The sequence below is a fragment of the Physeter macrocephalus genome, chromosome 19, assembly GCF_002837175.3.
Source record: "Physeter macrocephalus isolate SW-GA chromosome 19, ASM283717v5, whole genome shotgun sequence".
Lineage (NCBI taxonomy): Eukaryota > Metazoa > Chordata > Mammalia > Artiodactyla > Physeteridae > Physeter > Physeter macrocephalus.
In genome coordinates this window covers 70,141,772-70,213,860 of record NC_041232.1, presented here as the reverse complement: position 1 = coordinate 70,213,860, position 72,089 = coordinate 70,141,772, and the positions used below count along the sequence as shown (strand labels likewise).

The 72,089-nt window shown below is 37.3% G+C and overlaps 2 protein-coding genes across 11 annotated transcripts in view; one reads left to right on the top strand and one right to left on the bottom strand.

Annotated features, from left to right (window-relative positions):
* Positions 1-11,251, bottom strand: part of WDR7 (WD repeat domain 7) — a 375,792-nt gene extending 364,541 nt beyond the window's left edge. For 5 of the 8 annotated variants that reach the window (XM_024132236.3, XM_028480814.2, XM_028480812.2 and 2 more), the window contains exon 1: positions 11,034-11,250. The gene's annotated coding sequence lies outside the window, so the exon portion shown is untranslated. Of the gene's footprint in view, positions 1-11,033 lie in introns of all 8 variants that reach the window. The other 3 variants (XM_028480810.2, XM_028480811.2, XM_028480813.2) reach the window with 1 other exon arrangement.
* A 20,283-nt stretch (positions 11,252-31,534) lies between these two features.
* TXNL1 (thioredoxin like 1) lies at positions 31,535-63,638 on the top strand. 3 transcript variants are annotated; one of them, XM_028480269.1, is made up of 9 exons: positions 31,548-31,913; positions 42,704-42,800; positions 44,977-45,150; positions 50,976-51,098; positions 52,753-52,822; positions 54,741-54,913; positions 57,200-57,304; positions 61,946-61,988; positions 63,404-63,638. In XM_028480269.1, the coding sequence occupies exons 1-8, from the start codon at positions 31,816-31,818 to the stop codon at positions 61,982-61,984; spliced, it is 879 nt and encodes a 292-aa protein (XP_028336070.1). In that variant the 5' UTR covers positions 31,548-31,815; the 3' UTR covers positions 61,985-61,988; positions 63,404-63,638. The 3 variants fall into 3 exon arrangements, with proteins under 3 accessions (XP_007116418.1, XP_028336070.1, XP_028336071.1); XM_007116356.3 differs by lacking the exon at positions 61,946-61,988 and having other exon boundaries at positions 31,535-31,913; XM_028480270.2 differs by lacking the exons at positions 61,946-61,988; positions 63,404-63,638 and adding an exon at positions 61,023-61,924 and having other exon boundaries at positions 31,549-31,913.
* The last annotated feature ends 8,451 nt before the right edge of the window (positions 63,639-72,089 follow it).

Here is a 72,089-nt window from a genome sequence, read left to right as displayed (position 1 = left end):
GACTTTTACTAGTGACCAATATGTACCTATTGAATGAATAAACAGAGAATAACAATAATTAGCATTTATTAAGCTTTCACTGTGTGCCAAGCAAGATATTTCTGAGGAAGGAATATCTCATCTTTTTTGCTAAATCTAATTCTTCCTGGACTCTTTGAAGGATCTTACTCCCTTAATTATCCTTTCACTGTCTACCATTTCATCTGTCTTTCAGTTAAATTAGGCTTTGTCCTTCAAACGTGTTCACATCTCATTTTTGTCCAAAACACTTTCACTTGTTAATAGCCCCTGCTTGTAAATCTAGTAATCGCTATCTCTCTCTCTCTCTCTCATTCATTCTTTCTCTCATTTTATCTCTGTTTCTCTCACTGTAATTACAATCAACATCTTGAAACCCATGGTCTTAAACACAGTGTTTCCATTTCCTTACTACAAAAGGTCTCATGTAATCTAGATTCTATCTTCAAACATACCTAATCTAAGGATGCTCAAGATTGCCCTCTACATGAAGAGGTCAACATTTCTCTAATATGATACTCCAGGAAAGCACTCTCCAATATTGCAGAGAGAAGCAAGGCCTTAGGAGACAAGTGAGGAAAGAGAGGATGCTTTGACATTAATGGACTGTTGATACCTACTCTTTCTAACCATCTTACTCAGTCCTTACATTATATTCAGTCTTACACAGCTACTAGTTTGACACGGCTGATTATCTGTTAATCCTCAACCCTCTCTCTTTGGTTTCTGGTACAGTGTACTCTCCCAGTTATCTTCTTCCTATTTTTTCAGCTTTATTCTGCCTAGCTATGCGAAGGCCTAGAAAGCCCTACGAAAAATTCAAGGAACAAGGGAGGATCTTTCATCCCTGTTTTTCACTAGATTTGGACTTTTTTTTTTTTTTTTTTTTTTGGCTGCACCTTGCAGCGGCCTGTGGAATCTCAGTTCCCCTATCAGGGATTGAACAACACAGCAGTGAAAGCCTAGAGGACTAACCACTAGACAACCATGGAACTCCCAAGGGAATTTTTTTTTTTTTTTTTTGTGGCCACATCGTGTGACATGCGGGATCCTAGTTCCCAGACCAGGGATAGAACCTGTGCCCCCTGCAATGGAAGTGCAGAGTCTTAACCACTAACTGCCAGGGAAGTCCCCCAAGGGAATATTTTTTAAATTTGATTGTTCTTTTAATAAAAGGCTTAAGATGAAATTTACTTTTCCCCTTGTGATTCTCCCCAACTTTTTATTACAAAAAATGTTGAATATACAAAAAGTTTGAAAATAGTATAAAGATCACTCAAGATCACTCCATAAATAATATTTTGTCAAATTTCCCTTGTCAATACATGTGTATATAAAGAGACTTTTTTTTGCTGAGCCATTTGAAAATAACCTACACATATCATGACAATTCACCCCTAAATACCAAGCTTAAAAATAAGAACATTTTCCTTCATAAACACAATGCCATTATCACAATCACCATTATCAATACCATAATAATTCTCTAATAGTATCTAAAATCCAGTCCATATTCAAATTACTTCGACTGTCTAAAAAAGATCTTTTATAATTTTTTTTAAACAGTAAGTAAAATATTCAAGTTTTACTCACTGCATTTGGTTGTGATGCCTCTTTACTCTTTAGTTCTAGAACAGTCCTACTTCATTTTTCATATTAACTTTCACTCTTCATATTAACTTTAAACAAAACCAATTGCTTGTAGAATGTTCCAGATTTTAGATTTGTCTGATTTTATTTACAATGTCATTTATCACATGTTCATCTATCTCCTGTTCTTCCTATAAACTGGAAGTTGGATCTAAAGGCATCATCAGGTTCAGGTGAAACATGTTTGGCAAGCATCCTTCATAGGTGATGTACACTTCACACCGCATCACCACAGGAGACGTGACATCACACTGTCCCACTATCAGTGATGCCACCTATGACCGCTTCACTAAGGCAGTGACTACCAGATACCTTCACTGTAACTATTTTTCCCCTTTAAAACCATGAATAACCTATGGAGTGATACTCTGATAAGACCATACTGTTCTGCAAAATCTCATGGGATACTGGTATCCCATGTGATTTCTAAAAGCTATAAGGAAAGATTACATATGAAAAATCTAGTATCAGATCAATGTTCATTTCTCTATATTGCCTTTCTAATGCTCAAATGCAAAAGCAAGATGTATTTCTAGCCCAGGAATACAGGCATTTTCACCAGAGAGTCAATACTGTCTTGGTCTGTTTGCTTCCTGAGCCCCAAGGCAGGCCCTCTGAGACCTGCAGACAAAAACAAACTCAAATTCTCTCTCAAGAGAACAGGCACACATGAACAAGAGCAAGCAGGCCTCCACTACCCACCTACCAATGGGGATTATGAAAAGCAGGGACTACAGACTAAATAACTAAACCTACTTGCCACCATTGCAATGAATGAAGAAAGAAATCTTTAAAGGTTTATTCAAATTCTCAAAACATCCCTACATCATTTGTCAAAAAAGTGTGTTCAAGTCAAATTCATGGTCTGATGAAGGAAGTAGTCATTAATATTATGAATTTTCTTTGTGCTTGTGCCTTTGCTATCAACTCATTGAAGACTTAGAAAAAACTGAGTCAGGTAATGAAGACTGTTTATTATCATGCAATGAGATAGCTGGATCATAAAATGCATGAAGGAATTACTGAGCTGCTTCCTCAGAACAAAGGGTGTCTGGAATTAAACAGTTGTGAGGGACACCACCTTCTGAACACCAAGCTCGTCGCTAAGTTGACAAGATAATACTCTCTTATTTGAGTGGCAAGAAATCTACTCCCAGTGAAGCTGACACTTTAGGACGGCTTTGCTAAAGGAAGTTCCAGTGTTCTGTTTCAAAAGAACATGTGGCATGTGCAGATGGCAACAGAAGACTACACTTACTTCTCATTTTGCTAAGACGGCCCTGAGCGAGCAAGAGCTGGGTTCTGAAGAACTGTAGAGCTATCTGGTCAAAAATAAATCACAGTTTTAAAAATGATTCATAGATTTTGAGGCATATGAATCACGTTTTAAATTTCTGCAGCTACTTATGCTCTATCCATCACCAACCTGCCTCAGTTTCAAGAGTTACTGATTAACCTAAAAGCAAACTATGCCCACCGAGCCCCTACATTTTAGGGTAAACAGATCCCATCTGGTAGAAGCAACTTCAACCTCATCTCCCTACCCACCTCTAATCTCACCTCCATCCCCAACCGTTCCTACTGCTCTCCCTCACACTGCCATCAAAACTCTAAACTGAGCACTGAAGCTTCTCATTGTTCGTAAATTAAAATACCCAGAAGAAAAAACAAACATGCTTTCCCAACTAGAAGATGAACTGTCACAATATGGGGATCAGTAAGCTGTGTTGAGTAAGTGTGAAGATTTGAGAGTCACACTAACTCGGGCAGACCCAGCTCCCCCATTTATTAACTGTAACCTTAAGGAGATATGTACCTCTTTCCAAATCAGAATGACCTCATTTGTAACATTATCCCCCTCCTTACATCAATGCGTAGATTATAGAAAAGTTTCCACCTGTCACACAAATGCTCTTGACAAGGTCACCAAAACGTCCCCATTGCTAAACCCAGAGTCAAGTCATAATCCGCATCTTTCTTGACCCACCAACAGCATTTGGCATAGTTCTTACTTCCTCTCCCCTGAAACACTTTTTCACTTGGCCCCCAAGTCTTCACACTTTCCTGCTACCTTTAGTAGCAGGCTAAAGTCCATGGCTTTAGTCTCTATTTTTCCTCATTTTCTGACCTTTAAATATTGGCATACCCAGAGCTTAGTCCTTGGGCTTCTCTCCTCTGGCAATACTCCCTCCCTCCCTCCCTCAGTGATCTCACCAGGCCTCACAGCTTTAAACACCAGCTATACATTAACAATTTCCCAGTTTCTAGCTGGTGGCTCTCTTCTGATTCCACATATGCAGCTTCCTACTCAACATTTCCATCTGGATAGCTAATAAGCTTCTCAAACTTGACATGTTCAAAAGTGAGTCTCCGGTCTTCTTCCCCAAATCTGCCCCTCCCACCGTCTTCCCCATCTCAAGTAATGGCAAGTCCATCTTTAGAGCTCCTTCAACCACTTTGGGTCTCTGCTAAAATGTCATCTTCTCAGTGAGGCCTTTCCTGACCAGCATAAATTGCAAAATCCACCACTCCAATGGTATTTTATTATACTTCTCCAGAGCACTTACAGTCATTTAATATACCAAGTGTTCTATTTATTTATTTCTTCTCTGAATCTGCCACTATAACATAAGCTCCAAGAAGGTGAGGATTTATGTTTGTTTTGTTCTATACTGTATTCCCAGTGCCTAGAATTTCTGCCACATATGAGGTACCCAAATATTTACTGAATAAATGAACAAAGTAATGAATGAGGTTCATTTGCTTGGCTTTAAAAATGTTGTACCCATCAATAAATTAAAATACACCTGGATTTTACATGCTTCGGATTTCAGAGTTTCCTTTCAATGAATTTTCCTATAATAATGCCAACAATTAATACAAGTCTCCTTAATCAAATCCCTGTTAATGTACTAATTGCTTTTCCCCAGCTGCAGGTTGCACCTGTATTCTAGCCTCTTTTACTCTGTGACACGTACACAACAAGACATGTCTTAGGACCTACGCAGCAAATCACCTAACACGGTTTACTTTAACTAATCACTACCACACTCACCAAGGCCTGTTAGTGAATCACCTGTCTCAAACTAAGTAAACTGATATTGCATTAGAGTGAACTTTTCATTCCCATTAATGGTGGTTTCTTACTGTTTGTTTGTATTTGAAATGTTTAGAAAAAAGAAGAGCCCTTAAGGAAGACAGCCAAATAAAAAACTTGAATGTGAGAACAGAAGGTAACTGGCACATTCTATCAATCTGTTATCATTGACATATACTAACTACCAACATTCAGAGAGAAATATGTATGTGCAAAACACTAGTAAAATGTTTTCAGTGAGTCTGAAGGGTCATAAGTTACAATTGCTCACTGAATGGGAGGCAGTGGTTAAAAAGCCACACCTTTCCAGGAGTTTTCTATTCTACAAGAGCCTACAGAATAACTCTCAGTACTTCAGAAATTTTCTCCACCCTGAACTGACCAGGGCCCTAACACTTTATTGTTCCAACATTTTTTGACGACTACTAACACAAGCAACCATCAGCCCAAAAGACCTACGTTTTCATTAAACATCACCAACACATTTTGGAAAAGATGGCTAATTTTATTTAGAATATTTACTATTTTATGAATATCGTGTATATGTTACTTAATAGAAAACAAAAAAATTCCACTTGGACAGGACTTTCTGAACGCAGTCATGGTGTAGGACTTCTTCCAACAATATCTTTTGTGCTCTTATCAGCAAAGTGGCTTTAAGTATCAGACACAAATCAAGGCAAATGAATGTGCACAGAGTTCAAATTTTAAGTTAACATCACAATCATAGTATCTATAAGTAGAAAGGTAAGGTATCCTCTTATTGGTGACAGGATCTCACTGAGCCATACATAAGCTCTCAGTTGGTTTTGCCCATGATCACTGGCACGCATATATTAAGATTATGAACTCTCTGTAAAGTGCAACAATGAATGGACAAAATGGGACCAGAACCTATAAACCCCCATACTCTAATCATTGAGTTTATCCATCGCAACAAACAAAACAGTGTCACAGAGGAATGTAACAGATAAACCAGGAATAAAAGCACTACCTAGTTCCAGGCCTAACTCTACAAGTACCAAAACTATTTCAAGATTTATACTATGGATTTTGATCTCTGTCTAGTAGAACACACACACACACACACAAAGGGAGAATATCAATATATGAAAATCAATAGCATTTTCTTCTATTAGCAATAATCTACTTTAAATTAGCATCTATTCACGACATTTTTTAAAACTGCAAAAAATTTCTTCCTGCTCAGTCATAAATGGAAAGCCATTCCATGCTCTTGGATAGGGTGATCTAATATTATAAAAATGTCAACTCTCCCCAAAATAAACCTATAAATTCACTGCAGACTAAATCAAAATTCTAGTTGTGCTGTCTTTAGAAACTCTAGCTCCAAAATATATAGAAAAGAATAAAAATCCACAAATAGCTAAGCCAACTTTGAAAATGGAAAAAGAATGGAAAACTTGCCTTACCAGAAATTTAACATCATTAGCCATTTGGGAAACATAAATTAAGACCACAATGAATTATAGTGACAATTACCAAATGCTGGCGAGGATGCAAAGAAACTCAATCTCTCATACATTGCTGGTGGGAATGTAAAATGGTGCAGCCACTCTGGAAAACAGTTTGGCAATTTCTTCAAAAACTAAACGTACACTTACCATACCACCTAGCAATCATATTCCTAGCATTTATCCCAGAAAATGTGAAAAATTATATCCACAAAAAAAACTGTACAAGAATGTTCATAGGCAGCTTTGTTTGTAATAGCAAGAAACTGAAAACAGCCCCAATGTCCCAGTGAATGTTTAAACAAACTGTGGTACATATATACCATGGAATACTACCCAAATTACACAACAATTTGGATGACTCTCAAAAATTGTCTCACCCAACAATTCAGATGAATCTCAATCTCAAAAAGTCGCATGCTGTATAATTCCATTTATACAGCACACTTGTAATGATCAAAGTATAGATGGAAAATTGACTAGTGAACAGGGGTTAGAGTTAATAGAGGAAGGGAGACGGAACTGACTTGAAAGGGGTGGCACAAAGGAGGTCTTAGTGGTGATAGAGTAGTTCTGTATCTTGACTGCAGTGCTGGTTACAGGTATCTACCTACACAGGTGATAAAATGGCACAGAACTATATACAGGCATTGTACCAATGTCAATTTCTTGGTTTTGCTCTTTCACCATAGTTGTATAAAATGTAACAATTGAGGGAAATTGGGTGAAGTTATATGAAATGTAACCATCGGGGAAACCAAGACCTCTCTGTACTAGTTTTGCAACTTCTTTAATCTATAATTATTTCAAAATAAAGCTAAAACAAAATAAATAGGAAAACTTACTCATGTAGGAAAAAATAACCATACAAAGCCGCAGTACTAAAACAGCATGATATTAGAGCAAGAACAAACAAATAAGCCAAAGGAACAGAATACAGTTTTCAGAGCTTCTATGAGAGGTTAATATACAGTAAGTGTGGCACCACTTATCTGTGGGGAAAAGAGAGAATGACACTAGGAAAACTGGCACACTATACGGAAAATAAACTGGATCTCTACCTTGTGACATGTAAAAAGACACTAGGGATGTATTCAAGACCTATAAATTTAAAGGAAAACTATAGTTAGTAGTACATGAAATAGCTAACTCTGTGACACAGGATTGGGGAAAGACTTCTTAAACAAAACCCCCGAAACACAAACCATAGGCAAAAAAATTTTAATTTGATTGTATCCAGTAGAAAATTTCTGTTCAATGAAGGACATCATAAAAAAAGTTATAGACAAATGACAGAATAGAAACAGATACAATATTTAAAGGACTAGTACCTAGGAAATACAAGGAGCTTCTGAAGATCAACAAGAAAAGGCGTGAAACCTCAAAATAAAAATGGGTAAAGGAGTAAACAATTTTACAAAAGGGAAAAACCCAAAAAGATAAAATGCCCATGAAGAAAGGCTCAAACTCCTGAGTAATAGTGAAATGTAATTTAAAATGAGATTTCACTTTGTATCCATGCGTCTGGAAAAAGCAGGGGGCTGGATAACACTAAGCACTGGTGGGGTTACAAGGATACAGAAACTCTCCTGAACTGCCTGCTGGTGTGTAGACCACGGCGGCTTGCTCTGGAACACAATCTGGCAATCCTTCAATAAAGTATATGAAAACCCTATGATCCAGAAATCACATCGCTGGATATACATCTCAAAGAAAGCATCACAGAGGTCTAAAAGGTATGTTTCTCACAGTACTGCCTAAAGTGGTAGGAAAATGAACGTTACATGGGTATCTAGAACAGTCGGCATACAAAGTGTAGCAGATGGAAATTCTGAAGTCCTGTGTAGCAGTTAGAAGCAACGGACAGCAACACAAATAGACCCTTAAGCAGTAGAGAGCAGGGAGCGAAAAAACGTTAATGAGATCATGCACGATATCATCTCTATAAATTTAAAATGTGGGTGCCCAGGGGGACTTCCCTGGTGGCGCAGTGGTTGGGAGTCGGTCTGCCAGTGCAGGGGACACGGGTTCGTGCCCTGGTCCGGGAGGGTCCCACATGCCGCAGAGCCACTAGGCCCGTGCGACAGAACTGAGTCTGTGCTCCAGAGGCCGCGGGCCACAACCACTGAGGCCTGCGCACCTGGAGCCCACGCTTCACAGCCGGAAAGGCCACCGCAATGAGAAGCCCGCGCACCGCAAGGAAGAGGAGCCCCCGCTCGCCGCGGCGGAGAGAGCCCCGCGCGCAGCAACAAAGACCCAACACAGCCAAAAGTAAAATAGATAATTAATTAATTAAATTTATATGAAATGTAGGCACCCCAAACAACACACATTTAATAACACATGCCAACAGAAGGATACACATCATACATGTCGGAATGGCTGTCTAGGGGTTGGTGCGCAAGGGAAGGGAGTGGAAACTGGATATAAAAGACAATGAAATGAAAAAAAACCGGAGACACACGTTGAACAGCCCAATGATGATGACTGAATTGAAAAAATTAACTCAATCCTCTGCATTTGAGGTACAAAACAAACTTTAAGGACTCACCTAACACAGAGGACACCGCTAAGGCTAAATGTCACCCTACCTTCCGATGGCAAAGGCACAAAACCAGCTCGCTACCTTTAGAGTTTGCGATGCTAAGCCTGTCACACACATAGACCACCTCGCTTCCTCTGCCTCAAAACAGAGCTTATATCCAAATGAAAACCAAAGGAAATTGTAAGATCTCACTCAGTCCTTGAACCAGTCCGCGTTCCCGTTTCTCACCTTTGGTGAATGTCTTGGAGTTAGGGGTTACCTCCGAGGTTCAGTAACTCACTGAGTCCCACCCTAACCACTGAGCTGAGACCTGCAGAGCCCACACTCTCTTAGCTGAGCTGCCTCCGAGGTGGAGTACCCAGGGTGGACCCTGCGGCAGAGGCAGCCATGACAGCCTGCTGGAAGCTGGGGTGATGCTCTCCGCACTTTACTGAAGAGACTGTGGGTAACATTTGCCAGTTGTCACTTAGTTATTATTCTGTGTTGGAATATGAACCTTAGTGCCAGGATCTGTGCTTTTTACTGCTTCGCTATACTAAGATGACTCTGAACTTGAACCCAAGTGTAAATAACGGTTGGTATTCCCCCCTATTAAAAAAAAGAAAAAAGAAAAAAAGGCTAACTACCTCAAAATTTAAGTTCCCACGGTGATATTCAAACAAGGCAAAGCCCAGTCCCTTTGAGTTATCCAATTATCAAGATCTTTTAAAATTTAGCTACAGGTGGCAATAAGAAAAAACAAAGTGTACACTCCGGTCTTGCTGCTAAGTAGGGTTTGGAGCATTTAAAAAATAAAGATAGACACTTAAATGAATTTCTCACAATAATCTCTGAAAATTAACAAGGCATGTGTGGAATCTAAAGTATGACACAAATGAACTTATCTACAAAGCAGTTACAGACTCACAAACATAGAGAACAGACTTGTGATTGTGAAGAGGGAGGGTGGGTGGGGGAGGGATAGACCGGGAATTTGGGATTAGCAAATGCAAACTATTATACATACGTACAACTGAATCACTTTGCTGTACACCAGAAAGTAACACAACGTTATAAATCAACTGTACTTCAATAAAAAAATATTTTTTTCTGGTCGCACCGCGCGGCATGCAGGACCTTAGTTCCCCGACCAGGGATCGAACCCGCGCCCCCTCCAGTGGAAACAGGGAGTCTTAACCATTGGACCACCAGGGAAGTCCCTTAATAAAATACATTTTTTTAAAAAAGGAAATTAACAAGGCATTTACTACGTATTTATACTGTTCTGTTTGCCCGGTTTGAAATAATAAAGGCATTTCAACACATTATTTTCACTTTTAAGCTGTCCTCCACCTCCATACTGTCGCGAATTACTTATAAAGAAGTGGGTGTGTGTATATTTCAAAAAACTCAATCAATTTCTCTCACATAACAGGCAGTTCTTGACATCCTGCCCATAAAGCCCTAAACAATAAACGTCAGAAAGAGCCACAGCTTGCCTTTTTTGGCTCCTGGCAAATGCTACTGCAAAAGCAAGCTGTAGCCCTCACTGAACCCTAAAATCAGCAGCATCAACAATTCCAGTGCTGTCTGTGATGCAACTGTAGCTGCCATAGTTTCAAATTCTAGGACCCGAGAAACTGACATAGCAAGTGAATCAAAACATAAAACGCAATTTTTGAATCCAAGGCAGGGTATTGCTAACTCCAAACATACAGTTTCAGAACGCTGGGACCCACTAGTAAGGGAGAGGGCATAGCAGGAATCCTCTTAGACCAAGTCTTAGGGCAAAGGGATGAGAGAGGGCAGGTGTACTAACAGACGTCTGAGTACCTTCGGCAAGCGCAAACTAAAGAGTACCAGGAGAGGCTATGTGTACCCCAAAAGCAAGCACAGCATTTCCCAAAAGCACTGTTAAGAACCACCCACCCATTAACATTAAGCATCTCACCCCGTTTAGATTGCCACTGCGGGCAAGGCGGTCCCATCTCAAGACCAAAGCCAGTGTCACCAGTAGCAAATGTCACTCACTCGGCCAAGGAGTCCCAGAGACCCCTGGCAGGACCCACGCTCCAGGCACAGGCGCCTAGTCGTGGGCCTGAACCTGCAGGCGCCGCACAGACCAGAGCTTCCAGCAGCAGCGCTCTGACAGCTGGCACCACCCCCAGTTGCAGCGGAGCTGTGACCCTTGACCCCCGGCCTCTGACCTCCACGTTGAGGGCACATTCCGCGCTGGGGTCCCCCCCGGGGAAGCTCGAAAGCCCTTTACCTGTCACAGCTTCATCTTATGCCTCGATGTTTTCTGTCCCACCACCTGCAGGCGTCCTGGCAAAGAGGACAAGGCGAGGACGTATCCAGAGAGGAGGTGGGGTGGGCAAATCCTGGTGGGAAAACTTTGGACTGTAACCCCAGCCCAGCCTCCGTCTCTCCAGAGAGGCTGCAAGATGCCGTTGCCGCCGCCGCCACCACCGCCGCCGCTGCAGTAAATCAGCTGACACCAGCCAACTGCCGTGACTTTCCCGGCAACTGTCGCAAAAATGAGGGGGAGGGAAACTCCCCTCATTTCCCTACAAGCCTGGCCTAGGCCGGCACGAAAAGAGCGGCCTGCGTTACCATGGAGACCAAACGGAGGCGAACATGTCAGCTGTGGGCAGGGAGTGCACGGTGGCCATTTTGGTTATGGGAAGGCTGGTCTAGGCTCTCTTCTCGCCTCGTAGTCCCATGCTGGGAGGACCAAGATGGAGGGTTGGATGAAATGGCAAGTCTAGGTGTTTGTGTCCTGTGACCAGGATGTTGCAGATTTAGTCTTCTGCTCCCGAGACTCGGTCCAGACTCCTGGAAAGTGTTAGCTCTGGGACTTGGTTACTGTTTTCCTCTGACCCCGATCTTGGCTGTTGGCCCCGATGCATGGGGCCAGAGGAGGAACTCGGCTACTTGACTAGGGGAAGTCTGACCTTGTGCAACATTCCTGTACAGGGGAGAGAATGAATGTACACTCGTGTGGGCGGCAAAGAGTGGTGGACGTAAGTTCTGCATTCAGAGAGGCATGTATTCGGATCCCGGTTCCTCCACTGTACTCTGTTAGTGTCATCTGGGGCATCTTGCTTTTTCTCTTTTTTCTCCTCAATATCCCCACATACGAAATAGGCATAATAACCTCGTGGATGTCTAGAAGGTTAAACAAGCTCAATAGATGTTAATTACTTATTATGCTTGCTTATCTGCCTCCCAAATATTTGGTGAATGAGTGAATGAATGAATGGTAGCCAAGGAAAAAACTGGTGCCATGCTGGTGACCAACAGTCAGTTGTGTTAAAAAGATAGACAATATATTCATTCCCTGGCTTTGTTTTTCCTTTGTAATCTCACTAATGGGTTTATAGGACAAGTAAGAATTCTATTGCAGTCCTCAGAAGTTACTGTGTGTATGAATCACCTGGGGAGCTTGTTTAAATGAAGTTTCTGATTCCGTAGGTCTGGAGTGGGGTCTGAGATTCTCCCATTCTAACAAGCTCCCAGGTAATACCCATTCCTGCTGGTCCTTGGATCACACCTTGATTAGCAAAGTCCTCTTGGATGGGCCCTGAAGCAGCCAATTAAGGCATCAGAACAGAGAAACAACTCCTTCAGACTGGGTCATTTCTTTGTTAATTTACCAAAAGAGAGCTAAGTGTTGGTTTGGTCAAAAGCCAACAAAAGGAATGTTTTATTATTCCTGCTGTATGCACAACGTAGAAATTGTGAGTTAAGTTTCATTCAAGGAATTTACTGAGGACTATAGACCTGGAAATAGCCTCTCAGTAGCTCTGAGAGGACTGCTCCTAAGAGGTTGGGGAGTAGCCAGTTTATAAGAATGAAATTTTGGGGACTTCCCGGGCGGTCCAGTGGTTAGGACTCGGTGCTTTCACTTCCATAACCCGGGTTCAATCCCTGCAGGGAACTAAGACCACACAAGCCTAAGATCTCGCAAGCCATGCAGCGAGGGGGGCTGGGGGCAGGGGGTTGGGGGGTGGCTGAGTGCACCTTGGCTGGGGAATACATGGGTCAAGCATACATCTTCCTAAAAGATTATTGCTAATCACACACACACACACACACACACACACACACACACACACACACAAAGGTATCTCAAGTTAATAATTTTAGTGCTTTCCTATGTATGGGAAGATGCAAGAATCTTCCTTAGAAATGCATCTTTATTATTTAGGGGCCATACATCCAAAGCACAGAATGCTCCATCCTATTTTTCTCCACTCTGAATTCCCCTCAGGGCAGTGGGTTATATTAACCCTTAATATAACTGGATGATGAGCAAGACTCTTCTTTTTGTTTACATATTCCCTCCTTTTGGTCATAAAGTTGACCATGTTTTGGGAGGCATTTTATGACCAATTTGTCCCACAGCACTAGGAATGCTCATTCCTGGGTCAGGCAAGGATTTTGTTGAAAGGCTATTCAAATGCTATATCTGGATTAGGCCCTGTTAATAACCTAAAAATTCTTTGGATTCTGTTTTTTACTAGTCTAGTATGATCCAGGAATTGTTTCTCCCTTGTTGCTTTTTCCTATATCTAGAGTTGTACTATTATAGGTAATTTTGTATAGAGCTATATATGTGATAAATTGCCTCAAGACAATTAGCCATCATTAGTTTTGTCAGAGATCTGGTTACACATCAAGTAATGGAACAACAACAAGGAACAACAATCTTACAAAGTAGGATATAAGTAATATAGGTAGTAGCATTAATAAGGTCATAGTATAGCAGCGAGAGACACAAAACGTCTGAAAACAACAAAGAGAAAAAATTAAAACACTGATTAGTATAACTAGTTGTAATCAGGATCGCAATAAGCCAACAAATCCAGAGGCGAACCAGATAGAGAAGCCAAATTCTGGAAAGATCAGGTAGAGAGAAAAGGATAAATGTCTTATCTTGATTTCCAAAGGTATAATTTATCAACTTGCTGCTCATCATAGTTGGCATAAGAGGAAAGTTTTACTCTTATCTGGAAAAAAAATAGTAAGAGCCAGTAATATTTAAGAGAAAAAGTCATAAAATTGTACATTTTACTCATCAGTTCATTCAGTCACATGTAATTAATTCTTGTTGATTTGGATCTTTTGTTAGTAGTTTCATAAGCCATCAGGTTTTCCATTACAGTTTTGTTATTTCTTACCCAGTTCAGTGGTATAATCTAAAAATTATCAGAAACCTATATGTGTCAAAAAGTCCTTTTTATGAATCTTCCTGAAGATCTTCAGTTTTGTAAATCATCAGAGTAAAACAATAACTGTCTATAAATGACAAAAGACTGAAAATAGCATGGTTAAAGATCTAATTACAATACAATTGACAAGGAAATTTGGTTATTTCTGTGGCACACAATACATTAAGATAATAACTAGATTTATGATTGATAACATACCAGGACATATCCAAATTTTAGTAATTTCATATAATAACACTTACCCACACAATATAAACTAAGTAGATTTATCATCACTATTTGACAATGTTTCCTATGTAATTTAACATACCAAATATGCCTAATTATTTAGTATCTCTCTGAGATGTTTCAGGAGCCCTCTGAAGCATCCCAAAGTTAGCTAGAGATCAAAAGAAATTCATTTAGAATTTGATTTGGGGAAGCTTGCCAAAGATATCAAAAGGTTTTAAAACACTTGGTCAAAAAAAAAAAAAAACACTTGGTCAAGTAGAATCATAGGTCACTGTGAAACAATACTTATTCAGTTAACCAAAGTGACAATAAAAGATTTTAAAGGCAAAATACAGAAAGTTAACAGATCACTTAAAAGGCAAAGAAACTTTTTCAATGTGTTATCAAAAAGCAGATCAATATTTTAAGAACATTTTTTTTAACAAAGAGAGAAAATCAAATTCTAGTTTTGCACCGCCTTACCTTTACTATTAAAATTTATTTACATACTTAAATTTATTCTACTCTTAGCCAGTCCTGACCACACATAGAATTCCTTTCTAAAGATTCCTTCTTTCTCACAAACCTTTTACAATGTTTTATATCTTTATTTGTCTGTCCCTTTTTCCCCCATTTAGAAATAACCAGATTTAAGACAAAATCACTTTCTTTTCCCTTAACAAAATGCGTTTCTATTCTTTATATCTTTTTTCCTTGCGTCTGAAGATGTTTTCCTTATTAATTTAATTAATTAGATATTAGAATTCTTAACCTTTAAAAACTTTAATTTGTAGCAAAAATTAAGAAATAAGTGATTATGAATTGTCTTTTACATTCGCATTCTATAGATTGGCAAACTTACAAATACTATTTGTGATTTCTAAAAAAATTTTTTTATAGAAAATTTCTCAGTGCAGCACCAAACATACTTATTAATAGTCCTGGGACTTCCCTAGTGGTCCAGTGGTTAAGACTCCACCCTCCCAATGCAGTGGGCATGGGTTCAATCCTTGGTCAGGGAACTAAGGGCCGGCATGCCGGCGCAGTGCGGCCATAAAACAAAGAAACAAACAAAAATAGTCCTGAATATCTTTAGTTTCTCTGTAAAAGGAAACCTATGATCAATAATTAATGTTTCAGTATCTTATTTTACTTGGTAATCATCTATATATTTAATAAACTGCTATCATTTAACTGAACTTAGCAAAACTTTAAAGTTTCAAGCTACCAAAAATCTGGAGAAGGTATTTTTAAATAGACATACTGTTGACTGAAGAAAAAACAACCTAAAAGTTGCAAGTTAAATTTTATTTGGGGACCTTGTTGAGGACTCTAGCCTCAGGGAAAACCTCTCAAATAGCTCTGAGAAACTGCTCCGAAGAAGTAAGAAAAGAGCCAGGATATATGAGTCTTTTGCTGGAGGGAAAAAAAACACACACATAGTCAAACATCAAAAAATTACAGCTAATCACAAAAATAGGCACCTCAGGTTAATGATTTTAGTGCTTTTCTATCTATGGGAAGATGCAAGAATCTGGGCTCATTGAAATTATTCCTCAGATATGCATCTTAACTATCTAGGGCCAGTATCCAAAGCAAATAATGCTTGTCTTTCTCTATCCTGAATTCCCCTCAGGGTGCACCATTTGCGGGGGGAGGGGTTCGAGGGGCTACAGTGGCTGATGACTTGAACCTTGTTTACTGGAATGGCAAGCCACATTCTTTATTTACTGGAATGGCAGGCAACATTCCCTGTACACAATGCCATAAAACAAAATTACTTTTAAACAGTTCACCTAAAAGCTCTTACCCCATTTATATCTATTTAATTTACTTGTTCCCAACAGTTATGTTTAGCTTATGCATGAAAACCTCGTGAGACATTAGACAAAGTCAGCCCTTATCCCAAGCTATCCTCCTTGCAATAAATTTCATAACAGAGATAGTATTTGATAACTTTTAGTAAACCTAGGTGCATTACAAGTAAGACATGTCTGTATTAATTAAACCAATAAGCTTAATCTTTAACACTGAATATTAATTTAATATTGAATATCTCCCAGATCACATAAAGTTGAAATTCATTTAGGTTAGTTGGTATAACATTTAGAAATATTTAATTTATAAACATCTACTTTTAAGTAAATTAAATAGAGCTCTTTAACAAATTGATTTGGTAATATCATCTGGAGGTAGAGACAGATAAACAGCTGTAACCAGAGATCTCACAGCTTCATTTTAAAACTTAGTCAAGAAACATGTATTACAATAAAAAACTTACTAGTTTATAAATAACAGTGGAATAAGTTAAGTTTATCGGCTCAAATGGCTAAGGCTTTTTGCTACTTGCAGAAAAGACTTTTTTTCTAATTAATTAATTTATTTATTTTTGGCCGTTCTGCGCAGCTTTTGGGATCTTAGTTTCCCGACCAGGGATTGAACCTGCACCCTCAGCAGTGAAAGCGTAAAGTCCTAACCACTGGACCACCAGGGAATTCCCAGAAAAGACTTTTAAGATTTGCATTCATCCTTGGCAAAACCTTAAGGAGGCTGTGAATTAGATTTTGGGTGAGGGAGCCTTTCCAGCAGTTTGAATTTTATTTTTTAATCTTTAAATTTTTTTTGGCTGCGTTGGGTCTTCGTTACTGCGCTCTGGCTTTCTCTAGTTTTGGCAACTCTGTTGCGGAGCACGGGCTCTAGGGTGTGTGGGCTTCAGTAGTTGTGGCTCGCGGGCTCTGGAACGCAGGCTCAGTAGTTGTGGTGCACGGGCTTAGTCGCTCCGCGGCATGTGGGATCTTCCCGTACCAGGGCTCGAACCCACATCCCCTGCATTGGCAGGCGGATTCTTAACCACTGTGCCACCAGGGAAGTCCCATCTATCAACTCTTATACCTTTAACCTTAGTCTCCATTAGGACTCCATGACTCCTTGGTCGTACAAGGAGTCCCAGATATTTTCCTTTTTTAACCCCCAGCCATTTTATCTATTTTTGTATAAAAGGTTTTTGGGGTCCGCAGTGAGGGGTCAAGCTAAGGCAACCAGGCCTTTTGTCTATCTTTAACTTGATTAATTGGCTTGACTGTTGCCCCCAAGCAATTTCTGGTTGGTTATCTCAGTGTAATATTTTTCTGGGGTGTTAGTTGGAGGCTGGCAATCTGTCACCCCTCTTTCTTCTGTTTTCAAAGCTTTGTTCCCCATGTCAGGTTTGGATAAAATTACTATTGAAAGCTGTGTAATGGGTCATTGTGCTGCCTGTGAGCTTAATACCTCTAGGTGTGAACCTAGAGTCCTTTCAGCTCTTTTACATGTCTTGGTTTCTCCCTCCTGCAGTATAAAACTGCCATGGGTGCTCAGAGCACTGGATGGCCAGACCTATGTGTGCATCCCCAGACAAGCGAGTTTCTTTAAATTAATAAATGGGTTTCACTAAGGGACAGCTGCACTATATGAAGACTTGCTTCTACCACTCCCGCAAGTTTCTCAGTTGCCTGAGAATGATGTAAACTGGCCGGGAGGAGTTCTGTCCCTTATCTTCAGAACTGAAAGCTCTCATATGGTATCTTCACTTTTATTCCAACAAACTCTGTTAAAGTAACCAATTCAAGGAAAAGAGCAGACCAGTCTCCTACCTAATCACCCAGTCCAAACCTCCCCAGTGTCTTTCAACTGAGCAAAATATTCCCAGTGTCTTTCAGCTTAGAATTCAAGGTACCTCCTTCCTGAACTACCTGAAGTTCAGGGAAACCCTACTAGCTCATCATGTGGAGTTTAGACACCACAGAAGAAAAATCAGGATCATCAGCCGAGACAGGAAATCCAAGACCAGGAGAAACTCACCGAATCATGGGGGTTCACCTAGGAGGTGAATAGGCACAAGGGGCCCTTGCTGGTAGCAAGGCTTCAGATCCTTGTCGAGTTTAGGCAAAGGAGAGAAGTCAGCTCTAGGACCCTTTGTGGTCACCAGAACTGTCAACTGGAAGAAAAAAGCACAATGTAAAAGTTGTGAGTTAAGTTTTATTCATGGACAGTACTGAGGACTATAGTCCAGGAAACCACCTCTGTGTAGCTCTGAGGGGACTGCGCCAAAGAAGTAGGGAAGAAGTGCATATATGTATGTGTATATATACATATCTATATATAAATTTTTTGGCTGGGAATACATGTAGTTAAACATACATCTTGGTAAAAAGATTACTGCTAAACACGCACACACACGCACACACACCCCCGATAATCTCAAGTTAATGATTTTAGTGCTTTTCTAAGTATGGGAAGATGCGAGAGTCTGGGTGTCAGTGAAATTCTTCCTTAGATATGCATGTTAACTACCTATGGGCCCGTATATCCAAAACGGAATACTTTATCCTATTTTTCTCCATTCTGAATTCCCCTCAATGTGCACTGTTTGTGGGCAGCTACAGTGGTTTGCAACTTAACCCTTTGTATAACTGGATGATGAGAGAGACTCTTTGTTCTTTTTGTTTACTGCTGCTAAATGGCAAAGTTCTCCCTCCTCATCTTAGACATCCTCCTCCCAGCAACACATTACAGACCCATCAGTGTCCTAGATGGCGTACCTCCCTTTCCTTCACTAGGCCATTTAGCATCCTCTAGGTCTCAGGTGTTGTTTCTTACATGCTGTTTCTGTCAATTTGTAGAGACCAGCTCTGCTGTCACCGTAATGAGAAAAACTAAATCATAATGTTGACCAAGGAAGTGTTGTCAATGGAACACTTGAAAATCAATAATTCTGAAATTGTCTTATACTGAAAATTGGAATTCTATGATTTTCTTCTACTTTTGACTAACTGCCTGGCAATCACATCAGGGAAGAGGGAAATGCTGTTAAATAGAAGAAATTAATTCCTCCGCCAGCTGGGTTCAGTATACTTACTCTATCTGTTGTGATGATGAATACATTTAAGCCGTTTAATTCATAATCCCCTTTACACTTTATAAGGACTTTTTGGAAATTTAGGAAGCACAGAGTGGTTACCAAAGGATAATCTTAGGCCGCATTAAAGCTTGTTTGGTTTATAAAGGAAATCTATCAGTTCTCTTTCCTAGATAAAGTTGACTCTTTCATTCAACAAATATTAATTGAACACATTATGTTTCAAATACCTTCCTAGGAATACAAAGGTTAATTGGAACATTAATGAGAAACTTTCAGACTATTAACATTCTGGCCCCTCTCCAGCAAGTTTACAAAATTTATTGCCAAAGTCTATATATGGGTGTAATCTCCTAAGCCACAGGACTAAAATAAATTTTCAAATATTAATGAGTTCAGAAAAATTCACACATTTTTATACACACATATATATGTTTTACACATTTAATCTTCCTGTAAATTAAGATTTTTGCCTTCAGCATGCTAATCGTTTCAATATTATACTCTAACCTAACCATAACCCTGGAGGAATTACCACAAAATCTTAAAACATTTAAATAATCAAAAAATTTGATTCAACATATATTTATTGAACCCTAACTGAAAAGCAAGATGAGAAAGCAAGAATTTGGCAGGTTTAATTTCTACAGAGGAAGGCAGGCTCTGCTTCCCATAAAATAGGGAATTCCCTAAACATCAGAAAGTGTTTGGATGCTGGGCAGCTAAAGTGAATGACGCATGTCCACCAAGATTTCAATATATGGCTGTAATATAGTGCTGCCAATACACAACATAAGAAGTAGTGGAGAGGGACTTCCCTGGTGGTCCAGTGGTTAAGAATCCACCTTCCGATGCAGGGGACGCGAGTTCAATCCCTTGTCAGGGAACTAAGATCCCACATGCCACGGGACAACTAAGCCCACACGCCGCAATGAAGGATCCCATGTGCCGCAGCTAAGACCTGATGCAGCCAAAAATAAATAAACTAATTAATTAATTTTTTTAAAAGGGAGACCTGTAGCAAAAGAGTATGTATTAAAAAAAAGAAGAAGAAGAAGAGGAAACAGTGGAGAAAGAGATAAATTGCTTCTAGGTTGGGGTGAGGAGGGATAATCACATTTGATTTTATGGAAGTCTAGAAAAATGGGTAGGATTTAGAATAGGAAAACTGGGAAAGGAAAACAACTTTGTTGCTAGTATTGAAATGTAAAACATGAGTATATACAATAAAGAGAAAGTTAAATTCAGGGGAAGTACAGAGGACATGAATTAGATGTACACAACGAGAAACTGTGATATTAGGATTCAGCCATTTCTGCCCCATGAAGGACTCCTTCAACAGGCAGTCTTTGCCCTGGAGCTCTCTCTTAGGTTGATATAGTCTTTATCAGAGTGGGCCTAGACCCAGTAATAAAAAATAACCTGGAAAAAAATAGAATAAGTTCAGATGACAAGAAGCCTTCATTGCCCTTATAAGCTTTTTGGACTTTATTCTAAAGGCAATGAAAAGCCATTGAAAAATTTTGACCAATTCATAGAGTGGGGCTTTTCCTAAAAATATTGTATTTGTTTTTATTGTTGTATAAAAAACTACCATAGATTTAGTGGCTTAAAATGATGTACATTTATTACCTCACAGTTTCCAAGGGAAAGGAGTTCAGGCCCAGCTGAACTGGGTCCTCTGCTCAGGATCTCACAAGGCTATTATTGAGGTGTCAGGCAGACTGCATTCTCATCTGAAGGCTTGACTAGGGAAGACTCTGATTCCAAGCTCATTCAGGCTCATTCATTTCCTTGTGGCTATATGGCTAAGGGTCCTGGCCCTCAGGTCCTCCAGACTACCCACAGTTCCCTGACCTTCCCGGACCTTCTCACAAACTGTCAGCCTACTTCTTCAAAGTCAGCAAAGAGAATGTCTCCACTGAGCACAAGAAAGATGGAGTCATATAGCTATAGATACAGATGATATAGATAAAGCTGTAGATAGTAACCTAATCAAGGGAGTTACAGCCCATCACCTTCGCCATATTGTATGGGTTAGCAGCAAGTCACAGGGTTCACCTGCACTCACAGAGAGAGGATTATACAGACTGTGACTCATTGGCAGTCACCTTAGGGTGTTTCAGCCACAAATATTAATCTAGCAGCAAAGGCATCATGTGAATTAGGAGGGAAAGAGAGACACTGAAACAAGTAAGCTGTCATTGTTGTTGATGTTTTAACCAAAAATGTATAGTTATCACCAGAACAGAATCATAAATGGAACCCATGGGATAAGGGTCAGGAATTTCAACATGCTACATTTTAATGTTTACAGGTATTAAAAAAACAAAAAAACAAAAAAACCCCAAGTCTCATTCTGTCTTTAGAATTTAGTGACTATTACCCTACAGCACACCAGTACTTCCTGGACTTCCTAAGTTCCAAGTTAAGTTCTCCAAAAAGCAAAAAGATTTGTTTCTCCATTTAAAAATTTTCAAACAAGGGAGATTATCATGCTGCCCAGTGGTCTAACAGTATCCTCATTATTACTAGCATTTTCAAATTGTTTCATGTGTGCCGGTTTTTTTTCCTCAGCTAGATTGTAGATCTGTGGTTTGGTGTTCCCCTCAGTGCCTAGTACTTTGCTAATTCTATCCTTTCTTTAATGGCCCCATCGCCCTAAAAGTCAAGTCAGGTTTGGAGGCTTCGTGTTAGCACTGAGACTCCTCCTCACTCATCATCTTGTTGCAGCTGAGTAGTATAAGCGTTCTTTGCATGGGAGGGAGACGCAAGAGGGAAAAGTTATGGCGATATATGTATATGTATAGCTGATTCACTTTGTTATAAAGCAGAAACTAACACACCATTGTAAAGCAATTATACTCCAATAAAGATGTTAAAAAAAAACAAAACCCTTTAAGGGTTTCCCTTTGCACTTTCTCACATGACATGAAAGTCAACTGGGGAGACTTCTCTTTTTTTCCCATCTCATGACTTCCACTGAATCTAACCACTTCTTTCCAAGAAACAGGATGTCTTTTACCAGAACCATCTCTATGTGCTCCAGATTTGTACCTTCTAGGTAAGGGTGAAGATGATGAGATTGGGGGTGCTCATGTTCCTCTTAAGTGAGAGTTTGGGGACCCCCTTACCAAGATCTGCAGGGGGAAACTAGGATCTAAGGGAGAAGGTGGTGAGTGCCACTTGGAGTCCTGTCACCAGCTGCAGCAACAGGGGCTGTGGTTTATCCTACTAGCCTCCTTCTTCTGTTTCCTATCAGGATGAGAGGACCATCAGAGCCCAGGAAGGGTTGCTCCCCAAACCTGTGTGAGGAAGAGGATCCATGTGCTACAAATAGACTGTGGAAGACACAGAGATGCACTGCCAGATTCCCTTTCCAGAAAAATCCGCTTCCTAGCTCCATGGAGAGTGGTTTGCTCACTGCTCCTATTAGCTTCTTCTGGGTCGCCTCAGCTTTCCAGCTAAGGTCACCTGTTCCTGGGGCAGCCCCTGGTGAATGCCTGAGCAAGCTGAAGTTAGTCAAGAGCACACTCTTCTTGGGGAATCCCCCAGTCAATGACTAGCAAGAAGGGGTACCTTTCTTCTCACAGTACCACCTTCTTCTCTCTCTTCCTCCTCCTCCCCCCTTCCACCTCCTCCTTCTTCTACAACTTTTCTGTCCATTTGAATATTTTCAAATAAAAAGTTGGAAAAAAGAAGTACAGATTAAACAAAGTTTTAATGAGAGACAAGAGACACGCATCAACCAATGCAACGTATATACCTTATTTTGATATTGATTCACATAAGTTATAAAGTAAATTAGGAGAAAAATAGGAAATTTTAACATCAAGTGGGTATTTGATGATAGTAAGGAAGCATCATTAACATGTTAGGTGTGACAATGGTGTTTTGGTCATGGCTTTTTTTTTTTTTTTTTTTTTGCGGTAGCGGGCCTCTCACCGCTGTGGCCTCTCCCGTTGCGGAGCACAGGCTCCGGACGCGCAGGCTCAGCGGCCATGGCTCACGGGCCCAGCCTTTCCGCGGCGTGTGGGATCTTCCCGGACCGGGGCACGAACCCGTGTCCCCTGCATCGGCAGGCGGACTCTCAACCACTGCGCCCCCAGGGAAGCCCTTGGTTATGACTTTTAAAGGAATCCTTATCTTCCAGACGTGCAAGCTGAAATAATTACAGATAAAATTATATGATGCCTGGCATTTGGCCCTCCAGCTTTCCTTCTGATTCTAATATTCTGAATTTTGGTGGGAAATATTGTTTTTAACACTGTGTAAATAACCACTTCCTTACTGTATGGAAGCCACTGACATACATTTTATTTTTATTGAATGTCTTTGGTGTTTGGTTCTCAGATGTACTCAGAGTATGCAGGTATTGCTATTCAAGAATAGACAGACTGATGAGGATGCATATGCTGGGGTGTGTGTGTGTGTGTGTGTCTGTGTGTGTCTGTGTGTGTGTGTCTGTGTGTGTTTGCTCAAGGACATGCCTGAAAAAGAGTTTTGAATACAGTGAGAGCCTCTATTAAGAGTTTTATCATTTCTTCTCTTTCTGAATATTCTAGCCAGACAACATCTACTACACTACCACAGGAAAAAATAACTCTCTTTACAAGTGATTAAGTGAAAACATAGTCATACGTAGTTATGTTTAGTTTTTCAATTCCAAAGATTTAATTCAACCCCCAACATACTCTTCTAAAAAATTAAAATATGAAACGTCAGAGGCTGAGAGGATGAAAATATTTGTCTAAATATCTGGCTTTCTTAATAGAAACTCTAGATAGTTTAATGATTTCTGAACCCCAGATATAAATTTCAGAAGACGAAATTATTTTGCATTTCTGGGAAACACCCAAAACGGACTCAGAGTTGTCAGCAAGTTTCTTCAGTATGTTCAAGGAGGAGGAGATTTATGACAATGATAGATCACTTTACGACTTCCTAGGAAACTCTCTCCTCCAAGACACTGCCTACTCTCCAAAACTAAAGAATGCAGTGTTAGTGGGACAAGTGGTCTATCTGTTAAATAGGAGGATTTGATATCTAAGGGAAATCACACCCCTTTGAAAAGATATTGCGCCACCTAGGGACAACTATGGGAAATGGTATTCAATTTTCAAATTCAATACGTAACAGCTAGAAAGTGTTTAGACATTATGAAGCAAGATATCCTTTCTATTTAATATTTATATTACATAAATTACACACTTTTGTCCTCAAAACTTTAAGAATAAAGAAAAGCTTCTCACTTGAAATTATTTTTCTGAAAATAAATTACCCAGTTGACAAACCTAGTTAAACTGGAATAATATAAAATTTTGTAAGTTCTCTACTTCAGGTATAAAGTAACAATAAGCTATTAAGCAGCAGTTATTTGTACGTAGGATGTTGAGATACGTGTAATTTTGATAAGTTTATGAGGATTTTATATGGTTTATGCGATAAATCTGTATCCCTGTACTTCTGCAGATACAAATTTAGTTATTTAAAAGAGATATCTCAGAGGAATTTATGGGGATTTTCTTTCTTGTAGAATAAAAGTTCTTTCTTCATTAAATTCTTACTCTTGCTTTTCAAAAACTCGAAAACTGGCTTTTCTTTTTCCTTTTTACATTTTTGGGTTTTTTTTTTTTTTTTTTTTTGTCCACACCATGCGGCTTTTTACCTTCCCCGCCCAAGGCGCAAGGCTTATAAGCCACCATTCTTTTTCCTTTTTACAAAAGGACTACATTTATAAATTCAAAGAAAACTAAGATCAGAGATTGTATAGTTATTGCATGATGCCTGCCCAACAAACACTCAGATATATATGAAACTGGAAAACTGTACCTATCTTTTCTACCACGAGAACACTTTGAAATGATTAGAATCAAATTGAAGAAGTTTACCTGAAAAAACGGTGGATGGTGGATCAAAGAACTAAATGTAAGTGCTAAAACTATAAAATTCTTAATGCGAACATAACGGATCTTTATGACATGGGATTTGCAAAAATTTCTTGGATATGCCACCAAAAGCACAGATAACCAAAGAAAAAATAGGCAAATTAAAGTTCATCAAAATTAAAAACTTTTGTGCATCAAAGAACACTATCAGGAAAGTGAAAAGACAACCCATAAAATGGGAGAAAACATTTGCAAATCATATATCTCATAAGGGATTAATAGCCAGTATATACATATCCTACAATTCCCCCCCAAAATCAATTTGAAAATGGACAAAGTACCTGCATAGGCATTTCTCCAAAGAAAATATACAAATGACCACTAAGCACATGAAAAGATGCTCAGTGGCTTCAGTCTTTAGGGAAATGCACATCAAAACTACTATGAGTTACCACTTCACAGCCATTAGGATGGCCATTACCGCCCCCCCCCAAAAAAAAAACAAACCAAAGGAAAATGACAAGTGCTGGCTAGGATGTGGAGAAATTGGAACCCTCATGCATTGCAGGTGGGAATATAAAATGGTGCCACTGCTATAGAAAACAGTTTGGCAGTTCCTTAAAAAGTTAAACATAGAATTACCATAAGATCCAACAATTCTACTCCCAAGTACATACCCAAAAGAGCAGTATCATAAAAAAGGAAATCAGTGTATTCAGGGACTCTTAGTGCTTACCCAAATGATCAGTGAAGGGAAATCCCAGGATGACAGTCATGTAACTGATATATAAGGCAATCAATCTAGATTAAACTTGAGGATAAAAGGCCCCAGGAAAAAGATATCCAATAAAAAATGAGACAAAATACATTGGATCCTTGAACAACACAGTTCTGAACTGCTAGGGGCCACTTACATGCAGATTTCTTTCACTAAAAATGTACTGTGGGGGCTTCCTTGGTGGCTCAGTGGTTAAGAATCCTCCTGCTAATTCAGGGGGCACGGGTTCGAGCCTTGGCCTGGGAAGATCCCACATGCCGCGGAGCAACTAAGCCCGTGCGCTGCAACTACTGAGCTGCACTCTAGAGCCTGTGAGCCACAGCTACTGAGTCCACGTTCCACAACTACTGAAGCCCGCACGTCTAGAGCCCGTGCTCTGCAACAAGAGAAGCCACCGCAATGAGAAGCCCGCGCACCTCAACAAAGAGTAGCCCCTGCTCGCTGCAACTAGAGAAAGCCCACGCACAGCAATGAAGACCCAACACAGCCAAAAAATAAAAATAAATAAATAAATTTATTTTAAAAAATATGTACTATTGTTAGCTGAATCCGCAGATTCAGAACTATGCATATGGACGGCTGACTGTAAAGTTATACTTGGATTTTCCATTGCAGGAACGGTTGGCGCCCCTTACCCCTGTATTGTTCAAAGTTCGACTGCAGAATGTTCAGTATAATGGAAAGTTTAGAAAAAAATAAATAAAAATAAAATGATAAAGGTAAATAGTGTAAGGAAAGAAGGCAGTTAGAAATACTAGGGGAAACAAAATGTTGTAGTAATATAAAGTTTCAAACATCACCGATACACACACACACACACACACACACACACACACACACACACACACACTAGCAGGTACAGTCAAACAAAACATAACTGTAGGCTGGATCAGCTTTGTCTGCAGAATTTCTCATAGCTGCCTTGAGGGAAGGGAATTACAGGTGCAAACAAAATACCTAGAATAAACATGAAGTCAGAGAGGTTTCCCCTGCACTAAAAATAGATTCCCTTGTAGAAAGGCTAAAGAAGAAGAAAGAGCCTGAAGCCTTGGTTCCTTGTAGTGGAGGGGAGAAGTAAAAACCCAGAGAGAAATGGCAAACTGGTGTATCCAGGCAATTGGGTCCATAGGCAGCCTCAGCCAAAGGGTCCCGCTCCCTGAAGTGGTCACGTGACGCAGGGAGGGCTAGACTTGAAGAGAGCAAGCAGACAGAGACAGTGATTGTAGAGAGCTGCACTCCAAAGCCCCACTCCCAACCCAAACCCAGAAATATGGTACAATTTCTGAGGCAGGCAGAGGAGGAGAGAATGTTAAGTTTTTGTTTTAGTTGGATGTGGTGAGAGAGCGGGAATTAAGAGTCAAAATGAAATTGAGTTATACAACACAAAGTAATATTTTTTGTACACCTGATTTTTGTGGACTGAGATTCATACTCATTATGCTTCCTAATCACTCATTCATTTGACCAATACTTATTTTGTATCTACTATGTGCAAAGGACTATGGGAGAGATAAAGCCACGTATGACATATCTTTAACGTATCTATTTGTAAAATCAGTTAAAGTGAACTCATGGCAGCTACAAGTCATGACAGAAAGACTTTCTCTACTGACTGGCAGAACTTGATAAGAACAAGTGAGTCTGAAGCAAATTATATTATTGATGAGTTAAGAGGAAAGTCAGGAGTCATTTCTGTGAAGTGAAGAAGTTCATGCATTTCCTTCCTGTGTTTATCTAGGTCTGACTATTAGAACACGTTCCTTCATAAAGCATTATATACTCATTCCAGCTGAAAATTTTCTCTACTTTTTCTGAACTACTATGATATGTTATCTGTATTTCTGCTATGGCACTTACTACCTTTTTAGCTTTTGTAGAAATGTCTTGTCTCCCTTGTGATGTCCCTGGAGGAGTGGTGTTTCAAAGCATTATCACACACCATTGTAAAGCAATTATACTCCGATAAAGATGTTAAAAAAAAAAGCATTATCACAGTACCTTGTACATATTAAGTGAATGGTAAATGTTATATAATAGTAGACAAGTCATCATCAAATAATGTTTCACAAAATATGGACCCCTTGCATCAGCTACCCTGGGTGCTTGTTAAAATTTAGCTTCCTGGGCCATGCTCCAGCTCTACTGAATCAGAATCTCTGGCTGTGAAACTGGGAACCCACATTTTAATGAATTCACTACAGTTTGAGAACTACGAATTTCAGGGTATGACAGTCATAATGAGGAGTGGGACGGCAAATAGTTTTTATCTTGAGGGCTGACTCTGGTAATGGGGGCCAAACGCAATTCTCAGGCAGAGACTCTGGGAAACCGTAGCCTCTAATAGTGGTATCTGCCATGGCCAACTCAGAGAAGGGGTAGGAGGAGTTTATGTGCAGCACATTTGACATTTCTGAATATGTTAATCTCGGGAATGGAGAGATAAGGATAATCACAAGTCACTCTTGCAGAGGTTTTAGGGTCTGTAAGTTGGGTTTTTGGGGTTTTTTTCATGGTAATTCCAGGAAACAAGGTTTTCAGGGTGGCATATACAAATTTAGAAGAAAAATAGTAACATCTTTTGGGAAAATTCCATCCACTAAAATCTTTTTTTACTTAATGAAATTAAGCATTAGTCAAATGACACAGGGAGACCGATTAACTGTGAATATTATTTTTGTTTTAGTTATTACTAATAGGGCAAGGAAGAAACTTGGACCTTCTTTGGAGAATTCTCATGTAGGATTTTTTTTCTAGATGTGCCCTCTTTTTTTTTATTAATACATATACTATTTATAATTAGTGAAGAAATTTAGAAAATATTGATGAGAAAAATATCACCCCTAAGAGCATCACCTTGTAATAACATCTGCTAAATGTTTCCATTTACATATATAAAGTCTGTTTCTGTATAATGTTGAGCATGACCTTGACAGGGCTAAGCAGTGCATAATTGTATAATGGAATAGTTACATACTTCTCTGAAAGTCAGTCTTGTCATCAGTAGAATAGCGACAACAACTGTCACCTGGCCTGCATCTCCGGATTGTATGAGGATCTCTTACAGCAGTGTGTTTCTCCAAGGACAGCCTCAGTAGGCTAGGAGTTCTACTAACAGGCAGGAGTGATTTTTACTCCCAGCCTTGAAGGGACTGGGAAAGACAGTGGTTACTGGAACTACTCAAAAAGGGCAATGGTATGAAGAGCCTCCTGACAGGAGCTATGGCCTTTGGTAAAGACACAATTAACCTGTGGCAACGCAGCAGGATGGGAGCTGTGAGAACTAATAACTGGGTCTCACTCTCTTTTATCCTTTAAGCTTCAACAGGAAGCTCCAACAAGGAATCCTATTGAGCCAGTTCTTGCAGGTCAGCTTTCTGGAGCTAAGAGCAGGGTGAAGAATGGTTGAGAGTGGATGTGGGGAAACAGATGGAAAATAAACAGAGAAATGAGGCTACCAGATCTAACATTTACAGTCCCTATTTTTATCTTGCCTCTCAGGAATCTGTAGATTTCTAAGGTCTTGCTTTCATAAAACCCCTCCCCCACTTAATATTTACCATAACTGCTTTAGTTGACAGTCTTTCTCTTTGCGTCTTGGACAAAACCAAGGGGACCCTTGGGAATAATAATAATCCATGTGTTATGTACTGAACTGTGGGCCTCCAAACCCAGGTTGAAGCCCTAATCCCTAATGTGACCATATTTGGAGACAAGACCTTTAAGGAGGTAATAAGGTTAAATGAGGTCATGAGGGTGGGCCCCAATCCAATAGACCTGGTGTCCTTATAAGAAGAGGGACACCAGGAGTGTACATGCTTGTGTGTGTGCATGAGGACATAGGGAGAAGGTGGTTATCTACAAGCCAAGAAGAGAGGCCTTAGGAGAAACTAACCCTGCTGACACCTTGATCTTGGATTTCCAGTCTTCAGAGCTGCAAAACAAATTTCTGTTAAGTCACCCCGTCTGTGGCATTTTGTTATGGCAGCCCTAACACACCATTATTTACAAATATCTTTTATTGAGCACCTTATATTCTAGTTCTTTATGTACCTCATCTACTGTTACTTTTAACCTTCACAATCCTAGCAAGTAGGTATTATTAATCCAATTCTCATGGACAAGAAAGTGAAGTTCAGAGAGGTTAGTGGCTTGTCCACGGCCACAAAATAACAAGTAGCAGAGATTTATTATTGAACCTTTTGTCTCTTTGAGTCTAAAGCCATTACACTGTTCTGGTATCACACGAGAAAGGAACAGAGTTACTAAGGCTCTGGCTGTGTTGTTAGGAATAATTATGTTTCTGCAGCACACTTAGGCTTCTCTTTTCACATTTCTTGGGCTTCAATCACCACCCAAACTGAAGACGCTCAACTCTGCAGCTTTAGCCTACTCCTTTCTTTAGGTTCAGACTCATCCTTCCTACTACCTAACGTACACCTCACCTGGATGTCCTTCTGGCATCTCAAATCAGTAAAAAGAGCCAGAAGATTGAAATATTTGCATTATCCTAGACTCCTTCCTTTGTCATCTCATCAGATTGGTCTGACTGCTCACTCAACCCTGTGGTTTTTATCTTCTAATTGTTTCTCAAGTATGTCATTTGACTGCAGTTGCTCCTGTAAGTCAGCTCCTGGACTACCACAGTAAACTCCTAAAGTGGAGTTCCACTGCTTTTTGTCCTCACCGCTACCTCCCGGGCTTTTTCTAAAGACACTTGTAACCACAAAATTGTCCTGCAGTGACCACTCCATTGTCTTCAGGTAAAAATACAAATTCCTTTCCTAGTTATCATCTGACCTTCACCTTCCTCTTCAATTTCATCACCCCAGCTAAAAGCAAAGGTAAATCATTTGATTTGTCTCCTAGCCTAATATTTAAATGAACACGCTGGTGTTAGACTGCCTTAACTTGAACACCGGCTTGACTTTGCATTAGGTGTGTGAACTGTGGAAAATTAGGGCTGTTGTGAGGATTAAATGAGCTAATACACATAAAGAGCTTGGATCTTGCCTGGCACATCATTTGTTAACTATTATTATTATTATTATCATCATCATCCCCATCCCTCTCAACCCAAGCATTTGCATTGCTGCTTTCTCGGCCTGGACTACCCTATCATCTCTTACCATCTGGCTATGCCCTTCTTTCTTCCTTATCAAGATTCGATTCAGGGGTCACACCTCCTAGCAAATTTATCCTGCCCCATCCTATCTCATTTGTTTCCACCGTTTCCTTTGCAAACTTCTTTGTTACTGTAACTGTTGTTTGTGTCTATCACCAGACTGTGAGTTCCTAAAGGAGAGACGGTGCTTTCATGTTTTTAGGCACAAGTGAAAGGTGAATAATATTAGTATTTTCCACATGACTACCCAGAGAGCGCCCAAGTGTAACGAGATCCCTAAATAAATGTTCCTAAAGTCTACTTTGCCTAGTGTGGCGACTTGTCCCGAATATGAGACAGGACTATACTCAAAGTATTTCCAGGAGGGAACTTAATACCTTCGGCAGCAGCCAAGAACCCCGGAGAAAAAACGGTTCTTTTCTTACTTTCCCACAGGGAAACTCCTCGGTGAAACCCCCTAGACTCCGAACCGCGGAGAAATACACGCACTTAAGTGCAATCTGCGCCTGCGCCTGTGCCTGTGCCCGCTCCTCTTCTGCGCCTGCGCCGCGTCAGCCAATGATGGGCTCCTCGGTCGGGGGCGGGGCCACGGGTTGCGCTTTAGGATTGGACAGTGGGAGCAAACGGACGGCGCGGAAATGACGTCAAGGTGCGCAAGCGCCGGCGGCCCTGCTGCGCGGTGGCTGCCGGTTGCCGCACGCCTTCCCTTTCCTCGTCTCTCCCTTTTACCCCCGCTTCCATCCCCGCCCCCACGGCCTCTCCGCTCCCTGGCGTGACTCGGCATATAGAGCCCCGGGAGAAGACTCCGCGGTCGCTACCTCCTCTGTCCAGGCCTCGGCCTACCTGAGCCTCCCTCCTTCCTCTCCCGGGTCTTCTTCAGTTTTGAAGCCGGTGGCTTCGCGGCCGCCCTGCCGGACTTTTGAGAATGGTGGGTGTGAAGCCGGTCGGGAGTGACCCAGATTTCCAGCCGGAGCTGAGCGGCGCGGGCTCCAGACTCGCCGTGGTCAAGTTCACCATGCGAGGGTGAGTCCGGGCCCGAGCCCAGTGAGTCCCGGCTGTCTGTGCTTTTCTTTCTCTGTTTCCCGATCCCTCCTGCCTTGTGTTCTGTTCCGGAATGTCCGGCGCTGGCCGCAGCCCAAGGCCGCTGCCCGGTTAGGCCTCAGTTCCTGGGTGTGAACCCCCGTTTGTGCACCGGGGCGTCTCTGGCGGGCTCGGAGGCCTGGCCGACCGCATTCCCCAGCCCGCGAGATCCCCGCCCGCTGTTTTTCTGAGTCCTCGGAAGGGCTCTGCTTTTGGGGGTGACCCGGCTCTTTCCCTTCTTGTCTGTGGAAGTCTCCCACAGCCGCCCCTGCTTGCGCCTGTCCCCTTCTTTCCCGGGATGCAGCTGTCACTTGCATCTTAGAAACTTGCAAATTTTAATTTACTAAACGGTTTGTTTCTCTTCACCGCCTGCGTATGTGGAAAACTAGGAAGATTCAGCTTCCCAACTAATCCGCGGAGTGCTTAGACCTAAAGCTAATGCATTTTAAATTAAGTTAATGTTGGGTCAGGATGCTTTTCAATTTTCTTAACGTTTCTGTTACTTCATTGATTTGTAAGTTTGTAAGTTAGGCCACCTTGTGTAAGTTGCATCTGATCACGGAAATTATAGTAGGTATATGTATACAGTACAGGTAGACAGGTGTCCAGATATCTGACTTTGACCAAGTAGAGTCCATTTTTGACTTGATGATATAAGAGGACAGGGCACTTGAAAGATGTTATCTGGCTTTGGTAAATCTCAACATAATTCAAAGGTCGCAGAGCTGGCGGATCTTCCATGTTGGGTGTGCAGTGTGTCCCTGTATGAGAGTGATGTGCTGGAAATAGAGATTCAGAACCAAGATTTCAGCGAGCTTGTGTATTTGCTGACCTCCCCTTGTGTATGTCAGTGTCCAGTGAGAAGGATTAGAAGTCTCCTCTTGATTTACCTTGACCCTCTAGTATTATTTACACTTACACTAACTTGGAGAAGTCTACTACAAATATTACTGTTTATGCAACACATTTTGTTGTCCAGGTAACTGTATAGACATAAGGCAGTGTTTTGAGTCTTAGAGCAAAAAGTGATTCAAACCTATCGAACGTGATTCGATAAATGTTGAATATACAGATGGTGGCATTAGGATTAGATTAGGTTTAGGGGATGGAGGGATGTAGGTAGAGATGAAAACAAGTTAGGACTTACCTTCAGACTAATCTCTCATACAGAATTGGAAAGGGGGGGTACATTAGGTTTTTAAGGTTTGTCTTCCCAGTTTTGTTGATTTTATAATGACCATTCTTAATATGAGGGAATACCTATATACATTTGTTAAGTCCTAGGTGGAAGTTGGAAAAAGGAAGAGATGATTTTAACAACGAACCTCATTTTTAGTTCACTTTCCTAATTCTAGTTAGTGGGAGCGTTTATACTTCTGTGCCTCAATGATACACTCTCTTTTCCCCTTAACCATAGCAGGGGGAGAGATGAAGAGTAATACATGATTTATATGAAGTGAGAAAAGTTACTGTCATCCCACTTTAGGCCAAGAACATAGTTTTTCAAGCACCTGTTTCTCCATTTCCTTTCCATCCCTACTTGAAGCCTTATTCCTTATTCTCACCTGCCGTGCTTTGTCCTTCCTATTATTTTTACTAAAACTCTATACAGATAGTCATTCTTCTGTGTAAGAATCTTCAGCGGCTCTCCAGTATTTCAGTTGTTTTTTTAATTGTAATGAAATACATGTAACATAAATTTGCCATTTTAAAATATACAGTTCAGTGGCATTAAGTACAATCACTATACACACACACACATACATACATACATATATATATATATTTTAATCTTTTTGGCCGCGCTGCGTGGCATGTGGGATCTTAGTTCCCCAACCAGGGATCGAACCCGCGCTCCTTGCATTGGAAGCACGGAGTCTTAACCACTGGACCACCGGGGAAGTTCTAGTACATTCACAATGTTGTACTGTCATTACCCCATCCATATCCTAGAATCTTTTCATTATCTCAAACAGAAACTGTGCACCCATTAAACAGTAATTCCCATACCTTCTCTCCACTGCCCCCAGCCCCCGGTAACCTCTCTTCTAGTTTCTGTCTCCATGAATTTGCCTATTCTTGATAACTCATTTAAGTGGAATTATATAATATTTGTCCTTTTGTTTATGGCTTATTTTAGCATAATGTTTTTAAGGTTCATCCATGTTCTAGCATGTGTCAGATTTTCCTTCTTAAAGCTGAGTAATATACTGTTGTATAGGTATATATACATATACGTATGTATGTGTATATACCGCATATTGTTGATGGACATTTGGGTTGTTTCCATCTTTTGACTATTGTAAATAATACTGCTCTGAACATTGGTGTGCAAGGATCTCTGTGAGTCCCTGCTTTCAGTTCTTTTGGGTATATGTCTGTGAGTGGAATTGCTAGATTATATGGTAATTCTGTGTATAACTTTTTGAGAAACCAGCAAACTATTTGCCCACGGTGGCTGCACAAGTTTGCCTTTCCACCAGCAATGCAGGAGAGTTCCCATTTCTCTACATACCAACTTCTTTTATATTTTAGTGGACATCCTTGATGAGTGTGAAGTGGTATCTGGTGGTTTTGATTTGCATTTCCTTGATGACTGGTAATTTTTGAGCATCTTTTCTCGTGCTCGTTGGCCATTTGTCTTTGGAGAAATGTCTGTTCAAGTCCTTTGCCCATTTTGAATTGGATTGTTTGTTTTTTTGTTGTGGAGTGGTAGGAGTTCTTTATATATTTTGGGTCTTAATCCTTTTTCTGATATATCATTTGCAAATATTTTCTCCCATTGGTTGCCTTTTCAGTTTCTTGATCGTGTCGTTTGATGCACAAAAGTTTAAAAATTTTGCTGAAGTCCAATTTATCTATGGTTTTTTCTTTTGTTGTTTCTTGTGCTTTTGGTGTCGTATCCCAGAAATCATTGACAAATCCAGTGTCATGGAGATTCCTCCCTATGTTTTCATCAAAGAATTTTATAGTTTTTACTCTTAAGTTAGGTCTTTGATCTATTTTGAGTTAATTTTTATATATGGTGTTAAGTAAGTGTCCAACTTCATTTTTTTGCATGTGGATATCCAGTTTTTCCCAGCACCATTTGTTGAAAAAACTGTCTTTCACCCATTGAATGGCACCCTTCTCCAGTATTTTTTTAAGCAATTAAAATAGTTGTCACTTACGTCAAATTTGGTCTGTGTAAGGGACTTACTGGAGCACTTATTGACTTCTGCAGTCCTCAAAATAATGTTTAAAATTATCTCCATTTTACAAATGAGGAAGTTGAGTCAGAAGGAGATTAAATGACTTGTTTAAGGTCCCAGTGTTGAATGTACTCTTTGGGTTGTAAAGTGCTGTCCTGTTCTTCCCAGCCTAAGCAGAAGGGACATGCAGGTTCACCTCTGTATTGCATGGAGCCTGACATTTTTCAGTAAGTGTTGCCTTGAATAAGCTCTGCCTGCAAAATCCTTTGATGGAAGTCAGTTCAGTTCACACTCTGATATTCATTTCCCTACCTGTAAAGTGGGAATAATAACATGTAGCCTAACCATATCGTTTAGAGAATGAAATTATATATGTGCATTATATACTGTGGTAACATATTTTTGTAACTGGTATCTCCAAACCGTTACTTCTTAAATATACCCGGATACACTTAAGTGGTCATAAACAGTGCTAGTTTTGTTATCACTGATGGGTAAATGCCAAATTTAAAAGGATATGCATTTTCTTTCCTGTGAAACTCAGCAATGAGTGATTTTTATCTTGAATTCATGAGTATACCACTTTTGTAGATATGTTTACCATATATTCAGTCTTTTAAAAAATTTTTATTGGAGTGTAGTTGCTTTACAATGTTGTGTTTCTACTGTACAGCAAAGTGAATCAGCTATAGGTATACATATAGCCCCTCCTTTTTTGGATTTCCTTCCCATTTAGGTCACCACAGAGCATTGAGTAGAGTTCCTTGTGCTATACAGTAGGTTCTCTCAGTTTTCTTAAAGCAGGTCTTACTTTGTAGGTGGTTAGGTGTTATTGTTACCATCCAGTTAGAATGTCAGTGTATGTTAGGATGGTGAGATCTAACGATTATGATAGTTTGTCCCAATAATACATTGTATAATAGTATTAATTATATATTGTAAAATTGCTGTGGACTGAAGGTACTTTACCATAATACAGAGTTAGGAGGCCCAACAGTTCATAAGGACTGGGCAGATAATATTAGGGAGTGAGGTAGGTGGCTGTAAGGTAACTAGGGAATGGTGAGGCCCTAGAGAACATGTAGAGAATTTTAAAAAATATTTTTATTTAAAAAAGTATAGCAGGCACGCAAAAATGTATACAAATATTTAAGTGTAAAGTCTGATAAATTTTCGCGGTGGTCACACATGCTTAACCAACACACAGGTCAGGAATAGCAGCGTAGCACAGTCACATCCCCACCCCCTGCAACCTGCAGGCTCCTTCTCATCACTCTCGAATTTTAACACTGTAGACTAATTTCATCTGTATTTGAACTTTATAAAAATGGTATCATATAGTATGTAATCTGTCTGGATTCCTTTCAAGAGCATATAAATAGTTTTAATCTTGGCAGTTAATTTAGAAATAACAACCAAAAAAAAAGCACAGTGTAGGCCACTGTTTTGGGGGTTTTGAAATAGCAATTAAGAGTTGGGCTTTGTGATCAAATTTCAGCACTGTACTTCATTGTTCTTGTCTTTGAAATGAGGAATGGTAAAGCTTAAATGAATTTAAACATTTTAGAAGTTACCTAACATATAATCAATGCCTAATGAATGTTAGCTATTTTGTGTTACTAATAGGACCAGTTATGGTTATGCCCGTCCATTAGTAAATATAATACATCTAGAAATAACCTGTTTTAAAGTTATGCCCCGCAGAAAAATAAACTTTTAAAATACGTTTTCAGAAAGCACATACATTTTCCACACCTACACCAGCTGATTGTGTTTACATATATTACTGCTCAAGGTGGAGAACTGACTACTTTAGCAAATAGGAAAGAATAGCAAGTTCTTGAAATAAAATCTATTTATATAATGACAGTAAACACATATTTTTTTGTTTTAATTTATTTTATTGAAGTATAGTTGATTTTCAATGTTGTGTTAATTTCCACTCTACTGCAGAGTGATTCAGTTATACATAAATATACATTCTTTCTCATATTCTTTTCCATTATGGTTTATCACAGGGTATTGAATATGGTTCCCTGTGCTATACAGTAGGACCTTGTTGTTTATCCTGCAGAGTTTTTCTTAAAAGTAATTTTTGCAGAATATTTCCATGGTAGCTGTGTGGTACCAGGTGCTTGTATCAGAAGACAGGGATGAAGAATTTTCATAGTGACTTTTCTATAACTTAAAAAGTCAAAAATAGATTTCATAACCGAAAATGACATGCCTATTAACAATATCCTTCCATTTTCTCTGTCCCAGCTAGGTTTTTTAACATCTTTAGTTTGATATAAAGCCTTTATGTATTTAGGTTTTATCAATAATATCTAATTCAGCAGACTATGAAAAACTGTAAACACAAATCTTACTAAGAACCTAACGTGGTGCTTTCAAAGAAAGCTGATATTGGATTGGCTTTAAGAATTAACTGTTCTAGTTGTGATCCTGCCATTAACTAGAATGTCTGACCTTGATCAAGTGGTTCAACTTTTCTGGTCTTCACTTCTCATTTATTGAATAATTGTGTTAGGTTAGGTCAGTTTTAAAGTTTCAGTTTTGTGGGTTTGGTTCTTTACATTTTGCAGAAAGCTAGAGGGTTGTCTGCTGAGGTTTTTCTCAAAAAGCGTAAGTCAGAATCTTTCTTACATGTTGGATCTAACAGATCAGCTTTCCATCAAAAAGAAGTTCTGAGGTGGAAAAAGAACTCTTTTTTTTTTTCTTTCTTTCTTATTTAAACCTCTGGACTAGATGGTCTGGTCTCTTTTACAACAAGTTCAAAGGTCCTGAGGTTATGTACTATCTAAAGACTGCAAATCAAGGGCTGTGCAAGAGAAAAAAGTATAATCCTGAAATTTAGGCATACTTGGAGAAAAATATTTTAGAGATAGGAAAGGTCCTTAAAGAATCTAGTCGCTTCTCCTTTTATACAGAGAAATCAAATGATTTGTTCATGAGCTCAGCTAAAAATGGAAATTTAAGTTTACTTTTAAATGCTAGGGGTAAGTGAGGAAAACATCTTACTTAAAATAACAAATCAGTTCATATGAGTGATTGTAATGTGAAAGTATGCTGCTGTATATATCTATGCTTCTGTGTTCTATGATTTATTTTGATTTTTGACTAAAGTTCCAACCTATGATGGCTAACTAAAATTAAACAAAGGATCTAGATAAGGTTAAATTTTGAAAGGGAACACTTATTTTCCAGGTAGCCATTATTTTAGTACAGTCTCTTTAGCTTCAAGAGGAGTTTCTTTAACTCCAGGTAGCTCATACTTGATCGATGAGTAGAGTGATTATGTCAGTACAGTGCGGGGGTGAGGTTGGTTCATATTCTATTTTTCTTAGGTAGTGAAGAGCAGGAATAGAAATAGAACCTTTAGCAGGAAGGAGAAAAGCCCTCAGCCACAGAGGCAGGCTCTCGTTCAGGTTCCTTTTAAGAAAGTCAAAATTAATAAAATTAAACCTGCGCTCCTGAAGCCAGCTCCTGGTCCCCAGCGGGGGTCATTCTCATGTTGCGCTTGCTTCCTCCTGTCCCTACCTGGATGGCAGCCCCGTTGGCTCAGAGCTCCCTTCCATCTGGATACTCACAGCACCTGTAAGCGGGTACTTCCACTCGACTGTTTTTGTACATTTTAAATATCCTCTGAGGTGTAGCCTCTAGGTCTGAGCCACCTGCCTGTCTGTCCAGGTATTTCCTGAATACTAGTTACTATTTTTCTTAGGAATGTTTTTACAAAGTTGCATGGGTTTAAATGGTTTACCTCAATCTTATTTTTTCCATAAGCCTTCTTATTTTCGAGGGCACGCTTTTGCAGAAAGGTTTTTCAGGAATGAGAAAACCTGATACTGTGTGTATACCAGGTATATTTTGTGGTACAGCATAATACCTGTGCTTCATCCGTGACTACTGTTTAAATGCAGTTAACATTCAATTCTCTATTTGCAATTTAATATTTTATGAAAATACCTGTTTATCATATAAAAGCAAAGGATACAGAAGTATAGGTAGTTTTAAAAGTCTCCCCTAAACTCTCTTCCTTTTCTAGCCCCACTTTACAGAAGTAATTGTTTATTGTGTGACTCACCTAACTTTTCAATATATATTTATGTACATATATAACATAAATACATACATAAATACATATTTTTAACGTGGTCATAGAAAATATTTTATCCTGAGACTTAGTTTTCTTTTAAACTGTATAAATTATCCTTATCCTTTGGTGTTAATGTGTCATAATTTTTTTTAATTGAAGTACAGTTGATGTACAGTATTATATAAGTTACAAGTGTACAGTATAGTGATGCACAATTTTTAAAGGTTACACTTCATTTATAGTTATTATAAAATATTGGCTATATTCCCTGTGTTGTACCATGTATCCTTGTAACTTATTTTGTATGTCATAACTTTAAAAAATAGTTTTCTATTGATTGCCATTTAGATTATTATTATTATTATTTTTTACTATTTCAAACATCGCATTGAACTTCCTTATACATATTATTGCGAAATTGAGTAAGTGTTAAGGTAAGATTGACTTTTAGAAGTGAGATTGTTGAATCTTGGGTTGTGTTCATTTAAAATGGTAGATAATGACCAAATGGCCCTTCAAAAAGGATCTACCGATTTGTACTCCCATCCATAGTGTTTAAGACTTATTAATAACCAGAAGTATTTTGCTAAACTAAACATAGGTTTTGTTGACTGTAAATGTTTGTTCGTTTAAAATTTAGTCTCAGGGCCTATTTCAGCATTGTTAGATCCAAAAATTTACTTTCAGAAGCATCAAGTTTAATATTTAAGAAATTAAGAGTTACTCTCTTAACTTTTTGGTATGAATCCTAAGGATGGCAAAAGGTGAAAATGCTGATTAAAATGTTAAGAATGGAGAGAGAATCATAGCTTGAATTTGAACATCTTGTATTTTAGAGTTTGCTTTTCCTTTTGTTCCTATCTGCTAAAGCCAAGGTTTTTCTCATTTTTTGGAACTTTTATTGAGATATACACAGTATACAATTATAAATGTATAGTTTAGAGAGTTTGCACAAACTGCATATACATGCACGTTTAATCAGCTGGACAAATAGAACATTTCTAGCCTCTTGAAATCTCTCTCATGCCCTTATCCTGTCACTAACTCTCACAAAAGTAACCATTGTCCTGATTTATAATACCATTGATTTGTTTTGCCTGTATTTGAACTGTGCATAAGTGGAATCATATAGTGTACTTCTCAGTGTTATTTGTGAGATTCATCCATATTTTGGCATGAGGTTTTACATCAGTCATTTTCATTGTTGTATAGTGTTCCAGTATGTGAATAACTACAGTTAGTTTACTTATTCTGTTGTTGAAAGGAACGTAGGTGGTATCCAGTTTTTGGCCATTAGAAACATTGCTACTACCAATATTTTTTCAAAAACCCTAAGGCAAACATATACAGACATTTCTGTTTTATATACCCTAGAAATGGTCATAAGTAGGCATAAATCTTGCATTAGCAGATACTGCCAGTTTCTTTTCTTACCCCCTGAAGTGGTTATACCACTTTGCACTGTCACTAACAGGTCAGTTGCTCCAAGTTCTTGACAGTACTTCCTTCTCTATTGTTTTAGCTGTTTTGGTGGGAATAGTTTTATTTTTTTTAATTAAAAAATTTTTTTTAACATCTTTATTGGAGTATCATTGCTTTACAATGGTGTGTTAGTTTCTGCTTTATAACAAAGTGAATCTGTTATGCACATACATATATCCCCATATCTCCTCCCTCTTGTGTCTCCAAATTTGCATTTCCCTGGTTTCCATAGTGACCGAGGAAGTCTTTTTCTCTTTATGGACTGTTTGGATAACCTCATTTGTCCAGTTTGAGAGTACCCTTTTTTCTTTTGGATGTCAGTGTTCTTATTGATTTGTAGGGGCTTTTTTACATATTAGAGGTATAAGTCCTACGTTTGATATGTTTTACAGATATTTTTTACTAGTCTGTGGTTTGTCTTTTCATCCTCTAAATGGTATCTTGATGAACAAAAGGTCTTAACCTTAATATTTTCCAGCTTATCAAGTATAAGTTTCTGCTTTATAACAAAGTGAATCTGTTATGCACATACATATATCCCCATATCTCCTCCCTCTTGTGTCTCCAAATTTGCATTTCCCTGGTTTCCATAGTGACCGAGGAAGTCTTTTTCTCTTTATGGACTGTTTGGATAACCTCATTTGTCCAGTTTGAGAGTACCCTTTTTTCTTTTGGATGTCAGTGTTCTTATTGATTTGTAGGGGCTTTTTTACATATTAGAGGTATAAGTCCTACGTTTGATATGTTTTACAGATATTTTTTACTAGTCTGTGGTTTGTCTTTTCATCCTCTAAATGGTATCTTGATGAACAAAAGGTCTTAACCTTAATATTTTCCAGCTTATCAAGTATATCCCAACATATCAATTCTTCCCTTTTTTCTTTAGTGCTTTTTGTGTTTTAAGAAATAAATCTTTGGGGCTTCCCTGGTGGCGCAGTGGTTGCGCGTCCGCCTGCCGATGCAGGGGAACCGGGTTCGCGCCCCGGTCTGGGAGGATCCCACATGCCGCGGAGCGGCTGGGCCCGTGAGCCATGGCCGCTGAGCCTGCGCGTCCGGAGCCTGTGCTCCGCAACGGGAGAGGCCGCAGCAGAGGGAGGCCCGCATACCACAAAAAAAAAATAAAAATAAAAAAAGAAATAAATCTTTGCTTACTCCAAGGTTTTGAAAGTATCCTCTATATTTTTTTCCTAAAACTGTTGTTTTACCTTTCCCATTTAGATCTATAATCCATCTGGAATTGGTTTTTGTGTACAGTGTGAGTTAGGGGTAAAGATTCATTTTTTCCCCCCATGTGGATATCCATATTGACTCAGCACTGTTTATTGAAAAGACCATCCTTTACCCACTGTACTGCTGTGTCAACTTTTTCAGAAGTTCGGTTACTGTGTATGGGATGGGTCTGTTTTTGGACCCTCTTTTAAAATTGGTGAGTTTGTTTATCCTTTATACTCTTAATTTTATAAAGCTTTTTGGTAGTTATTAATATCTAGTAATGTAATTTCTTTAGCTTTGAACCCCGAAATGCTTGGGCTATCCTTGATATTTATTTCCCTATAAATTTTAGAATTTAAATTTGTTAATTTTTCCAAGCAAACCTTGGAATTTTACGTTGACTTTAAAGATCAAATTGAGGAGACTTGACATCTTGACAGTGTTGAGTTTTCCAATTTATAGGTATAGTATATTCCTCCATTTTTTTAGATCTTTAATTTCTTTCAGTGAGAAGAAAGCTGGAAGACAACACTGTTAGACTTAAAGACTTAATATAAATCTGTAGTCATTAAGACAGTGTGGTACTGATGCAAGTGTATCTAAATAGTATAGTGGAAAAGACGAGAAAGTCTAAAGACAGGTTGATCAGAATGTTTTTAATTCTATGGTTTAATTAACAAGATCTTTAGAGTATAAATTAGTACAATCTTTTGTGTTGTTTTACCGAGCATCTCTTACCTTTCTCACAGGTGTGGACCGTGTTTAAGGATTGCCCCAGCATTCAGTTCTATGAGTAATAAGTATCCACAGGCAGTATTCTTGGAAGTAGATGTACATCAGTGTCAGGTAAGGCAAAAGAGTCCTTTAAAAAATGTCTTTTTATTTACAAATTGATTTGAAATTCAACAGTAATTTCATCCTTTATCTCTTTATGCACTAAGTACTTATTTTTTTGAAGGTAGGATAATATTATGTTAACGTCATTATTACAAATGTTGTTATGGCTGCATTAGTTAAGAAGGGTAGTCCAATATTAATTGCTTCTGGGTTTGCTAATAATATTTTTCTGGTACAAAACTAATATTATGTTGTTAAACTTAATAGGTCACCTGGCAGTTCTGTGTTTTACATTTCTTTGTTTATTTTTTTGTAAATCTAAAATTATATCTTATACTATAGACACATTGGTTGATTAGAAAGCCATGGCAGAGAATTCTTGGATATAGTTTTTTTTGAATTGATCAGTTTATAACCCTAGCTCCAAAGCTGCATACTCAGCAGAAAGTTTAAAATGTTGGTTACTGTTGATTGAGCCACAGTGTTGTAGGTAGATTGCCCTGGTTACTTAGTCAGCATGGCTGCGTGACAGTTCTGCATTTGCATATGTAGAAGTATGGAGGAGTTGTTAGAGAAAAAAAATTTTTGAAGGCTTCTTCCAACACTAAAAATGTAGTCTTTTGACTAAATAACAGCTCTGTAACTTTTTTTTTTTTTCCAGTGAAGCTTTTGTCTTTGATACATTTCTGGGTTGGAAAAAAATCTTAGAATGTTATATAGCTTGCAGATAAGTATTTTGGGGATTTGGTGCAAACTCTATGTTACACGTTTATTGCTTAGTACTTATATCACATACTTCTGGACAGCAGCCCTGGCCTTATTTTAAGTATTCACTGTCTCTGATCTGGAAGTGCTGTATTCTGGAGCTGTGTGGTCCTGTACAGTAACCACATGTGGTTGGGTACTGAGTACTTGAAGTGTGGCAAGTCCAAACTGAGATGTGCTGTAAAATACACATAGGATTTTGAAGGCTTAGTATGAAAGAAAATACTTAAAGTATGTCATTAACTTTTTACATTGACTGTTGAATTGCGTATTTGGATTTACTAAAATAAATTGTTAAAATGGATTTCAGTTGTTTCTCTTTACTTTTTTCTTGTGGATACTAGAAAATTTAAAATTACATGTGTAACTCACATTTGTATCTTGTATTATATTTCTTTTGGACAGCACTGTTCTAAAAGGTCAATCTTTTTTTTTTTTATGAGGCTTAGAGAAGACATCTCTGTAAACTTTATGCTTTTTTTTAAGAAACAATATAGCAGTACCTCTTCCTAGTGTTTGAATATGCAAGGTGACATACTTATTTTACTATTTTCTTTACACTTCTCATGAAGAGTTTAATGAGTTTAATGAATCAGTGACTAATTAATTTTCATTTGGTAGCTAGTCTTATGATCTCGTGGAGTTGGAGCAGAATTTAAAAAGATACCCGTTGCAGTGGTTTTTTTTGTTTGTTTCTTTGGTTTTTATTTTTTTTGCCGTACGCGGGCCTCTCACTGTTGCGGCCTCTCCCGTTGCGGAGCACAGGCTCTGGACACGCAGGCTCAGTGGCCGTGGCTCGCGGGCCTAGCCACTCCGTGGCATGTGGGATCTTCCCGGACCGGGGCACAAACCCGTGTCTCCTGCATCGGCAGGCGGACTCTCAACCACTGTGCCATCAGGGAAGCCCAGTTGCAGTGTTTTTGATGGAAGACCAGAAGTCATTTCTTTAAAAGTAGAACTAGATGAGGATTGCAGTGCAAAGGGTGTTACCTCCTTTTCACGGACAAATGGGCTACTGTGTTTTCAGATGTGTACTTTTTCCTAGTAGCAGTGGTTTGTGTTGGCATATCTCAATACACTTCTGGGGTTCTCCATTTGAGAAACAGTCTGCACTTATGAGAGAACTGTCTGGTGTTGTAAAGTGCAATTTCTGTGTTAGAAGCTGATTGTTCTATTGGATGAAGCACTTAACACTAAAACAAAAATGCCGGGCTATTCTTCGTTGCGAACATAAGGGTAATATAGTGGTGCCCCTTAAGAATAGGCCTGTTTTTTCTTAAGTAACAATTAAGAGTAAGTTATTTTACATGTTTTTAGTTCATGCTTGTGATATTTAACTTCCATAGAGATGTAGAGTGAATATTCAGAGTGGTTTAAGATTAGTTTTAATTCATAATGCTATCTAACTTGACAATTCTAGGGAACAGCTGCCACCAACAATATATCAGCAACACCTACATTTCTGTTTTTTCGAAACAAAGTGAGAATTGATCAATATCAAGGAGCAGATGCTGTGGGACTAGAGGAAAAGATCAAGCAGCACTTGGAAAACGACCCTGGAAGCAACGAGGACACAGATATTCCAAAAGGCTATGTATGTAGAATTAAAAGTGAAATCATGATATGTCTTGCATTTGTCATTATTTGGTTGAAGTGAAGTTCACTGTTTTCATGTTTTGTCTTTTGCTAGTTAAGAATACTTTCAGTTAAGAACTTTAAAAGTAAATTTAATAGCTGACTATTGGATTTTGTCTATGCTGTGTGTATTATAACCTTAAGCCCCCATCATAAACTATTTTTCCAAAGTTTCTCCTCCTAATTTTCTTTGCCACTTGTTTTTTAATCTGCTTTCTGAACTATTTTAATGGCCATTAAAAAAATAAATTTATTTATTTATTTATTTTTATTTAATTTTACTTTTGGCTACGTTGGGTCTTCGTTGCTGCGCGGGCTTTCTCTAGTTGCGGTGAGTGGGGGCTCCTCTTCGTTGCGGTGCACGGGCTTCTCATTACAGTGGCTTCTCTTGTTGCAGAGCAGGGACTCTAGGTGCGCGGGCTTCAGTAGTTGTGGCACGTGGGCTCAGTAGTTGTGGCTCACAGGCTCTAGAGCGCAGGCTCAAGAGTTGTGGCGCACGGGCTTGGTTGCTCCGCGGCATGTGGGATCTTCCCGGAGCAGGGCTCAAACCCGTGTCCCCTGCATTGGCAGGCGGATTCTTAACCACTGTGCCACCAGGGAAGTCCCAATAGCCATTTTTAAACATTTGCTTTTTACTTTTTTTCCCTCCCAAAGTGAAAAAATTTTCATTGGAAAAATTTTTCACTTTTTGACAATTGTGTAAAATGACATGTAAATTTTAGTGTGTGACCGTTACATACTGAACTCCCCTTTCTGCTGGTTTCTAAAGTTTTCTCTCTCTTTTTAAATGTATCTATTTAAAAACCCTAGTTATTGGTTTTGTTTTAGAACCAAATGTGACTTTAGTATTGGATATGTTTTTCAAAGTTTTAAGAGTTATTATTCTAAATAATAACTTGAAGACTTAAAAACGTCAGTTTTTGAAAACTAATATGAATAGTCATAATTTGTGTCTGTCATATGAGAGCTATTCAGGAAGGAAGTAAAATTCAGAAGTAGCACTTCAAGGTAGCTGACTTGTTTATGCAAATTGGTAAAACCTGCATACCAAAATAATGTTTATATATATATTTTTAAATTTTGCTTGTTATAAAGTTATTGCGTTGGCAGATTTAAAATGAATTTTTTCTTTAAAAAAGTGTTACCTCAAGTTAAAGCTAGTACATGAAAGCATGTGTACCAAGTACATTAAAAAATTATTTATTTATTTATTTGGCTGCGTCAGGTCTTAGTTGCGGCATGCGGAATCTTTCGTCGCAGTGCACTGTCTCTTCGTTGTGGTGTGAGGGCTTCTCTCTAGTTGTGGCGCGTGGGCTCTAGAACGTGTGGGCTCAGAAGTTGCAGCATGTGGGCTCTAGCTGTGGTACGCAGGCTCTAGAGTGCACAGGCTCAGTAGTTGCAGCACATGAGTTCTCTAGTTGTGGTGCATGGGCTCTAGAGCTTGCGGGCTCAGTGGTTGTGGTGTGCGGGCTTAGTTGCCCCACGGCATGTGGGATCTTAGTTCCCTGACCAGGGATCAAACCTGTGTCCCTTGCATTGGAAGGAGGATTCTTAACTATTGGACCACCAGGGAAGTCCACCAAGTACATTAAAACAGGCCTGCCATGGAGCTACCAGTCATTATGTAAGGCCCTTAAATTCATGTTGAATAAGGAGAACCTGTAGTCAGGTATATATGAGAGATTCTTTTTGTGTGTATGGGTGGAGGGGGAGTTGTGTCTTCAGAAAGTGTCTTTAACATGTGGTAGTGGCATTAATTACTTTAAGGACTTAATATTTATTTAAAATAGAACTGTTATAATTTGAAATGGTAATATTCAGTTAGAAAGTATGAACATGTGTAAGTCAGGGTTATGACACCTTTTGGAAAATTTTGGAAATCATTTGACTTGTAAACAGTTGTGTTTACTTCTTTGTATTTTTTTCCTTTATTAGTAAGGGTTTTTGCATGAAAAAGTCTTACGGGCACAACAGTCTTGCTGCTTAGCTACAGCGATACTTCTTTACATCAGCTAAGTGTGATATCAGGGTTTTGGCTTTGGGTAGGAAATAAGCAGGGAAAAATGAAGTTTTAGGAAATAAGACATTTAATTTCATCCAGATGTTATGAATACAAAGTAAAAAGCTGTTAAAAACATTTTCATTTTTTTCCAGCAGGTGTCAATGAAGACTTTAAAAGTTTTGAACTATAGGTCTTATAGGGTTATTAAATATTTAAAACTGGTAATGTGTTCCCAAGAGCGGCATTGTTTTCACAACACAAATGGAAACTGAATGAAAACCTGTATCTTAAAGTAGATTTAAATATAAGTATTACAAAAATGTATTGACAATTTTAAAATAAAATTTTAGGTTTCTTAGAATAAAGACTTTCTCTCATTACGTTTTAACGCTAAAAGGCTATATAATTATTTATTTATTTCACACATCCTATAGTTTTGAAACGCCTGATTTGACTGGAGCCAGAGTGAAAGAAAGAAATATCTCTCTTAGGGGGGTTTGAGATATTACAAAAGATGTAGGGTATGATACTCAAAAGGTTAATAAAAAATCGGAAGTAATACAGTGTTTTTGTAAACATCATGACTTTGAGTTTTTAATATGTTTATTGAAGTTCGGAAAAATATTTTTTTCCAATCCTAATGTCTTTTATTTATTTCTCTTATCTTACTATAGTGACTTATTCCACAGTAGTATTGAAAGCAGACATCCTTGACTCGTTCCTCGTCTTAGGAGGAAAGCATGCAGTCTTTCACTCTTAAGTATGATGTTAGCTGGAAGTTTTTCATAAATGCCTTTTATCAGGTTGAAGAAATTCTCTTATAGCTGTTTTTCCCCAATCTTGGATCAAATCAGGGGTCATGCATTGCATTTAAGTTGTCAATCTCTTTAGTGTTCTTTAGTCTAGAAACTTCTCTCTGCCTTTTTTCTTTCATGACTGCCTTTTAATTTGGCTGTGCCACACGGCATGTGGGATCCTAGTTCCCTGACCAGGGATCAAACCTGAGCCCCCTGTATTGGAAGCGCAGAGTCCCAACCACTGGACCTCCAGGGAAGTCCCATGACTGCCTTTTTTTAAAGTTTAAAGCAACACCAGTCTACTGTAGTAGCCACTAGGCACATGTGACATTTTTTTATGTGACTAGGGCAACTGAGGAACTGAATTTTTAGTTTTATCTATTTTTAATTGATTTAGTTTTAAATTTACACATGTGGCTGGCTATCTCATTGAACGGTGCAGGTCTGGATCATTTGTCTTACACAGTGTCCCACAGTCTGGATTTGTCTGATTGTTTTCTCATGATTCTTTCCTCATTATTGGCAAGTTGATTGCATAAGTAGTGATACTTATTTCCAATTACATATTTTCCAAATATGTCAGTTTGCAGTTATGTGAAGTATACAATATTATGCCAGTTTGTCCCAGACAGTGTTGTATAACAGAGCACTTTAATGCAACTGTTCGAATATGATACTTGTTTTCTGTGCCCCATGATAAATTAAAAAGCAATTTTAAATTATTTACCTATTTAGTTTATTTTCATCATTAAGGTATTGGAAGTATGACTGCAATGCTGTCTTCAAGCCTGGGGTCTTGATCCTACATATAGTATGGAAGAGGCATCTTGGTAGGATGGTAGACAAATGTTTGAAAGATTTTGTCACATTTTCAAGGCAAATGTTCAAGAAGTTCAGAATAATTCTGTAATAGTAGAACTTAGCTATGTAGTGCTCCTTTTCTTCCTACCTCCCTTTTTGAATTGGCTACATTGTTACCCTGAGTAATACATTTAACATCTAATGCAATGTAACATTTGATATAATAGAAAAGAATATTTTGGCTTTGGAAGCATTTAGGCTAGTCTATGAATAATTAAGGGTCTATTCTAATGGATTATTACCATATTGATAATTTTTTGAAATGTAAAGTTTTCTTTAGTCTTTCAGAACTATATACACATGTATTAGAATGCGTATTAGTATTCGTAATAAAGACTGATAGAATGGTGAACATGTAACTGATAGTTTAGAATACTTGGTAATCTTTATTTTTTTATTTTTAATTTTTTTAAAATTACTGGTAAACTTTAAAAACAGTTTTTGTTTAGTAGATGAAATGGATACTTTTCTAGAAAAATAGTTTCAAAATCAACTCCACTAGAAGCAGAACTCCTAAATAGACCAATCACCATTGAGGAAGTAGAGAAAATAGTAAAAGAGCTCTTCCATAAATACCAAGATGACTTCACAGGGAAATTCCACCAAATCTCTAAAGATCAGGTAGTCTGGTGTTAACTGCAACTAAAGACCGTATAAAAATAGAGAAAACTTAAAAATTTCTTTTTGAAGTAAGTTATGACATTGATCCCAGAATCTGACAAAGTTTGCAGCAAAAAAGAAAGCTACCAACCAGTTCCAGTTAGGAATATTGGTGTACAAATCTTAAATAAAATATTAGTAAACAAAATTCAGCAATCTAGAGGAGGAAAATCATGATTTCCTAATATGGGGAAAAAGCATTTGACAGAATGCAGTATCTATTTATTCCTAAAGTGTTCAATAAAATTTTAATGGGGAAGTGCTGGAGGCATTCCCACTGAAGTCAGAAACAAGACAGGGCTGACCACTGTCACTACAACTCTGTGGCGTTGTGTTGAAAGTATTAGCCAAAACATGTACAGGAAAATGTTAAATGACACCACAGGGAAGCACTCAGCAAAATCCAGAATATAAGAAATCTATGGGCTAAATGACTATAGATTAAAAGAGATTTAAGAGACATTAACCAAATACGGTATTTGTATTTTTCTTGGATTCTTACTCTGAGACTAAGTAATTTCAACTGTAAAACATTTATGAGACAGTTGAAGAAATTTGAACATTGATATTGATGATATTAAAATATTATTCATTGTTTTAGTTGTGATAATGATATTGAGGATTTTTTTTGAGTACTTATCTCTTGTGAACACACTGAAATGTTCATGAATGAAATGAAAAAAATGTCTAAAATTTACTTGAAAATAATTGGGAGAAAGGTTGGGAATGGTTACAGGGTAAAGGTGAGATAAGAGTGGGCGTGAGTTGATGATTATTGTAGCTGGGAGGTGGATACCTGAGGTTCACTGTATTAGTCTATTTGTGTATGTTTGGAATTTTCCATGATAATTTTTTAAATAGTTATTTGCTATTCATCTTTAAACTCTTCACGGATATAGGTTTAAAGAGTGCATGATTACTAGAAGAGGGAGGTAAGCTTTCTTTGGATATTCTGTAGATATTTTAATTTGCATATTTTCCACTGCAAAACACTGTTATTTAAAAATGTATTAAGTCAACATTTAATAATCTTTGTGTTAAAGACTTGGTTTTGGATTCTTATTAAGTGGGCTAAGCCTACATTTGGCTTTAATTATTAGTGGTAGATGTCAGTTAGAAGTTCAAATGAAAGGGTTATTATAAAAGTTTTAGTAACTATTTTAAATGAGGTAGAAGTTTTCTTTAAAATTGCTTAATCAAGAGAGAGTCACTCCAATATAAAATAAAAAGTTTAAAAACAAAAGAATCACATACAAGGATGTATTGTACAACACAGGGAATAGTCAGTATCTTATAGTAACTATAAATGGAATATAACCTTTAAAAATTGTTAATCTCTATGTTGTACCCCGGAAACATAATATTGTACAATTTTTAAAAAGAATTACATATTTACATTTCTTATTAAGATTTTTATACCAAATCCAAATGCTTTGCCTAAAGTCTTGGTTTAATTTTTTTCAGATGGATTTAATGCCTTTTATTAACAAAGCTGGCTGTGAATGTCTTAATGAAAGTGACGAGCATGGATTTGACAACTGTTTACGAAAAGACATGACCTTCTTGGAATCTGATTGTGATGAACAGGTAATGGAATGCTTAAGGCTTGTAGGGATTATCAGTATTTATGCCTGCTCTTGTTTCTTGTTTATGATTTCATGTTTCTCTTTTCCAGATGCTCACTTCTTTCTTCCTTTTTATAACTTCACCCCTGTCCTTTGACCCTGCAGACCCCCTTCGTTTCTTTGTTCTTCTTTGCCAGCTGCACTACGGAAAGTCGCCGATCTCTTGGATTGCCCCGAAGGCTGAGTTGAGCCTTCACTCTTCTTAAGTCCTTTTGTTCATTCTTGACTTGCCTTCATACTTCCTACACAACTTTGTCCCTGAGAAATAGAAACTAATTAGATGAGCACTCCCTGTATGTCTAGTCCTCACTCCCAGATGTGAACCTGTTGTGTTTCCCTACACTTCCCAGCATTATTGTCCCAGAAGAAGTAGTGTAGTATAGTACTGCCTTTATCAAGCCATCTCTGTCTTCATCTTGACTGTTATTTTTCTTAATCTAATTTCTATTCCATTGCCTCTGCTTTGTCCCCATTTCCTATTCATCTTTTACATGTTCACAAAAGTTATTTCTCTAAAATATAAATCTGATCATGCTTCTCTTTCTTATAAGAGTTAAATGGTTCTTCAGTGACTTCAGGAAGAAGGTGTCGTATTCTTGCTGACTTTATCTGCTTCTAGCTTTCTACTCTCATAATCCTCTTCACCTGTGGTTCAAGTCTCTAAGCGTGTCATGCTTATTTTCTGACACACAATTACAGGTCAAGTATAAAAGTTACTTACATAACCAAAGGGAGTAATTTAAGTATTTTCTTAAGCAAACAGACCACAGTGATTTGAAATCATAAATCCAAATCCCATCTTTCTTTGCTCCAGCCAGAGCTACCTTACTGTATAGCTTTGAGAATATCATTCACATTGTGCTCCTTATAAATGGTGCCCTGAAAATAATGTGGTGGTGCGTATCAGAAGGACTGGCTACAGCTTCCCTGAAATCTTCCTCCCAGGGTAGAAGCATAGGTACCTACTACATCAGACAGAATTTTAGCTGGAAAAAAGATTGAGTGAATGAATCAGAGATAGGCATTTCAGCATTGTTTTGTGTTCCAGTTCCCTTACCTGGCTTTTCAGATTCAGTTAGTCAAATAAATTTAGGATGGAGGTTTGGAGGTTACTGTTAGAGCTGTGAGTCCTGTTCTCTTGAGTTTTGGATAAAATAGAGTTCATTTGAGGTCTAGTCTCTCCACGTAGCCTGTGTGCATTGTCTCCAAATTGTCAAGTGACGTGGGTGGATGCTTCCACAAATAAATTGTTCTGGAAAGTAATAAGCTTAATATGCTAAAATATATAGTTTAAATTTTAATTTGGGGATTTTGTTTGATTGTTTTGGAAAGCAGATTGTTTATCAGTTTTAGGTCACAAGACTTTAGGTTCTTACATATAATTTTAGTTAATTCTATTAAATTTTGTTGTTTCTTTATAAGAATAATACATTAATGTATTTCTCAAATGTCAACCTAATCAAGTTACTTTCAACTTACTGATATTCTGTATTACGTTGGTTTTGTTAGATGAATTAAATTTTGTCTGCTTCTTAATTATTTAAATCTCCTTAGCTATTGTGTTATTTAAGGTGTTCAACAGCCCTTTAAAAATGAAACTATTATTTTCTTCACAGCTCCTTATTACTGTGGCATTCAATCAGCCTGTTAAGCTTTATTCAATGAAATTTCAAGGGCCGGATAATGGTGAGTAACGGGCAGCTTTTCTTTAACTTTCTTCTCTGTAGACCTGCGAGCACATATTTAAAACCTTTCTTTTTTTTCTTTTCTTTTTTTTTTAATTGAGGTATAGTTGATGTATGACTCCTATGTAAGTTTTAAGTGTACAGCATAGTGATTCACAATTTTTAAGGGTTATTCCATTTATAGTAATTCTAAAATATTGGCTATATTCCCTGTGTTGTACAGTATATCCTTGTAGCTTATTCATTTTATACGTAGTAGTTTGTACCTCTTAATCTCTTACCCCTATCTTGCTCCTCCCCCCTCCCCTCTTCCACACTGGTAACCACTAGTTTGTTTTCTTTATCTGTGAGTCTGTTTCTTTTTTGTTATATTCCCAAGTTTGTCTTATTTTTCAGATTCCACATGTAAGTGATATCATACAGCATTTGTCTTTCTCTGTCTGACCTATTTCACTTAGCATAATACCCTCGAGGTCCATCCATGTTGTTGAAAATGGCAAAATTTCATTCTTTTTTATGGTTGAGTAGGATTCCATTGTATATATATTTACTACATCTTCTTTATCCATTCTGTTGATGGACACTTAGGTTAAAACTTTTTATTAAATAGAGGTAAAGATTTCTTGTTTTGGGAAGGAGTGAAATTGTTCTTAGAACAGAGCAGTGGGCAAATAATGTGAGATTATTGGACCGAAAGTAATAAAAAAAGAAACGTTTACCCTTTTTCCAAAGTTGTTTATTTTAGAATTTAAGTTCCCTCTTACTGAAAATGAGGGAGCCCTTTCTTCCAACTAAAGATTCTAGGTTTGAGGTAGCTATTTTTCAGGATCAGAACTGGGAGAATTATTTCACATTCCTCCTGTTACAGGTGATAAGACAGGCTCTAGATCTTCCTATTTGTGCTCTAATTATAGTTTCATCTTCTTTATACATATTATGATGCTGTAAACATGATTGTACAGACTTGGAATTTTTCTTTCCATTAAATAAAGAATTGTCCTATTCACCCTCCCACCCCCTTTTTTCTGTTTCTTACTGAAGTGTTTTTTGCTGGTTGGGGTGGATGTGGGAGGGGGCATGGGGTGGGGAGTGGGGACTAGGATTTTGATTTTTTTAGTTGATTGGGAGAAACAGTGCGCTTATCAGGTAGCCTTCCCTTATCATTTGCTATTCTAAATTTTCGTGTATTAATGATTTTTCACTAATAAAATTGTTTCTTTATTCTGAGAATGCAAAGTATTTATAAAAGCAAATGCTATAGAAATGAGTAAGCAGTGTGACTATCTTAAGATTCCTTAATCAGTCACAAAACACTGGTCTGAAGTTAAAAGGACTAAGACATTCTAGCAATATGATTTTCCCACTGAGCACATCCTCATCCCTAAGATGAATTTTGGTAGTTTGTGTAATTAATTTCCTTCTGGCTAATTGTTGTCGCTGATAGTGCTTTCCTCCTAAATAACAAAATGTACCAACTGATGGCAACTGCAAGACCCACGTCAATGTTATTTCTTTTATGAAACTCTTTGTCAGCCTGCATGTGCTGTCAGACTGCACTGCCACCTTCCCTATACCTCCTCACTGAGAGCTGTACATGTATCATAGTATGTCTTTTATAGTTGAGGGCAAGAACTCTGTATGTTATGCATATACATATATATGTATGTGTTTTCATCTAGCATTCCTAGTACTTAGTCTAGTTTTAGCAGGCCAAGAATATACCAGTAAATGTCTGTTGAGAGGGGGGAAAAAGTATGGTTGTGAAAATACTCAGACTTTCTTAAAATTTCCAAAGGTAGAGGTAGTTATGTGCATATGTGTTTATGTCCTTCTGTTTGTATGGTGTGAATGTAATGATAAAGGGAACAAAGTATTGTATGTTTGGTGTTGGCATTTAATTTTATTCTACCATTTTATAGGTCAGGGTCCTAAGTATGTAAAAATTTTTATCAATCTACCCCGGTCTATGGATTTTGAAGAGGCAGAAAGAAGTGAGCCAACTCAAGCTCTGGAACTAACAGAGGATGATATTAAAGAAGATGGTATTGTCCCACTTCGTTATGTAAAGTTTCAGAATGTTAACAGTGTAACTGTAAGTAGTATTTTATTCAGATATATTTAACGGGTTGTGGGTGACAGTTCATGTCATCTTTAGTATCCTAGCTGATTCCAAGTGATCCTTAAAAGTAGTAATTGTCCACTTGGTTTGAAATGCATAAACATGTCTAATGAGCTAATTAAATTTTCTTCTTTCTAATTCATCTGTGTGCCCTAAAGAGGAAAGACGGATTGATTTTTAAAAAATTTTTGGATTTGTCAGTTTACATATATATATATTACGTATGTATCTTTGGCAACTTTTTTTTTTTTTTTTTTGTGGTATGCGGGCCTTCCTCTGTTGTGGCCTCTCCCGTTGCGGAGCACAGGCTCCGGACGCACAGGCCCAGCGGCCATGGCTCACGGGCCCAGCCGCTCCGCGGCATGTGGGATCTTCCCAGACCGGGGCGCGAACCCGGTTCCCCTGCATCGGCAGGCGGACGCGCAACCACCGCGCCACCAGGGAGGCCCTTTTGGCAACTTTTGTTAAAAGTTTATTCTAGAACATTTATACTTAAAAAGAAGGTATTTGTGCTTCCTTCATACCTGGTGATGAGTGATGACACGTTTGTAAAGTCCAATTTACTTTTCTAGAATATAAAGTTTTTAATAGTGTAGTGGCCGTGATCTCAGTAAAAATGACTTTTAAAAGATAGTTTTATATTATCTTAATTTACATTAAGAAAGCAGCAGCTTTTTAGCAGTTATTAATTGCTTTTGTGAATTTTAGTATTAAAACCCAACACATGTTTCTAAACCACCCGTCCACCCTAGCCCGTTCCTTCAGAGGAGGGGGTAGGAGGGTTATAAAAGAATAGTAGAATACCTAGAAAAAGGAGTAGGAAGCAGCACAGAGTCACTTGAGAACAAGGCATACCAAGCTAACGTGATTTCTTTGTGTTAGTGGATTCTGGTTTTTGTAAATTAGAAGAATGCTATAGCATGTGTTCATTTGAGGAGGTTTTCAGTGGAATTTCACAGAATATACTTAGTGGTAAGATGAAGGATTATATAAAGTTGACTTTTCAGTAGTTGAAATATTTTACCCAGATGAAATTAAAGAAAATGGTATTTTTTTGACTTTACTCCTATTTGTAACATTCAGTTAATAACACCTGTTGCTTTATTTAGTGATGGGAGGAAGGCATTTGTTTATTGGAAAAGCCCTTTAAACCCAGAGATCCTCATATAATCTCCTCTGTCTTTGAGAATCATTGAACATAGTTATCTTGTGATAGGTTCACAGTCTTCACTGTGTCCTATCAAAATCAAAATTTTAGTCAGTGACTTAAGTCCCAACACAGAAAGCATGCCTGTCACTTTTTTTGGTGATAAAATTGAAATTGAAATTGAAATGACAGTTTTGATCAGGAAGTCTAATCAGAATAAGTAGATGGATTTTAAAAGCAGTAAATATAAACTGTTGTGCTTAGATTTAAAAAGCATTGCAAATAAATAGAGAGCTAGTTTAATAGTGTACTTATTGTAGACTTAGAGTTTTTAGTTGAATAGCTCAGTTTGAGATGAATCTGTGGTTTCCCGTAAAAACAACAAAAACTAATTGCTTAGTGCCATCTGAGAATGAAAAAAGTATGTTGCTGAATTCAAGAGAGGCAATAATCTTAAGTAGACAGCATGTAGAGTATTATTTTTTTTAATAGAGCAAATTTTAAAAATCCAATATATTGAAAAAGGATCTATGAGTAAAGTTTCTGTCTCCTAACATGCTGAGGGGAGTTTTTAAATAGAAAGGGTAAAGAGCCAAGCTTAAAAAAACATGTAAGCCACAGTATATTTTTAGGACCCTATTTCCAGTACTATTTTTTTCTTTTAAAATTGTAGGAAATAGAATGAATGAAGGATTATCAGAAAGAATATAACTGCAGAGATTTTCCTCAGTGAAAAATTATAATTTTAGTAAAGTTTCAGTAGCACTCTGCCCGTTGTAATCATGAATTTCATACTCTTTCAACATTCTCTGTAAATAATTTAACTATGACCCTTCCACACCATCACACTAAATCATCAAGAACTTGTGTATGTGAGTGTCTTGCCATGACATCCCTGGAGAAGGTAAGAATAGCTGGGCAAACAATAGAATTAATAATGCTATGGGAGTACTACTCTAAATGTAATTCGGATTAATCCTTGCAAAGAATGGAAGGTATATTTATTAATAACCTAAGGAAATTGGTTAAATTTAAAGCATGTTTATAAAAGAAGGAGTGTAATCATTAATGTAAAAATTCTTTCCTTTTTTGGTGTGTGTGTGTGTGTGTAGATATTTGTTCAGTCCAATCAAGGTGAAGAAGAAACAACAAGAATTTCATATTTTACTTTTATTGGGACTCCAGTTCAGGCAACAAATATGAATGACTTCAAACGAGTAAGTTTGTTTAAGTGATAGCTAGGAGAAATAAAAATAACAATTTTAAAGAAATAATTTTAAAGCTATCAAAATCATACGTCATGAAATTTTATAAGGTTAAACAGAACAGTAGGTTCTTCTAATCACATTTTTAGATTTCTTACTAAACAAAATCTCTAATAAAAATAAGTCCTACTGATATAGTGTCTATTAATGAATGGCATCCAAATAAGAGGGGTAAAAATTATTGTTTGGTTATAGAAAGTAGTTAAAAATAATGAAAAATAGTAGTAGTAAGTTAAATCATTATTAATGAATTTTTAAGAACTTTGCTTGCTTATATTAAGATTTCGATTATCATTGTTTCTGATGAAAACATTTAAAATGACAATTTTAATCAAAAAGAATGGACTCAGTTTTACTACACTGAGATGCTTTCAAACCATGTCTTCGTGCTGAAAGAACACATTTCAGCAAATAACTATTCAGTGAACAGGAATATATGTATGTATTCAGTGAAGTTTTTTGTTTTTTGTTTTTGAGGACATAGTCCTAAAGTTTGTGAAAGAATTTATAAGTTACCTGGGACCTTTAGGAAAGAGAACATTTTTTCATTCTTGGAACTCCTTCTAATTGGTTAACAGTTCATTTAGGATGACTCTTAAAATATACAACCCCAGATCATAGATGTACTGCCAAGAACTTTATCAGTACAGAACCCAGTTGCTGTACACAGACTAAATGTGCAGCAGCACCGGAGATGTAGGTTTACTGTGTTTCTGATGGCTGCATCTGGCGGGCAGTCTAGAACTTGGGGTGATTATGAGAGAGGAAGAGTTTCCCTAGCACTGCCAATACCTGGGGGAAGAGGCACCTGGCTTAAAACTTAGAGCCCTGTTTGGGGAATTGGAGCCATGCAACACCCAGAAAACGTATTCTTTTTGATGGCACTGCAGATCTAATTTTAATCCAATAACAGAAAAAGTCATAAAATTTCATAACGGTGAATGAGCTTATAAAATTGTATGCTGTTTTTGCAAAATTGACAACCTTGACAATAGATATTTTAATGTCATTTTCCAACTGCTATTTTTCTGTCTCACAGCATAGTTAACTTTTGGGAGGTTTAGGAACAGTTATTTACTTAGACCTGTCACGTCAAATGTTTGACATGCACGTAATGACAGGTCAGAAGAAGCAGAGATTAATAATAAACATCTACGTTTTTATGATATGAAATATGCTGCACTGGGAAACTGTGAGCAAGAGTCGTTTTGGCCGCCTGCTTTGCTACTTTGCTTGTTTGAATTAAATGCCATTGCATTTGGCTTTAACCGTGCCTTGAATAGTTTCTTTTTAGCTCAGTTCTTTCCTAAGATCTATTCTAAATCCTATTATTTCCTCATATCATTAATTTGGCTCTGGTTTCCTGCTTCTCACCTCAGCTTATGCTACTTGATTTCCATTTTTCCTTTAGGTAACCCCTACTCTATCTTGTCCATCTTCTTACCAGCCTGCCATTGAGTTATAGTTTTTCTAACGTGCATTAATAATTGTCCATCTAAGGATGTCTCCACCTCTTTGTTGTTAACATCCCCCCTCACATCCCTTCTAGCCTATTTTCTCTCTTTTTTGACTATCAAACTACCTTTTTTGGAATGTCTTCAGGATAGCAAAGGTATTTTTCTTTTCTTGTTTGAGAGTATTTGTGTTTGTTTTAAAATGCTATATGTTTAGGTACTTTTTTACCTTATTGAAAATTACTGCAGAACAGTAGTTCTCAAAACTTTTAGGTCCCAGGACCCCTTCACAGTATTAAAGATTATTGAGGACCAATATTTATCTAATATTTACCATTTTAGAAGTTAAAACTGAGAAATTTAAAAAATATTTATTTACATATAAGATCATTGTTAACGCAAGTAATATTTTAAAATACAAATATTTCAAAACGAAAACTAAATTTTGTGAGAAGAGCATTGTTTTTACACTTTGACAAATTTGTTTATAGTCTAGCTTAATCGAATCCTCATTCTCATATCTGCTTCTGCATTCAGTCAGTTTTGCTATCGTAAGTCATGTAGCCTCTGGAAAACTTCATTGTACATTTGTGAGACAATGAGAGTTAGTCAAAGAGGCACATAACAATTTAGCATTATTATGAAAATAGCTTTGACCTTGAAGACTCCATGAAAGGATCTCAGGGATGCCCAGCCTGGCCCACACTGAGAACTGCTGTGAAAATAATGTAATGCTATAATGGACTCCCTTCTTGGTGTTCTGGACTTCTTAATCCATTGCTTTTAATGTTTGATAAATTTTAATTCGTTGAATGATTTTCTTATATATATTAATATTACATTTTCTTTCAGTAGTTTCCGAATGAGTTGTGTTCTTGTGTCATTCATTGAACTCTAGGGTTATTCCTCAAGAGTAAGCTGGTATTTCAGTTTTCTTCATGTTGTGCTAAGTCAACAACTTCAGTGTAGGAAAACTGCAATTAAAAAGCTAGCTTATGTTTAACTGAAATTGGCCTTGTGTAGAGTCACTTATGAAAAACTGTCAGTGAGCTTGGTGTTTCTAGTAAAGGAAATAAATGATACATGGTATGGTACTTGTTGTCCCTGTGGTACTATGCTAGGTATAGTCATAATCTCTGCCAATAACGAGTTTATATTGTTAAAGGGTAATGCACAAACATTTGGAATGCTAATCAAAATTAATCAAAGCTTAGTTCGAGGCTCTCTTCCTCTACAGAGTATTCTCATCCTTTCCCAGCCTGGTGATATTTCCTTCTTCCCAAGAATGGCTGGGAAAATATCAGAATGTTTTGTGGAGGAAAAGGGCCTAGAACTAAGCTGTGGGAGTAGAAATGGATAGAGGAAAAGATAGCAGTGGGCACTCTAGGTAGAACGGAAAACAGGAACCTTGGGCATGGAAGTGGGAAGGTGCAGGTCCTTCATTCAAGGATAGGTCAAGTATGGCATGTCTTTCCTTTATTTAGTCTGAATTTTAAAGGAATTGCACATAGTAATTGGAATTTAAAATTTCAATATAGATTGGGCATGTATTTTATCAGCACAGAGAGGAAAGTTTTGATACCTCTGTGTAGTGAAGAGAACTGTGTAAAATGATTTTAATGAATGAAAAAATAGAATTATGTAGCGTTTTCAGTTTACATTTTTATGTTGTATGAGTTGTTTCTAGATAATTTTAGTTTTCAGAATGTCATTGATCTTCTCCTTATGTCACTAAGATGACAGAAGCTAAGGTAATGCTGGTGAATCTTGGATGTGGCTAGAAATCTTAGACCACCTTGCATGCTGTTACAGCTTTAGAAGGTTATACTTTTCAGATTTTGCAGACTAGAACATGCCTTCCACTGGTCTGTTTTTGGCTCATAAGAAGCATTATGCCCAGATTATAATATATACTTAGGCTTTCTGTTGTAAATGGATTCTTTGTGTTGCAGCATGAAAAAAGCTTGCCATTTTAATTGGAAGTAGATGTTTTCTTTGCTAAAATATGCTCTTTACATGGATTGCTTTATTTGAATACAAAAGTAATATAAGTATACAACACTGAGCAAAAATGAAGGGGCTTCTGCTTCTTAGGGAATGAGGTGCATTTGAAAGGCAGAGCAGATTTTCTATGACTGTAATAAAAATAGACTTTTCTTAACTGGCCATCACTGTATCAGCTATTTTTGTAACATTTTTGTCTGTTTATTTTTCAGCTTTTTTAATCCAACTCAAATGAACTAAAACCAGAAGATTTTTAAAAATGAAGTAATATAAAGATTGACCTTATCTCACTCCACTCCCCTCCTTGCTTCTCTGCTCATGTAGCACCTGTCTGCTCTCACCCTTCTCATGTTCTCACCATTGCTGGGGCAAGATTTCTACAGCTTCTATCATCTGGATCAGCCTTCTTGTTACCTAAATTTCCTCAACTGTCTCTTCTTCAGATCTCATTCTAGTCATGTTTCTCAGTTGGCCTTTTATTTGTTTTGGTTTTTGTTCTGGGCTTGCAACTAGGTGCTTTAATTTCATTACCATACCAGGTTGTTCACCCAACTTTTTGTTAATTCTTAAAATTTACTTTCTCCTGTCTCATATTTAATTTTGTACTACGTTTTGAGAAATAATTTTGCAATAAAACTTACATTGTTGTAAATGTTTTTAGATTTAACTAGTTGGATGTTTTAATCTGATCTGAAGTTTAAATTTTATTTTTTAGGAACTATAGAATCATTTTGGAAATCAAATATGAGCAGTTTCATCAAGTTCTTTGATATCAGTACTAGTGTAATATATTGATTAGGCTGAATTTGAGAGACGTGAGTTTTCTTTTTTCATTGGAACTGTAGCCCCAAAATCTTTTTGCTGATTAATTGTGGGCGTGTCCTGTGCTTTGCCAACGCAAGTGAGTTCAAGGCCAGTTGAAAGACTTATGGACTGAATGTTAGGCTGGGTTAAAATATTAACATAGAAGATCAATGGACTCTTTACTGAATAAATATTTTTGACATCTAATTTTGATGTACCAAAATTTTTGTTTGTCTGAGGTGTAATATAAAGACTTAAAAATGAATAAAAGAGGTTTACTTTTGGGGTGAGAAACTCCAGATTGGAATGCTGAATTTCTTCTTTTTTACAGAGAATACACATTGGCAAGTTGAGAGTTACCAACCTGTGAAACAGTATGCAGATTCATGTCTTCTACTGTATCACATATGCTAAAATTTAAATTTTTAACATTAGTTGTTTTTGTTTTCTTTTGCTTAATCTAATAGCTCTGTGGTTTGTGTGCTCCCAAGGGATATAATGATCAATAATGCTTTCAGTGTTTATCTGCTTAAATTCATTTGCGGTACAGATAGTGCCACCTCCCCTTCTTTCTTAGGAAAGCTCCCCCCCCAGCTCTTAAAATCTAAATTTCTTAACTCTCATCCACGTACTCTTTTATGAGACTAGCTTTTGTATCTTTTTGGCTTCTTGGGCTTTTTAACACATGGTTTCCTTGGATTAGAGAGGAGTTATTTTAAAGTAATAAAAGTGATTTTCCTCAAGATGGGGAAAACAGCATTTCTAGCATCACGTGATTAGGAATTCAGTGGAAAGGGTTTTTATAATCTTTTCCCATGAATGACATTGACCCAGCCATGTTCTATTTTAGACCAGAGTTGTACTGAAGACCTTTGTGAGTTTTGTTTGATTCAGATACTACGTTGGGACCAGAATCAATTTAAAATACGAAAATTATATTTACAGACATACATAGAAATTTTTTTGTATACAAATATATGTTCAATAGCTTGCAAGTAGATTTCCTTAGAGGAATTTCTGCCATGAGAATACGTTATTATAAACTTTAGGTTTAAAGTAAATTGTTTGATTAGAACGTAGTTTTAGAGCCTTCCCACAGAGGATTTGTTTTCTAGAACTATTGGTAGAAACCACATTTATTCTTTACATTTTTATTCTGCCACATTTATAGCAACTAGAACATGTTTTAAACCTTTCAGTAGAAAATTTTTCTAATCATTGCCTGAAACAAGGTTTATTCTTTTTCATTTCAGTAGTACATTGTAGCAATCAGCGTTTTTAAAAAATAGAAACTAGACCAAATTAGTCATTTTAATCTGTTTTCATTGCATGTCTACATATTGATAGAAAAGTCTAGAAACCTGTCATCTTGGGCATGAAGACATAAGTTTAGCATACTCTTTTAATTGTACATTATTTTGTGATCGGGATTTGATATCTCATTGCCTAAAAATAGTATGCCAAATATGTTTCACTCATGTAGCATCATCTTTTTATTAACTTCTCTAAACTGTCAACCTTGTTTTGAAAAATTGCATTACTTTTTCTTAAAACAGTGTGGGAGACCAAAAATAGCCTGCCTGTGTTTTATTTTTAATTCATAGAGGCTGGGAAGGGAGGGAGGGTCACAGTGTGCTTCAACAATGAAGATATACTGCATGCCAAAAAATTGCAAAGATAAAAATTAATACCAGCTTTTAAAAATGATTACAATTTGTATTATTTTTAAAATAACTCATATTTCTAAATCAATAAGAAGTACATATAAAGTTATTTTTGTTCTTCCTAGGTAGTTGGCAAAAAAGGAGAAAGCCACTAAGGTACAAAAGACACTGGAAGACCATATTGCAATCAGATCTACAGCTCCTGGATAATTGCTTGATTCTCACCAGAGACTTTCAGTATTTCATTCATTGCCATTACCAGTAAATCATTGCTTTTGTTCAGATGGTATCACTAGTGTTTCTCTTGTAATCTTAATACATGCAATTGTAAATAAAAGTAACTACTTTTGCCAAGCTTAATTTTTGTTGTTCTAAATAAGTATTTTCCCTTTCCATTTATTTGAAAATTAGCCATCTTCTGATTTTAGCAGAGACATAAGTGTCTGGTAGCATACTGATCAAAAGACAGTTTCTCTCTTTAGAGGAGCAGAACTGTTTTAGGGAATTAAGGAGTGTATGTGCGCTCATGTGCACACACACAGGAAGTGATTTTGATAAGTGGATTTGGAACAGCTAACCATGTTCCAATGAGTAACTAACTCATATGTTTGTTAAACAGCATTTGGGTATCTGGGCTATAGAAATTACTCAAATTGTGAACTACCAGAATTAAATAAGTTTAATGAGATTTAACTGTTCTCACCTAAAACTATTAGTTAATGGGACCACAGATTTTAAACCCTATTGGATAAACTTTTAAAATTTGAGTTATTTTCTTTACTAGTAGAGGTATGTTGAAATCTGACAGTAGGGAAAAATACAGTACTATGAATTCATGAAGCAACAGGAATTGATCTCTTTTAATCAAGTATTTAATATTTTAACTACCAGAAGATACAGTGTAAATACACAGAGAACATGGTTTAAGGTTGAAAATGAATTAGCCACATATATATGTTTAAAAGGTCTTTCACAAAAGGCTGGACAAAGCATCTGTTCCTTTTTTTTTTAAATCTTAAACTAATCTAGAAAGTATTAATAAATTTAATTTTTAAATTTTTCTATTTTTAAAATTAAAATTTAATTTTTAAATTTCTCAGTATTTAAAAAATTCAGTGTTTAAAAAGAGTACATAAGACTTAAAATTTTGATTCTTTTGATAAATTTGAGGACCTATTTGTCTAGGACTTTGGTCGAGAAACTGATTTGCCTTTGAGTCACCAGTGTATTTATCCATGTTTCTGAAAAAAATTATGCACAAGGTTTTGTGGTAAAATAGTCACTTTCTGAAACCCCAATGTCATTAAATAATGTTTAGTTTCTTTGTATGGAAGCACATTAGCTGGTCTGTGGTGATGTCTATTTCATGGTTATGTTGCCTTGGGTCAAGGGGAAGCAGAAGGGCAAGAAATAAAATAAAAGTTTATAACACTCCTTAATATAGACCATCTCAGATTAATCACGTCTGAAATTAAGAGTAAGATTAATATCAAAAGTTTTGTTTTACACTTTTGTACACTTAACCTTTTTGGGTAACTGTTGAAGTGCCTCATCTTAAGTATTGATGACCTCATCCTATTTATACTTGACAATTTGAAAACCCAGTGAAAATAACTTCATATCTGTAAAGGACTGGGCGTGAGATTTATATTGTTTATGTGACTTTCTATAACTCGGTTGCATTATACAAACATTTCATAATTATTCAAATTGTAAATAGTGAGAAATGAATGTTTATAGGTAACTGTAACATGTTTCACTATGGGAAGTTTTACAAATAAACATGCATAGTTGACATTATTTAAGTTACCAAGCTGAAATACTGATGTTTTCTCCTAAAACTGTGTGTGTATATACACACACCCATATATACATACTTATATGTAACACTGAATTTTCCAGGTGAATGGGAAGAGCATTTAAAAAATATAACCTTAGTTATTGTAATGGCAGCCATCCATTACGTAGTGTTTTCTAGAAAACAGATATTAGGCTTATTGTTTGTTTTGTCAGACATAGCAAAAAACAGAACAAAACCACAAATACCCCACAAAACTTTTCTCTTGATTTTACTTATATTTTACATCAGGATGCATTATCTGGCGTGAAACAGTAATGAAATAGCCTATCCATAATAGAAACAAAAATACTTCAGTACAAAGTCTTTGTCAGCATAAGGCTGAGGGCAAAGAGTAGCATGCAGGCTACCATACTCTTATGCCCATGGAAGACATTTACGGTCTATTTTGGTCAGGTTTCCCCCAATCTTGTTTTGTTGTAGGTAGCTGCTTAATCTGCTGGAGTTGACATGTGAGTTGAAACCTGTCTGCTCTCTTTGTCTCAAGGCCTGAGGATGTATACTACATTTCTTGCAGCATTTACAGGTGTGCTGTTACTGTACATTTGGGCTCAGTATTTTATTTATAGCTGCCATCAATACACTTGACATGGCGAGGGTGCTTTTTAACCTAAAACAGTTCAAATCTTCCTATCTTCCTCTTAATGTCTAAGATAAATCTTTAATTCTGTAATGAGAAGGAAGCATTGGAGTTAAGTAGATTAGTAAAACTTACACCCTCTCCTTTGTGAGTTTTAAAGAATGAAAGAAATTTAGGGGTTACCCATATTGCTTGTATTAATATTGATATAGTTTGGTAGATTACGTTTTGTGTAGGTGTATATCTCTTCTGAAATTGGTCATTTCTAACCTTAGATTTTTTTTTTTTTTTTTTAGAAAAGTAATTTAGAATAAGAAATCTATTCCCTGAACACTAAAGAACTTTGAGGAATATTGTGTTCACTTAGCTTTAACATCTCATTGGTTAGAGGTGATGTCCTGTATTTTAGAAAGTTTGTCAAACACATTGTTTTGTACATATAGCATGTTTGTTAAGTAAGTGATTTTATAATATTGAATATTTTATCCCTCAAGCCTCTTGCCTAAGGCAGAATATTGATGTCATTTTAAGCATATTTTCACATCAAGTTTTATTTTTATTATTTATTTTTAGATTTTTTCTTTCATTTTTAAAATTTTATTTTTTAAATTTTTATTGGAGTATAGTTGATTTACAATGTTGTGTTTTAGGTGGCCAGCAAAGTGAATCAGTTACACATATACATATATACACTCTGATTCATTTCACATATAGGCCATTAGAGAGTATTGAGTTCCCTGTGCTATACAGTGGGTGCTTATTATCTATTTTATATATAGTAGTGTGTATATGTCAATCCCAATCTCCCAGTTTATCCCTCCCCCCTCTTACCCCCAGTAACCATAAGTTTGTTTTCTATATTGTTTTATTTTTAGATTAATACTTTTTTTTTTTAATATGCCCTACCTCTATAAGATTAAGTGGGCAGAGTGGAGATTTTACAGGCAAATAAAATTACTTTTCAACTTTGCAAAATTATTAGTTGGAGAATGTAGCACTAAACTAGGCCGATAACGTAACTTTAGAATTTGTATATTCTACTAAAATTGTACCCAACTTAGAATAATATTAAAATCTTGCTATGTAACCCTAAATCTGCTTGGGTATTTCTCCTTCCTCTATACTTGCTGTGCTTCTCCATGGGAAGAGGAAGTTTACTTAGGAATCCTTGTAAATTGAACAGGCCAGAATTAGTTGTGAAACGTGATTTATTGTTTTATACTTGGACATACATTTAAGATATTGACACATGATAGGAGCAGGATATTTGAAGTTTGTATCTCTGCTTCTACTAGTAAGCTGTGTCATGTCAAGCGAGTAACATCCTTAGGAGCTTGAGTTTCCTCTTGAGTGAAAAATAGGAACATTACCTCTTAGGCTTCTTGTGAAGATGAATTGTGCTTTACTTTGGATCAAGGATAAAGAGTTGTCCTCTGTACCCTGCTCCCCCATCTCGCTTCCACAGCTTTGGGGCATCATTTTTTGCTAAGTATACTGCAGTAGCCTCCTGATTGTCTCCTAGCCTCTGACCTGGCCTCTGTAATGTGTCCTCCACATGGCTGCTAGTTCACCTTTTGAGGTCTTCCTGTGAGCCCTCCCTCTCCGTCCTTGTCTATCCCCCAAACCCCACCCATTTCCCCTTGTGTGGTGCACCTTACTAGCAGTTACCAGAATGTACTCTGATATCTAATGCCTTCCTCTGACCTAACTTGTCCACCAGACAAATACCTACTTATCTACAAGGCTCAGTACAAGATAAACTGATAGAAGTAACACTTAGTAATTGTATAAGCCTCCTCTGCTGCCACAGAACCCTGGCACCCTGGTACATAGCAAACTGCATTGTAATTTTTTGTAGTCTTATTTACAGGCTTATCAGCAGTAATGCCAGGACTTGTCCCTAGTACCAAACCAAAGTTACTTTGGTCTCTGTCACCAATAAACAAAGTATTGAACCAATTCTCAGGTTCCAAGAAGGGATGCTTGAGGTAAATCTGAGAGGTTGTAGGAATTTGCAGTTTAGCAGGGTAAGGAAGAGAGTTCAGCAGAGTAAAGAAAAAGTGCATGCTGTATACATAAGACTGAGAAATAAGATTTCTGTGGTGAGGGAGGAGATGAAGCTGGAAGAGCAAGTAGAAACCATAGTATGAATCTCTTCTTGCCTTGTGAAAGAGATCAGGGTATCCTTAGTTTATGGGAAGAGAAGGAAGCAGAGAGGAGTCCACAATGATGCAAAAGTGTTTCACTTTTATATGTAGAAATGTTGGTTCTTAGGAAAAGCAGCAAGTTGGGAGGGGAAGATGAATATAGTTTTGGATACAACATTGCCTTGAGCAATGTATCAGATGATTTTTGGGGCTTTAAGGTGGAGATGTCTATTAGGTAGACAGGAATGTGGTTTTAGATCTTAGGGCTAGAATTAGGGAACTAGGAGTCATTTAGGTCATGAAAGTTGAAATAGGTGTATGAATGGGAGCATCTAGAGAGAATATAAAGGGGGAGAAGGAAACTAAGGAGCAAATACTAGGGAATACTAAAAAAAATATAGAATTAGCTAAAGAGGAGCCTGAGAGCAGACTTAAGTAGGAAGGAAAAACAGGAGTTAGTGAAGTGGTGCTAAACAAATTCAAGAGGGAGTAGACATCATTATCAAATGTAGAAATAGTGAAATTAGTAAGGATATCCAGTTGTCAATCCATTAAGTTGTGGAAACAACCTTTGTAGTGCTTATTAGAATCATTAATTATTTTAATAATCTTTTGGTTGAAGGTGGCATCAGCAGACAGCTGGATTCTGAAACCCTTCCGGCAAAGGAATTGCGAAGCTTTCATAGTCTATCATTGAACACAGTTTTACATGACAATTAGCAAGGCATGGAGATTGATGGCAACATTTCATAAAAGAATATGAAACACTGCTTTGAAGATGTTATTTAAAGGCTTTAGCCTTTCCTTATAATCAGATGCTTTTTCTCCTGTATTTTGTTTGTAATTATAAATTTTGTCCCATCAGTCATTCTGGCACATTCTGTCATGACTACTTTTATTCTCTTAAAAGTTTTTGATTTTACAAAGATGATTCATTCCTCTGTCAGATTCCTTAGTAATAAGATTTCTAATTTTATAGGGTAATATTGAATGTACAAATGGTTAAAACCTGCTTTTCTGCGTTTTCCAGTCAGTAGTAGAGAACTCCTTCACTGGGTCCCTATAATCTCCCCGTGACCAAGGACAGTAAAAATAGTGGGGCAGTTTCATTTCCCTGGGCACACAATTCCCTCAAAAGAGTCAACACATTGACAGCATTAGGAATGCTTCTAGGAGGGAGTAGCCTTGACTGCAGGTGACTTTTAAGTTTAAAAATGGGTATGTAACTCAAAAAAGGGCAGTTGGCAGGGGGCCTGGGGTAAGTGTACAGTCCAACTCAAACCACTGGGCTAGGCTTGTACAGAAGTAAACAGGTGTCCCTTAAAAGGTGAGGTGAATAGGTGTCACTTCATCTGATTTTTTACTTGAATCTAGCACTGCAAGGAGAAGGTATTTGGGTGTTCACATTTTGGTTTGCATTTTTACTTTTTAAGAAAAAATTTCCTGGAGTTAAAATTTTTTAACCCACAGTTTATATAAGAGGAAGCTTTGTTGCTTCATTAACTTACTAATCAAAATATAGACTCCATTGAATTTGGGAATGCTAAAAACTTTGGTCCAACATACTCATTTTTCAGAGTGCCCTAATGCCATTGTTATCAGAACTCTCCAATCCATGCATGCCATTTCAGGGATTAGCTGTTTTTATGGACATATAACTTTATCACCTTTGTTGAAAATAATGAACTGTACAAGCCTGCTTCTGGACAGTCTATTCTGTCCCATAGATCTATTTGTCTACTGTTACGTATAACAGTTTTGATTACTTTAGCTTTGTAGTGTGTTTTGAAGTCATGTAGTATAATTCCTCCAACTTTCTTCATAACCAAGATTTTTTTGTTGTTTAGGTTCTTTGCATTTTCACTTTAGAATCATCAATTTCTAAAAAAAGCTTTATGATTGATTGCCTTGAATATAATGTCTTCCAATCTATGAACATGGTATGTAGTATATTTATATAGTACATATTTATATAATACATATATCCATTTATTTAGATCTAATTTCTCAAGGTAATGTTTTATAGTTTTCAATATGGAGGTCCTTCTTTCATTAGATTTACTTCTAGCTATTTGATGTTTGTTGACATTATTATAAATAGAATTTTAAACATTTCATTTCCCAATTGTTTGCTACTAGCATGTAGTAATACAGTTAATTTTTGTATATTGACCTTGTAGTCTCACTTTCGTGAACTCCCTTATTCTAATGACTTAAAAAAAATAGATTCCTTATGAGTTTCTATATGAACAATCATCATATGCAAATAGTTTTAATTATTTCTTTCTAAACTTTGTATCTTTTTTTTTTTTCTTACCTTATTGCACTGCTTAGGGATTCCAGTACAGTGTTAAATAAAAGTAGTGAGAGTAGGGACTTCCCTGGAGGTCCAGTGGTTAAGAATCTGCCTTCCAATGCAGGGGACGCAGGTTCGATCCCTGGTCAGAGAACTAAGATCCCACATGCCGCGGGGCAAGTACGCCTGCGTGCTCTAGAGCCTGCGCACCACAACTACAGAGCCTGCGTGCCACAACTACTGAGCCTGCATGCTCTGGAGCCCGCACGCTGCGACTACTGAGCCTGCACGCCACAACTAGAGAGAAGCCCGTGCGCCGCAATGAAAGATTCCACATGCCACAACTCAGTTCCCATGTGCCGCAACTAAGACCCGACACAGCCAAATAAATAAAAAATATTTTTTAAAAAAAGTAGTGAGAATAAACATGCTTGTTTTGTTCTTGAATTTGAGGGATAGCACTTAGTGTTTCACTATTAAGTGTTAGTTTGAGAAATGTCCTTTATCAAACTGACAAAGTTCCTTTCTATTTCTATTTCTTGAATTAAAAAAAAAATCATGAATAGGTGATAAATTTTGCTAAGTATTTTTTACATCTATTGAGATGATTATGTGTTTCCTTCTTTATTCTGTTAATATGGTGAATAATATAGATTTTCAAATGTTAAACCAACCTTTTCTTTGGATTAACTGTACTTGATGTATTATTATTTTCATATATTGCTGGATTAAATTAGCTAAATTAGTTTGCTAAGGATTTTTTGTGTCTTATAAAAAGGGAGAAAAGTGATCATCTGGAAAGGAGAGATGAAAAATCACACAGTATGACCTCTTTTTTCTGACTTATTTTTTTCAACCTGATTATTTTTAGATTTACTCATGTTTTTGTGTATATTTACAGGTTATTCTGTTTCATTGCTGAGAAGTTTTCTATTGTGTATATCAAAATTTATTCATTCACCTGTTGATCAGAATTTGAGTTCTTAATCAGTCTCACTGAAGATTTATCAATTTTATTGGCTGTTTTAATGAAACAAATTTGGTTTTATTGAGTCTGTATTTTGTGTTTTTTCTGATCCATTAATTTATGTTTTTATATTTCCTTTTCTATAGATTTCTTTATATTTCTTTTACTTTTTTTTCTACTACTTGTAGTGGAGACATCTCACTTTTCAGCTTTATTTTTAAAATAAATGCTTTAAAGCTATATTTCTAAGAACTGGTTTAACTGTATCCCACAAGATCTGTTGCTCTCTTGACCAAATGTTTTCTAATTTTTTCTTTGACCCATGAGCTATTTAGAAGTATATCTATTGATTTCCAAACACATGGGGATTTTCAGATATGTTTGATTTTGACTTCTAGCTTAATTACATTGAGGTCAGAAAACATATTCTACATGACTTAGCTGTTGAAATCTGTTGAAATTCGACTATGGCCCTATGTATGTATAATAATACATACATTTACATAAAATTATTTAATATAAATTTATATTAATATAATTAATTAATTACAATAATACACTTTTTGGTAAATGTTTTATAAATGTGGTTTTTGAAAATATGCCTGAAAAGAATATTCTGTAGTTGTTGGATACAGTTTATGCCTGTTAGGTCAAGTTCATGTGTGTGTTGTTGCTCGTTGAAGTTTGGTCAGTTTTTAATTTCTAGTTTTGATATCAGGTTATTAGATACATATAAATTTAGAACTGCTGTATCTTCCTAGTAAGTTGAACCCTTATATTTAGGGATTGAATTTAATTTCTGATGATGCTTTTTGCCTTAAAGTCGAGTTTGTCTCTTTTTAGTGGAGTATATTAGCTTTCTTTTTTTTTTTTTTTTTTTTTTTTGGTATGCGGGCCTCCCTCTGTTGTGGCCCCTCCCGTTGCGGGGCACAGGCTCCGGACGCGCAGGCCCAGCGGCCATGG

What these genes read in the sequence shown, in the direction of transcription:
- TXNL1 (XM_028480269.1), top strand. Translation starts at nt 31,816, where the DNA reads ATGGTGGGTGTGAAGCCGGTCGGGAGTGACCCAGATTTCCAGCCGGAG. An exon ending in AGAATGTTAACAGTGTAACT is followed by an intron (nt 54,914 to 57,199) that starts GTAAGTAGTATT and finishes GTGTGTGTGTAG; the next exon opens with ATATTTGTTCAGTCCAATCA. An exon ending in ATATGAATGACTTCAAACGA is followed by an intron (nt 57,305 to 61,945) that starts GTAAGTTTGTTT and finishes TCTTTTTTACAG; the next exon opens with AGAATACACATTGGCAAGTT.